This window comes from Oratosquilla oratoria, chromosome 29 (assembly GCF_046742065.1).
Source record: "Oratosquilla oratoria isolate Oo_2021 chromosome 29, ASM4674206v1, whole genome shotgun sequence".
In the NCBI taxonomy this organism is placed as follows: domain Eukaryota; kingdom Metazoa; phylum Arthropoda; class Malacostraca; order Stomatopoda; family Squillidae; genus Oratosquilla; species Oratosquilla oratoria.
Window position 1 is genome coordinate 137720 of NC_134805.1, and position 72089 is coordinate 209808.

Below are 72089 nucleotides of genomic sequence, written 5' to 3' on the forward strand. Positions count from 1 at the left end.
CTGATAGCTATAAGGTATTCTAAAATGGACAATTTATAATATTCTAATAATGGCATGTTTAGAATATACTAACATTGAGAAGTTTAGAAGGTACTATTAATGAAAACTTTAATGTTAATAATAATGAAAAGTTTAGAATATACTAACAATGGCAAGTACAACTAAAAATTACCATTGTAAACTTATCATTACTTCTATATTCTAAACTTGTCATTAATAGTACACATTAAAGTTATCACTAATAGCACTATCTAACCATTAGAATATTCTAAACATATCTTCATTGGCATGTTCTAAACTTTTCATTATTTTCTTATTAAGATATATTCTAAACATGGCAATATTAGTGTATTCTAAAGTTGTCATTATTCTAAACTTGTCATTATCATTATATTCTAAACTTGTTAGTATTAATATACATGATTAGTAGCACTTTCCAAAGTTGTCATTATTCGTGTATTCTAACTTTGTCATTACACATTCTCAACTTTCATAATATTTTTTAATATTTGTAGTTTAGAAGGTACTATTAATGAAATCTTTAATGAAAGTTTAGAATATACTAACAATGGCAAGTACAACTAAAAATTACCATTGTAAACTTATCATTACTTCTATATTCTAAACTTGTCATTAATAGTACACATTAAAGATATCACTAATAGCACTATCTAACCATTAGAATATTCTAAACATATCTTCATTGGCATGTTCTAAACTTTTCATTATTTTCTTATTAAAATATATTCTAAACATGGCAATATTAGTGTATTCTAAAGTTGTCATTATTCTAAACTTGTCATTCTAAACTTGTTTGTATTAAAATACATGATTAGTAGCACTTTCACTTACACATTCTCAACTTTCATAATATTTTCTAATATTTGTTATTATTAGTATCCTCTACAATTGCCATTATTAGTGCATATCAAAGTTATCATTAATAGTACCTTCTAAGCTTGTCCTTATTAAACATATGATTATGAGTACATATTAGAGTTATCATTAATAGTACTTAACAAATTAATATTAACTATAACTTTAAGGTGTCTTAATAATGACAAAATTAGAATATACTAATGCATGCATAGAATTAAAAGTTTAGAATATACTCTTCAAGAATATACTAATAATGATAAGTTTAGAAGGTTCTATTAATGATAACTTTATTTTGTACATATAATGACAAGTTTAGCATATAAGTTTACTAGGTACTATTAATGATAACTTTAATATGTATTAGTAAATACAAGTTTCGACCATATTAAGTTTAAAAATTACAAATAATGACAACTTTAGAAGATACTATATATGATAACTTTAATTGTACTAATAATGACCAGAACGTGCTAATGACAAATTTAGAATGTACTATAAATGAAAACTTTAATGTCTTCTAATAATTAATGTTTGAAATATACTAATAATGACAAGTTTAAGGGCACTATTAATGATAGCTTTAATATGTGCTAATAATCGCAAGTTTACAATATTGTAATAATGACAAGTTTAGAAGGTTATATTAATGATAACGTTAATGTGTAGTAATAATGACATGTTTGAATTATATTGAATATTGAATTATATTGAATTATATTGAATTATATTGAATTATATTGAATTATAAGTTTAAAAAATACTAATAATAGCAAAATTAGAAGTTGCAATGAATGATAACTATAGTACGTACTAATAATGATTAGTTTTGAATAAACTAACAATGTCATGTTTAGAAGACACTACTAATGATAACTTTAAAACAATTTTAGAATATACCAACAATGACAAGTTTAGAATAATGATAAACTTTGGAATATATTAGTATTGCCAAGCTTAGGTCCTAAGAATGATAACTCTTATGTGTACTAATAATGACAAGTTTGGAATACCAAAGAAGATATGTTTATTATATACTAATACTGATATGTTTGGAATATAAGAACAATGACAACTTTAGAAAAATATTGTTAATGATAACTTTAATGTGTAGTAATAATGACGTGTAGAATATACTAATAATGACAAATTTAGAATATACTAACAATGTCAGGTTTAGAATAATTACAAAGTTAGAAGGTATTATTAATGATATATTTAATGTGTACTAATAATAGCGAGTTTAAAATATACTAAAAATGACAAATTTTAGAATAATGACGTTTAGAATACTAATGATAAGCTTAGACGATAATATTTATGATAACTTCACTGTGTACAAGTTTATTAATCATGACAAGTTTAGAAATTACTAATAATCACAACTTTAGAAGGTACTATATATTGTAACTTTAATTTGTACTAATAATGACAAGTTTAGAACATACTAATAATGACAAAGTAAAAGGTACTATAAATGAAAACTTCCATGTCATCTAATAATTAATGTTTGGGATATACTAATAATGACAAGGTACTGTTGATGATCATTTTAATGTGTACCAATAACGACAAGCTTGGAATATATGAATATTGACATCGCTAGAAAATATTGATGATATCTTTAATGTGCAGTAATAATGACATTTATAATATACTATTGATAACTTTAACGTGTACTAATAAAGAGAAGCTTTTAATGATAATCTAAATATGTATTAACAATAACAAGTTTATAATATACAAATATTGACAAGTGTAGAGAGTACTATTGATAATAAATTGAATATGTACTAAAATGACAAATTTAGAAAGATACTATTAATGATAACTTTAAAGTGTAGTTACAAAAACAAGTTTATAGCGTACTATTAATGGTAACTTTAATGTGTACTAATAATAACAAGTTTAAAATACAGTAATAATGAGAAATTCAGTAATTACAAATAATTACAAATTAAGAAAACACCAACAATGAGAAGTTTAAATTATAAAAAAAAATGAGATGTTTAAAAAGTAGTATTAATGATAACTTATATGGCAAATGGCAAATGATGACAAGTTTAGAATATACTAATAAACAGTTAAGAAAACTTTAGAAGATAAGTTTAAAATATACTGATAATGCCAAGTTTAATAAAATAATACCGACGATTTTAGGTGCCAATGTGTGCTAATGTGGTAATAATAACGAGTTTAGAATACACTAAAATAGCATTTTTGTAAAAAAAAAACAGGTAAAAATAGGTTCAGAAGGTACCTTAATGACAACTTTTAGAAGGTACTATTAATGATAAGTTTAATGTGTACTAATATAAAAAGGTACAATATACTAATAAGGGTAAGTTTAGCAGTTACTATAACTGATAACGTTAATTGGTACTAATTACGATAAGCTCAAAATATACTAATAATGACAACTTTAGAAGGTACTATTAATGATAACTTTGATGTCTATTAATAGTGATAAGTATAGTATATACTATTAATGAGTTTAGAATATACTAATAATGACAAGTTTAGATAATTTTATGTGAAATGATGAAAAGTTTAGAATTTTGACAATTCATAATAAAAATGAGAAGTTTAGAAAAAACATATAGTGTTTAGCAGATACTATTAGTAAAATCTTTAATGTGTCCTAATAATTACTTTAATGAGTACTAATAATGAAAAAATACAAAATACTAGTAATGACAAGTCTAGAATATACCTTTAATGATAACTTTAATATGCACTAATAGTAACAAGTTTAGAATAACATGCTCAGTCGGAACTATTGATAACTTTGATATGAGAACTTTAGAATATTGTCGATACTACTATTAATGATAAATATAATGTGGACTAATAATTAAAATATTAGAAAATTTTATTTATAATAACTAAATATGTTTTGATAATGACAATTTATTTAGAAGGTTTTATTAAATAGCTTTGATATGTACAAATATTGAATAATTTAGAATATACTAATAATGACAGCTAAGAAATATACAAATATGAAGGTATACATTATAGATTTCATTTGTACTAATAATGACAACTATAGAATATCCTTATAAGGACAAATTTATAATATTCTAATTATGGCAAGTTTAGAAGGTATTGTTAATGATAACCTTAATGTGTACTATTAATAAAATGTTTAGAATATACTAATAATGACAAGTTTAGAAGGTACTATTGCATGATAACTTTAATGTACACTAATAATGAAAAATTTAGAATATGCTAATAATAATAAATTTAGAATATGCTAATAATGGCAAGTTTGTAATATACAAATGATGTCAAGTTTAGAATGTATTATTAATAATAGATTTAATATGTACTAATAATCACAAGTTTACAATGTACGTTTAATGGAAGATACAGCTGATGACAACTTTTATGTGTACTAATAATGGAAAGACTAGAATATACAAATAATGACTATAATATATACTAATCAGGAAAATAAAATATACTAAAAATGACAAGTTTGTAATACCCTAATAATGACAAGTTTAAAAGGTACATTAATAATGCATTTAACTTTGACAATTTATTTAGAAGGTTTTATTAAATAGCTTTGATATGTACAAATATTGAATATTTTAGAATATACTAATAATGACAGCTAAAAAATATACAAATATGAAGGTATACATTATAGATTTCATTTGTACTAATAATGACAACTATAGAATATCCTAATAAGGACAAATTTATAATATTCTAATCATGGCAAGTTTAGAAGGTATTGTTAATGATAACCTTAATGTGTACTATTAATAAAATGTTTAGAATATACTAATAATGACAAGTTTAGAAGGTACTATTGCATGATAACTTTAATGTGCACTAATAATGAAAAATTTAGAATATGCTAATAATAATAAATTTAGAATATGCTAATAATGGCAAATGATGTCAAGTTTAGAATGTATTATTAATAATAGCTTTAATATGTACTAATAATGACAAGTTTACAATGTACGTTTAATGGAAGATACAGCTGATGACAACTTTTATGTGTACTAATAATGGAAAGACTAGAATATACAAATAATTACTATAATATGTACTAATCAGGAAAATAAAATATACTAAATATGACAAGTTTGTAATACCCTAATAATGACAAGTTTAAAAGGTACATTAATAATGCATTTAACTTTGACAAGATTTGAAGTTATTGTTAATATGTTAACGAGGCCAATTTTATATTATTCCAATTATGACAAATTTAGAAGGTATTGTTAATAATAATAATAACAAGTTTATAAGGTACTATTGCATGATAACTTTAATGTGCACTAATAATGACAAATTTAGAATATACAAATGATATCAAGTTTAGTATGTATTATTAATAATAGCTTTAATGTGTACTAATAATGACAATTTTACAATATATATATAATGCAAGATACAGTTGATGACAACTTTTATGTGTACTAATAATGGAAAGACTAGAATATACCAATAATGACTTTAATATGTACTAATCATGAAAGAATTAAAGTATACTAGAAATGACAAGTTTGTAATATCCTAATAATGTTTAAAAGGTAGTATTAATGATAACTTATATGGCAAATGGCAAATGATGACAAGTTTAGAATATACTAATAAAAATTTAAGAAAACTTTAGAAGATAAGTTTAAAATATACTGATAATGACAAGTTTAATAATATAATACCGACGATTTTAGAAGGTGCCAATATGTGCTAATGTGGTAATAATAACGAGTTTAGAATACACTAAAATAGCATTTTTGTAACAAACAGGTAAAGCTAGGTTCAGAAGGTACCTTAATGACAATTTTTAGAAGGCACTATTAATGATAAGTTTAATGTGTACTAATGTAAAAAGATACAATATACTAATAAGGGTACGTTTAGCAGGTACTATAACTAATAACGTTAATTGGTACTAATTACGATAAGCTCAGAATATACTAATAATGACAAATTTAGAAGGTACTATTAATGATAACTTTGATGTCTATTAATAGTGATAAGTATAGTATATACTATTAATGAGTTTAGAATATACTAATAATGACAAGTTTAGATAATTTTATGTGAAATGATGATGAAAAGTTTAGAATTTTGACAATTCATAATATAAATGAGAAGTTTAGACAAAAAAACATATAGCGGTTAGCAGATACTATTAGTAAAATCTTTAATGTGTACTAATAATTACTTTAATGAGTACTAATAATGAAAAAATACAAAATACTAGTAATGACAAGTAGAATATACTTTTAATGATAACTTTGATATGAGAAGTTTAGAATATACTAATAATGAATATTGTCGATACTACTATTAATGATAAATATAATGTGTACTAATAATTAAAATTTTAGAAAATTATATTTATAATAACTTTAATATGTTTTGATAATGACAATATTGAATAATTTAGAATATACTAATAATGACAGCTAAAAAATATACAAATAATGAGAAGTTTAGAATATACTAATAATGACAAGTTTATAAGGTACTATTGCATGATAACTTTAATGTGCACTAATAATGACAAATTTAGAATACGCAAATGATGTCAAGTTTAGAATGTATTATTAATAATAGCTTTAATGTATATATAATGCAAGATACAGTTGATGACAACTTTCATGTGTACTAATAAAGACTAGAATATACCAATAATGACTTTAATATGTACTAATCATGACAAAATTAAAATATACTAGAAATGACAAGTTTGTAATATCCTAATAATAAGAAGTCTAGGAGGTACATTAATAATGCATTTAACTTTGACAATTTTAGAGGGTATTGTTAATGTGTACTAATAATCAGAAGTTTACAATATACTAATAATGAGAGGTTTAGAAGGTACAGGTATGTGTACTAATAATGGAAAGATTAGAATATACCAATAATTAAAAGTTTAAAAGGTACTGTTCAAGATAACTTTAATTTGTACTAATAATAAGCAAGTTTATAATATACTAATAGAGACAAGTTTAGAAGATAAATGATAAACTCAATATACTAATAGTAAAAAACTAATGATAAAAATACTAATAATAAAAAATTTAGAATATGGTAATAATAACAAGTATAGAAGGTACTATTAATGATAACTATAATCTGTGACAAGTTTAGAATAGAAGTTTAGCAGGTAGTATTATTGACAATTTCATAATGCACTAAAAATGAAAAGTTTGGAAGGTGTTATTAATGATAACGTTAATCTGTATTTGGAATCTAATAATAATAACTTTAATGTGTTATCAAAATGAAAAGTTTAGAATATACTGATAACGAGAAGTTTAGAATAAGTTAATAATGACAATTTTATAATGCAATTTTAATGATAAATTTAATGTGTACTAGTAATAGTAACCTTAAAGTGAACTAATAGTGACATATTTAGAGTATACTAAAGTTTGGAATATACAAATAAAGACCAGGTAGGTACCATTAATGGCAACTTTAATGTATACCAATAATGAGATGCTTAGAATATACTAAAAATGACAGTTTTAGAAGGAACTATTAATGATAGTATAGTAATAATGACAAGTTTTTAAGAATCTAATATTGATAAATTTAAAAGATCCTATTAATGATAACTTATATATGTACTACTAATGACACGTAATAATGAGAAGTTTAGAAGGTACTGTTAATGAAAACTTTAATGTGTACTAATATTGAAGTTTATAATATACTAATAAAGACAAGTTTAGAATATACAAATAATAACAAGTTGAGAAGTTACTATAACTGTTAACTACAATGTGTACTAATAATGACAAGTTTAGAAGGTACTATTAATGATAACTTTAAAATTTAGAATGTAGTAATAATGATAAGTTTAGAAGGTACTATTAACGATAACGTTAATATGTACTAATATAGACAAGTTTTAAATATATATATATATATATCTATATATATAATATATATATATATATATATATATATATATATATATAAAGAAAGTTTATAAGGTACTATTTGTAGTAATAATGAAAATTAGATTATACTAACACAGACAAGTTTAGAATATGAAAATAAGGAAAATATTAGAAGATATTTGTAAAGATAACATTAATGTGTACTAATAATGATAATTTTAGAATATACTAATAATGAAGAATGTGAATATACAAATAATAATGTTTTTATTGTGTGCTAATGATAAATATAGAATATACCAATAACGGCAATAACTATCAATGATGACTAATTATGACACGTTTAGAATACACTAATAATGAAAGCATACTAATAATAAAAGTTTAGAATATGGTAACAGTGACAAGTTTTTAACGTACTATAAATAATAACTTTAATGTGTACTAATATTGACAAGTTTAGAATATACTAATAATTACAAGTTTAGAGGGGACTGTCAATGATAAGTTTATAAGGTACTATTACTGACTTTAATGTGTACTAATGATAATAATGCCAGGTTTAGAGCATACTAATAAAACAAGATTAGAAGGTACTGATAATGATAAATTTAATGTGTACTAATAATGGCAAGATTAGAACATGCTATTAATGGTAAACTTTAATGTTTACTAATAATAATGAGTTATGAATATACTAATAATGACATGATCTAGTTTAAAATATAATAATAATGACAAAGATTAGAATGTACTTATATTGCAAAGCTCAAAATGTACTAGTAATGATAAGTTTAGAACGTCCTATTAATGATAAATTTAATGTGAGCTAATAATGACGTGTTTAGAATATACAAAAAATGATAAGTTTAGAGTATACCAATGAAGACATGTTTAGAATATACTAATAATAAATGTGTAGAATATACCAATAATGAGAAAATTATAAAGTACTATAAATGATAAATAATAATGACAAGTTTAAAGATACTATTAATGATATATCTAATGTGTACTAATAATGATAAGTTTAGAATATACGAATAATGACAAGTCTAGAATACTCCAATAATGACAGGTTTAGAAGATACTATTAATGATAATTTTAATGTTTACTAATAATGATAATTTTAGATTTTACCAGGACTGACAAGTTTAGAATACCAATTGAAAAATTGATAACTTTAATATGTTTTGATCATGACAAGTTTAGAATATACGATTAATGACAAATAAAGAGCATACTATTAGTTATAACTTTAATGACAAGTGTAGAATGTACTTCTAACGACAAGTTTATAAGGTACTATTAGTGATAACATAAATGTGTACTATAATAATAATTTTAGTATATACTAATGATAATTTTAATATAGGTTGATAAAGACAAGTTTCGAACATACTAATTATAACAAGTTTTGATTAATCTTTTGATAATAACTTTAATGTGTGCCAACAATCACAAGTTTAGGTTATACTAATAATGTGTTTAGAATATACTAACGATAATAAGTTTAGAATATAATATTAATAATGACAAGTTTAGAATATACTAATTTATAATACACTAATTGTGACACGTTTAGGATATACTAATAACGACAGTTTCAGAATATACTAAAATAAGTTTACAAGGTAATGCTAAGGATAATTTTGATATTTACTAAATTTATAAGGTGCTATTAAAATTTAATGTGCACAAATAATGACAAGTTTAGAATATACTAATAATGAGAAGTTTAAAATGTTAACGATAATAAGTTTAGAATATAATATTAATAATGACAAGTTTAGAATATACTAATTTATAATACACTTATTGTGACACGTTTAGGATATACTAATAACGACAGTTTCAGAATATACTAAAATAAGTTTACAAGGTACTGCTAAGGATAATTTTGATATTTACTAATAACGATATACTAATAATGGCAAATTTATAAGGTGCTATTAAAATTTAATGTGCACAAATAATGACAAGTTTAGAATATACTAATAATGAGAAGTTTAGAAGGATAATTTTAATGTGTAATATTGTAATAACCGCAAGTTATTAAAATGATAACGTTAATGTTCATGTGTAGTAATGACATGCTTGAAATGCAAAGTTTAGAAAATACTAGGAATAGCAAAATTAGAAGTTGCAATTAATGATAACTGTAATGTGTACTTGTTATTATCAGTATCCTCTAAAATTGCCATTATTAGTGCATATCAAAGTTATCATTAATAGTACCTTCTAAGCTTGTTCTTATTAAACATGTGATTATGAGTACATATTAGAGTTATCATTAATAGTACTTAACAAAATTAGAATATACTAATAATGGCATGTATGGAATATATTTAGAATTAAAAGTTTAGAATATACTAAGATTGTCAAGTTTAGGAGATACTCTTCAAGATAACTTTAATGTGTAGAAATAATGACAATTGTGGAATATACTAATAATGATAAGTTCAGAAGGTTCTATTAATGATAACTTTATTTTGTACATATAATGACAAGTTTAGCATATAAGTTTACAAGGTACTGTTAATGATAACTTTAATATGTATTAGTAAATACAAGTTTCGACCATATTAAGTTTAAAAATTACAAATAATGACAACTTTAGAAGATACTATATATGATAACTTTAATTGTACTAATAATGACCAGAACGTGCTAATGACAAATTCAGAATGTACTATAAATGAAAACTTTAATGTCTTCTAATAATTAATGTTTGAAATATACTAATAATGACAAGTTTAAGGGCACTATTAATGATAACTTTAATATGTGCTAATAATAGCAAGTTTACAATATTGTAATAATGACAAGTTTAGAAGATTATATTAATGATAACGTTAATGTGTAGTAATAATGACATGTTTGAATTATATTGATAATGCAAAGTTTAGAAAATATTAATAATAGCAAAATTAGAAGTTGCTATTAATGATAACTATAGTACGTACTAATAATGATTAGTTTTGAATAAACTATCAATGTAATGTTTAGAACACACTATACCAACAATGACAAGTTTAGAATAATGATAAACTTTGGAATATATTAGTATTGCCAAGCTTAGAATATACTAATAGTGATAAGTTTACAAGGTCCTAACAATAATAACTCTAATGTGTGCTAATGATGACAAGTTTGGAATACCAAAGAAGATATGTTTAGTATATACTAATACTGATATGTTTCGAACATAAGAACAATGACAACTTTAAAAAATATTGTTAATCATTAACTATTTTTTAAAGTTGTCATTAATGTGTAGAAATAATGACAAGTGTAGAATATACTAACAATGTCAGGTTTAGAATAATGGCAAGTTTAGAATACACTAATAATTACAAAGTTAGAAGGTATTATCAATGATAAATTTAATGTGTACTAATAATAGCGAGTTTAGAATATACTAAGAATGACAAATTTAGAATAATGACATGTAAAGATAAGTTCAGAAGGTACCTTAATGACAACTTCTAGAAGGTACTATTAATGATAAGTTTAATGTGTACTAATATAAAAAAAAGGTACAATATACTAATAAGGGTAAGTTTAGAAAGCACTATAACTGATAACGACAAGGTAAGAATATACTAATAATGACAAATATAGAAGGTACTATTAATGATAACTTTGATGTCTCTTAATACTGATAAGTTTAGAAGATACTATTAATGAGTTAAGAATATACTAATAAGGTACTATTAATGATAACTTTGATGTCTATTAATAGTGATAAGTTTAGTATAATGAGTTTAGAATATACTAATAATGACAAGTTTAGATAAATTGTATGTGAAATGATGATGAAAAGTTTAGAATTTTGACAATTTATAATAAAAATGAGAAGTTCAGAAAAAAAACATATAGCGTTTAGCAGATACTATTAGTAAAATATTTAATGTGTACTAATAATGATAGAGATACAAAATACTAGTAATGACTGGTCTAGAATATACTTTTAATGATAACTCTAATATGCACTAATAGTAACAAGTTTAGAATAACATGCTCAGTCGGAACTATTGATAACTTTGATATGAGAAGTTTAGAACACACTAATAATGAATATTGTCGATACTACTATTAATGATAAATATAATGTGTACTAATAATGACAAGTTTAGATAAATTGTATGTGAAATGATGATGAAAAGTTTAGAATTTTGACAATTTATAATAAAAATGAGAAGTTTAGAAAAAAACATATAGCGTTTAGTAGATACTATTAGTAAAATATTTAATGTGTACTAATAATGAAAAAGATACAAAATACTAGTAATGACTAGTCTAGAATATACTTTTAATGATTGCTCTAATATGCACTAATAGTAACAAGGTTAGAATAACATGCTCAGTCGGAACTATTGATAACTTTGATATGAGAAGTTTAGAACACACTAATAATGAATATTGTCGATACTACTATTAATGATATATATAATATGTACTAATAATTAAAATTTTAGAAAATATTTATAATAACTTTAATATATTTTAATAAAGACAATTTAGAAGGTTTTGCTTTGACATGTACAAATGTTGAATAATTTAGAATATACTAATAATGACAGCTAAAAAATATACAAATAATGAGAAGTTTAGAAGGTATTCATTATAGATTTCATTTGTACTCATAATGACAACTATAGAATATCCTAATAAGGACAAATTTATAATATTCTAATTATGACAAGTTTAGAAGGTATTGTTAATGATAACTTTAATGTGTGCTATTAATAAAATGTTTAGAATATACTAATAATGACAAGTTTAGAAGGTACTATTGCATGATAACTTTAGAATATGCATGACAAATTTAGAATGTGCTTATAATGGCAAGTTTGTAATATACAAATGATGTCAAGTTTTGAATATATTATCAATAATAGCTTTAATGTGTACTAATAATGACAAGTTTACAATATACGTACAATGGAAGATACTGCTGATGACAACTTTTATGTGTACTAATAATGGAAAGACTAGAATATACAAATAATGACTTTAATATGTACTAATCATGAAAAAAATAAAATATACTAAAAATGACAAGTTTGTAATACCCTAATAATGACAAGTACAATTTAGAATATACTAATAATAACAAGTTTATAAGGTATTATTGCATGATAACTTTAATGTGCACTAATAATGACAAATTTAGAATATACAAATGATGTCAAGTTTAGAATCTATTATTAATAATAGCTTTAATGTGTACTAATAATGACGATTTTACAATATATGTATAATGCAAGATACAGTTAATAACTTTTATGTGTACTAATAATGGAAAGACTAGTATATGCCAATAATGACTTTAATATGTACTAATCATGAAAAAATTAAAATATACTAGAAATGACAAGTTTGTAATATCCTAATAATAACAAGTTATGAGGTACATTAATAATGTATTTAACTTTGACAATTTTAGAAGGTATTGTTAATGTGTACTAATAATCAGGGGCCGTATACACAAAACTTTTTTTGTTAGCCTTAACAATCTCTGCTAGCTAACAGAAAACCACTAAAAGTTATACACCAATGCTTAACTAACAACATTTAGCTAGTAAACAGTTGTTTGTCAAGTTGCGCTAAACAGTTAGCAGCTTATGAACGTGTAAATGGACGTATCATTAAAAATTGCACACATAAAACAGTGTTATTAATGCAGTTGTTCAAAATTTATTAAGAGAGTATCATGATAGCACATAGATATCGTATGTATGGTTTTTTAGGAGTACTTATTAACCAACGACAGATATTTTTGGACGAAGGCGCATTGTATAGACAAATCTTCCGACAGAAGACTCAACAATTATTTCAGAGGATATGGACATGGCAGAAGAATCACAGAAAAAGAAAAGGAAGCCAAACCGGTCACAAGAGGAAACACTCCTCTTGGTCAACGTGATTATGGAGGAAAAAATAATTATAAATGGGCGATTCAAGCCAAGGACACAAGGACAAGAAGGAGGCATGGCAAAGCACGTTGATGCTGTGGTATCGTTTTCTGTTTACATATAAATGTTCATCTACACTTGGAGCCACAATTCTAATATTTGTGCCATATATGGTACCCACAACACTGGGAAACCTACAGTCTTCCATGAACTCTGCTTGTTTTACTTGCGCTTCTTGGTTCTGATAGTGCATCAATTGTTTGAGTAATGACACGGCTGATTGTTGCTTGTGAGGTCTCAAAGTCGTCGTTGCTGCATTTTACCTGTGGCTAAATATCATAGGGTAATTTCCACCTTCGTCTCAGGACTCAGTGGTCGATTCCGTTCTGTTCAGGATTGAAGTTTGTCCCTCACTAAATCAGCCATTGTTATTATACCAGCACGGTTCATTCTGAAGCGTTTGATGAGTTCGTCGTCATTGTACTCGTTAAATATGTCCCGTCGCTGTCGACATACTCGCCGTCGTCTTTGTATTTGTTGTTGTTGCTCCGCCATCTTTTCTACTAACAGGAATTTATTAAGAGCTTAATAGTCCTCCACACCACTTTTACCTTAACAGTACTTTTAAGGCCCTAACAAGTTTTCTGTATCCACTGTTAGTGCTTAACAGCTAAATGTTAGTCTTAACAGGAATTTGTTACCCTTAACAGCTATTTGTTAGTGCTAACAAGTTTTGTGTATACGGCCCCAGAAGTTTACAATATACTAATAATATACTAATAATATTATACTAATAATATACTTATAATATTATACTAATAATATTAGTACATATTAAACTTATCATCAACAATATTTTTTTTAAATTGTCGTTATTTGTATAATCTAAACATATCTTCTTTATATATCTTCATATATCTTTATACATCTTGTCATTATTAGTACACATTACAGTTATCACTATCTGTATGTTCCAAAGTTGTATTTTTTCTAAACTTGTCATTATTTGTATATTCTAAACTTGTGAGTATTAGTACACATGTTGTTAGTATATTCAAAACTTATCATTATTAATACACATTACAGTTATCATTAATTACAACTTCTAATTTTGCTATTCCTAGTATTTTCTAAATTTTGCATTATCAATATATTTCAAGCATGCCATTACTACACATTAATATTAACGTTATCATTTTAATAACTTGCGGTTATTACAATATTCTAGACTTGTGAGTATTAGTCCACATTAAAATTATCATTAATAGTGCCTTCTAAACTTCTCATTATTAGTATGTCATTATTTGTGCACATTAAATTTTAATAGCACCTTATAAATTTGCCATTATTAGTATATCGTTATTAGTAAATATCAAAATTATCCTTAGCAGTACCTTGTAAACTTATTTTAGTATATTCTGAAACTGTCGTTATTAGTATATCATAACGTGTCACAATTAGTGTATTATAAATTAGTATCTTCTAAACTTGTCATTATTAATATTATATTCTAAACTTATTATCGTTAGTATATTCTAAACACATTATTAGTATAATCTAAACTTGTGATTGTTGGCACACATTAAAGTTATTATCAAAAGATTAATAAAAACTTGTAATAATTAGCAACCCATATTAAAATTATCATTAGTATATACTAAAATTGTTATTATAGTACACATTAATGTTATCATTAATAGTACCTTATAAACTTGTCGTTAGTAGTACATTCTACACTTGTCATTAAAGTTATAACTAATAGTATGCTCTTTATTTGTCATTAATCGTTTATTCTAAACTTCTCATGATCAGAACATATTAAAGTTATCATTTCTTTTCAATTGGTATTCTAAACTTGTCAGTCCTGGTAAAATCTTAAATTATCATTATTAGTAAACATTAAAATTATCATTAATAGTATCTTCTAAACCTGTCATTATTGACTGTTAACTTATTCATTGTTCATACATTTATTCATTAGATAATTTATTTATTTCATATTGCAGGTAAGATCTGTGGTCTGTGATATGCTTAACGGCGAGGGAAAGACAAGTAAGACTGTTTCTCTCTCTCTCTCTCTCTCTCTCTCTCTCTCTCTCTCTCTCTCTCTCTCTCTCTCTCTCTCTCTCTCTCTCTCTCTCTCTCTCTCTCTCTCTCTCTCTCTCTCTCTCTTCTCTCTCTCTCTCTCTCTCTCTCTCTCTCTCTCTCTCTCTCTCTCTCTCTCTCTCTCTCTCTCTCTCTCTCTCTCTCTCTCTCTCTCTCTCTCTCTCTCTCTCTCTCTCTCTCTCTCTCTCTCTCTCTCTCTCTCTCTCTCTCTCTCTCTCTCTCTCTCTCTCTCTCTCTCTCTCTCTCTCTCTCTCTCTCTCTCTCTCTCTCTATCTCTCTCTCTCACTCTATATCTCTCTCTCTCTCTCTCTCTCTCTCTCTCTCTCTCTCTCTCTCTCTCTCTCTCTCTCTCTCTCTCTCTCTCTCTCTCTCTCTCTCTCTCTCTCCAGATGAAGAATTGCTTGGATTAGTGATCTAATTTAATGAAATCCTCTGGTACATTCTGAACTGGTTCATTGCAATGGTGGTTGGGGAATATGAACTATTTGCTCTCAGTTCATACTTTACATAAGAATGGAGGAGACTGCAAGAGATCATTAGGCCGTTCCATGTCACTTACCACCTATCATCTCCATCCATAGAATTTTCTCATGTTCTCTTAAAACAACCCATTATTTTTTGTCTCTATTCTAGCCAACCGGCTTTTTTTTTCCTTAATTCTTTGATAATATGTTTGCCAGCCGGTCCTTCATATTCTTCTTCTTATTTTAGTCCCTCCCACTTACCCGGCAGGCAAGCTCTTCTTATAATTCCTTAGTTTCTCGTTATATTTGCCGGCCGGCCCTCCGTATCGTTGGTTTGGCCTTCCATTTCGTTGTTCATTTTAAGTTCTAACGTCTTCTAGGTCCTTTGCTTCTTGCTGTCCTTTCCGGCCGGCCTTCCCGTTGTACTCGTCGTCCCCGCGTGTGTCAAAGGTCCCCCGAGCTCCGAGTGGCCAGGAGGTTTTGTCACACTTTCGACCACACTGAGGAGGACATTTGAGCTACAGATCCTAAAAGCCCCCAATATGTAGAACATGAATTAATCCCCATCAGGTCCCAATTAACAAAATTAGCTTACCCTCAGTGGTTCTTGGATAAAGCAGAACTAGCTTTTTCAATCCCCCCTTCCACAAAGCCAAGTGTGTTGCAAAATCCCCTTGTTATTCCCTTTTCAGAGCTCATTACTCGTTTGTCCAAATTTCTTCCCAAAGACAAGGCAAATTTAATTCATAATTACCCGATACTATCAATAAGAATGTTAATGTTCATCGGAGGTTGAAAGAAAATCATATCCCAGGGCTTTACTCCCTTCCGTATAAAGATTGTAATCTAGCTTACATCGGTCAGACAGGGAGTCCTAAGGACAAGGTTGAACGAGCATAAAAGGTCAATCAGGTATGGTCAAAAAGTTCAGCCGTGTTCCAATCTGGTTGTGGGTTAATAAGGAAACTCGTAGAATCTATGATTATTTCTAAGGGTCAGTGGACCCCAGACACAATATCAGGACTATTCATTACAAAACAGATTGTTAATAGGTATCCTCCCCCTCCCCCTGACCCAACCTTTGGTCATCCTCAGGTCACGAGCGAGTGAGGGTAGTGATATTGACTAATTCCCAGTTTCTTTTTACTTTGTAAGAGGTTGCTATTTAAGATAGCACACTCCTCCCACCTTGTACTACTGAAGAGGATTGCAGCTAGCAATCAAGATATATAATTCGCTTATTCAACTGTTTCTTTCGACTATATTGCTAGTTGTGATTTACAAACGTGTTACTATATTTTTCATTACTGATATATATATATATATATATATATATATATATATATATATGTGTGTGTGTGTGTGTGTGTGTGTGTGTGTGTGTGTGTGTGTGTGTGTGTGTGTGTGTGTGTGTGTGTGTGTGTATAATAATAATAATAATAATAGGTTTATTGAGATAGCAGTGATACACTGACAATAATACAATTGAGCACTTTTATGAGTATTATAGTAATTATAAGAGTGATATGAGTTTATTGTGCGGACAATGGATGGAATGGCACTGTTCTTGTATCGGTCAGTCCTCGGCGCTCTGATGGGCTTGATTTTGTTAGAATGCCGAGTTGCATGGCGGGTGGTTGTGGTGTTAGGTGGGAGGAAGTGACGGTGACGTGGGTGTAGCATTAGGTCCTGTCCAAACTTATTCAGTGCCTCACTGTGTTTGTCGGACAATCTTGGCAAGCTGAGGGTGGTGAGGGCGTGTTCGTATCCCTCATACTGACTACCCAAGATAATTCTGCATGCTCTTCTTTGTAAATTCTCTAATTTGCTCCTCTGTGTGATGTTGAGTGATGATGACCAGGCTGGGGAGGCATACATGAGGGTGGGGAGTCCAAAGGTGGTGTAGACTCCCTTTAGATCTGGTGATGGGGTACCAAGGGACTTCAATCTGCGCAGCATGAAGAGTGCTGGTTCCAGTTAAGGTGTCGTCTATTGTGATGCCTAGTAGCTTGGCGGACTGGACCACCTGTCATTATTAGTATATTCTAAACTTATTATTGTTAGTATATTGAAAACACATCATTAGTATATTCTAAACTTGTGATTATTGGTACACATTAAAGTTATTATCAAAAGAACCATCAAAATTTGTTATAATTAGTATGTTCGAAACTTGTCTTTATCAATATATATTAAAGTTATCATTAGTATATACTAAAATTGTCATTATAAGTACACATTAAAGCTATCACCAATAATACCTTATAAACTTGTCGTTAGTAGTATATTCTATACTTGTCATTAAAGTTATAACTAATAGTATGTTCTTTGGTGGAAGGTAAGCTGAGAGTGGAGGATAGATGGAGAAGGAGGAAAGGGACAAAAGGTAGGGAGGTTCTTAGAGTGAACTCCTTGAATGAAAAGGAAAAGGAGAAGGAGTACGAAAAGAAGCTGAAGGAGGAGTGGGAGGGAGTAAAGGATAGAGCAGAGATGGGTGTGGAGGAGGAATGGGGATGGTTCAAGGAGGGAGTCTTAAAGTGTGCAAGGATGGTGTGTGGAACAAGAAGGACAGGGGGACATAGAAGAAAGGGTAGTGAATGGTGGGATGAGGAAACAAAGAAGGCTGTAGAAGAGAAGAAGCGAGCATTCACAGATCGGTTACAAAAGAGGACAGGGGAGTCATATGAGACGTACAAAGAAAAGAAAAGAGAAGTAAAGCAAAAGGTAAAGGAGGCAAAGAGGAGAGCAGATGTGAAATGGGGTAGGAGTATGACAGAAAATTTTGAAAGTAATAAAAAGATGTTTTGGAAAGAAATTAAGAGAGGAAGAGGAGGCGAATCAAGTAGGGAAGAAAAGGTAAAAGGTACAGATGGAGAGTTGATAATGGAAGAGATGGCAGTGAGGGGAAGATGGGCAGAATATTTTAGGGAGTTGCTGAATGAAAGCAGGTAAGGCACCTGGTCTGGATGGATGTCATGCAGAATGTCTGAAAAAGGGAGGTGCAGTGATGGTGGACTGGTTGGTGAGGTTATTTAATGTTTGCTGGAGAGAGGGTAGAGTACCGGAGTACTGGAGTAGTGCCTGTATAGTTCCTCTTTACAAGGGAAAAGGGGACAAGTGTGAATGTAGTAATTTCAGAGGGATTAGCCTGTTGAGTGTAGTAGGGAAGGCTTTTGGGAGGATCTTAATTGAGAGGATTAGGAGAGGAACAGAGGGAGTAATTGGTGAGGAACAGTGTGGATTTAGGACGGGTAGAGGTTGTGTAGATCAGATCTTTGTGGTAAGACAGATATGTGAGAAAGCTATAGGAAAGGGGAAGGATGTTTTTTGGGCTTTCATGGATCTGGAAAAGGCTTATGATAGGGTAGACAGGAAGGCACTGTGGGAGGTTATGCAGATTTATGGGATAGGAGGAAAGCTTTTGGGAGCTGTCAAGAGTTTTTATGAGAGTAGTAGAGCATGTGTTAGGATTGGAAATGGAGAGAGTGAGTGGTTTGAAGTAAAGGTGGGACTTCGTCAAGGATGCGTTATGTCGCCCTGGCTGTTCAACTTATACATGGGTGGGGTGGTGCGAGAGGTGAATGCTAGGGTAGTGAGTCAGGGATTGGAGATGGTTAAAGAAAATGGAGAAAAGTGGGAGGTGAGCCAGCTGTTGTTTGCGGACGACACTGCGCTTGTGGCAGGGTCAGAGGAGGGATTGAGGAAGCTGGTGGCAGAGTTTGGGAGAGTATGTGATAGAAGAAAGCTAAAGATAAATGTGGGTAAAAGTAAGGTGATGAGATGTACAAGGGGTAAAAGTGGCAGTAGACTGGAAGTGAACATTAAGGGAGAGCGACTGGAGGAAGTGGATAGTTTTAGATACTTGGGTGCAAGTGTAGCAGGAAAAGGTGGAGTGAAGGTGGAGGTAGAATGTAGATTGAGAGAAGCGAGTAAATGCCTTAGTGGTTTAAAGAGTGTAATGAGGAATAGACATTTGGGAATGGATGCGAAGAGGAGACTGTATGAAGGAGTGATTGTGCCAACAGCACTGTATGGGGCCGAAACGTGGAACATAAGAGAAGAAGAGAGAAGGAGTTAGAATGTGTTTGAGATGAGGTGTCTGAGAAGTATGGTGGGGGTTACTAGGCTAGATAGAGTGAGAAATGAGGAGGTGAGGAGGAGAACAGGGGTGAAAAAGGATTTGGGAGATAGGGTTGATGAAAGAATATTAGGATGGTTTGGACACATGGAAAGAATGAGTGAAGAAAGACTAGTAAAAGAGGTATGGAAGGCAGATGTGGAGGGAGTGAACATGAGGGGACGTCCTAGGATGAGGTGGATGGATGGGGTGAAGGGGGCTTTGGGGAAGAGGGGAATGTCTGTTGAGGAAGGAAGGGAGAGGACGGAAGACAGAGGTGAGTGGAGAATGGTTGTATATGGATGATGTTGTGACTGCATGAGGAGGAATGGGCGGTGAAGTGGGGGGTGGGGTAGTATGTGTGAGTAAATTTTGACGCAGCCCGAAGGGATTTCTCCCCGTCCTCGCCTTATATGCAAAGGGGGACGGAGAGGGGGGGTCGCCGATTAAATGAAGCGGCCTCGCTGTGGATGTACTGTGTCTTACGACACTGCTTCTGACCCAGGGCGGTGGGCAAGGTGCAGGGATGACCCGTCATCCAGGAGGTGCTCAGATGAGAGGAAGGGTGGGAGGGGTGTGGGTGGGAGTGTTTTTATGCCTTTCCCTTTTTGGCTACCTCCCTTGGAAGGGGGAAAAAGCCTTGGTATATGTATGTATGTATGTATGTTCTTAATTTGTCATTAATCGTATATTCTAAACTTGTCATGATCAGAACATATTAAAGTTACAGTCTAAACTTGTCAGTGTTGGTAAAATCTAAAAGCGTCATTATTAGTAATCATTAAAGTAATCATTAATAGTAACTTCTAAACCTGTTATTATTGGAGTATTCTAGACTTGTTATTATTAGTATATTCTAAACTTATCACTATTAGTACACATTAAATATGTCATTAACAGTATCATCAAATTTGTCATTATTATTTATCATTTATAGTACTTTCTAAACTTCTCATTAGTTGTATATTCTAAACATGTCAATATTAGTATATTTTAAGCATGTCTTCATTGGTATACGCTAAACTTATATTCTAAACACGTCATTATTAGCTCACATTGAATTTATCATTAATAGGATATTCTAAATTTATCAATACTAATACATTTTGAACTTTGCAATAAAAGTACACTCTAAATTTGTCATTATCTTATCTTTGTCATCATTATTATATTTCAAACTAGTACATGTCATTATTAGTATATTCATAACTCGTCATTATTAGTAAACATTAAAGTTTACCATTAATAGCATCTTCTAAACTTGTCATTATTAGTATATTCCAAACTTGTCATTATTAGTATACATTAAATTTATCAATAATAGTACCTTCTAATTTTGTTTTTATTTGTATATTCTAAACTTGGCATTATTATCATTAGAACACATTAAAGTCATTAATAGTACCTTCGCTTATTCAACAGTCCCTTCTAAACTTGTAATTATTAGTATATTCTAAACTTGTCAATATTAGTGCACATTAAGGTTATTATTTATAGTACGTTATAGTATGTTAAAATTTGTCACTGTTACCATATTCTAAACTTTTATTATTAGTATACTCTAAAATTAACAATACAAATTAGTCATCATTAATGGTATCTTCTAAACTTCTTTTTCGACTTGTTGTTATTGGTATATTCTCTATTTGTTATTATTAGTACACAATAAAGATATTATTAATTGTATATTCACATTCTTCATTATTAGTATATTCTAAAGCTATCATTATTAGTACACATTAACGTTATCTTTACAGATACCTTGTTTTTATTGTTATATTTTAAACTTGTCTGTGTTAGTATAATCTATTTTATTTTTATTATTACTACAAATAGTACCTTATAAACTTTCTTTATATGTATATTTTAAACTTGTCTATATTATTACATATTAACGTTACCATTAACGTTATCTAAACTTATCATTATTACTATATTGTAAATTTTAAAGTTATCAAATAGTACCTTCTAAACTTGTCATTATTGTAGTTAACAGTTATAGTAACTTCTCAACTTGTTATTATTAGTACATATCTAAGTTATCATTAATAGGATCTTTTAAACTTATCATTATTGCTATATTTTAAGCATGGCATTATTAGATTCTTCTAAACTTGGCATTATCTTTTATTCTAAACTTTTTATTACTGCTATATTCTAAACATGTCAATATCAGATTCTTCTAAACTTGTCATTATCTTTTATTCTAAACTTTTTATTACTTGTATATAAAACCTTTAAGTATTAGTACATTCTAAAGTTATCATTAATAGTATTTTCTAAGTTTGTCATTATTAGTATAATGAAAAGTTATCATTGATAGTATTTTCTAAACTTGTCATTATTAGTATATTCAAAACTTATCATTACTCAATTTTAAGATTATCATTAATAGTTTCTTCTAAAACTGTCATTCTTTGGTATATATCAAAGTTGTCATTAATAGTGCCTGCCCGGTCTTTATTTGTATATTCTAAACTTGTCATTATTACCACATTAGCACATATTACATCTAACCGTAATATTACAAAATTGTCATTACTAGCATATTCTTAATTTGTCATTATTAGTGCACATTAAAGTTATACCTTTTAAAATTGTCATTATTAGTATATTCTAAACACGTTAAGATTAATAACTCATATTAAATCTATCATTATTAGTATATTCTAAGCTTGGTAAAATTAGTATATGTTAAAGTTTTCATTAAACCTTGTCATTATTATTATAGTTTAAACTAGTATATTCTAAAGATGTCGTTATTAGTATATTCTAATAATGATGATTATAGAACATGCTAATAATGATCATATTAAAGATACTATTAATGAGAACTTTAAAGTGTACTATTAATGACATTTAGAATATACTAATAATGAAATTTTAGAATATTTCATTAATGATAACTTTAAAGTGTACCAATAGTGGCAACCTTAGAATATGCAAGTACATGCTGAGAAAGTACTATTAATGATAACTCTAATATGTTCTCATAATCACATGTTTAGAATATACTAATATCGATAAGTTTAGAAGGTACTATTAATGATGCACTCATAAATCTAATGTGTTTATGACAAGCTTAGAATATACTAATATATTGATTCTGAAGGCACTGTTAATGAGTGCTAATAATGAGAATTTTAGAACATACCAATAGTGATAAGTTTAGAAGGTACTAATAAAAAAATTGTATTATTAATGAAAAGTATATCATATGATGATAATAGCAACTTTTTAATAATGAAAGTTTCCTGTCTACTAATTATGATAAGTTTAGAATATACAAATAGTAACAGGTTTAGAAGGAACTATTACTGATAGCTATAAGGTATTCTAAAATGGACAATTTATAATATTCTAATAATGGCATGCTTGGAATATACTAACATTGAGAAGTTTAAAAGGTACTATTAATGAAAACTTTAATGTTAATAATAATGAAAAGTTGAGAATATACTAACAATGGCAAGTACAACTTAAAATTATCTCAACTTTCATAATATTTTCTAATATTTGTTATTATTAGTATCCTCTACAATTGTCATTATTAGTCCATATCAAAGTTATCATTAATAGTACCTTCTAAGCTTGTCCTTATAAAACATATGATTATGAGTATATTATGAGTTATCATTAATAGTACTTAACAAATTAATATTAACTATAACTTTAAGGTGTCTTAATAATGACAAAATTAGAATATACTAATAATGGCATGCATAGAATTAAAAGTTTAGAATATACTAAGATTGTCAAGTTTAGAAGATACTCTTCAAGATAACTTTAATGTGTAGAAATAATGACAATTGTGGAATATACTAATAATGATAAGTTTAGAAGGTTCTATTGATGATAACTTTATTTTGTACATATAATGACAAGTTTAGCATATAAGTTTATTAGGTACTATTAATGATAACTTTAATATGTATTAGTAAATACAAGTTTCGACCATATTAAGTTTAAAAATTACAAATTACAACTTTAGAAGATACTATATATGATAACTTTAATTGTACTAATAATGACCAGAACGTGCTAATGACAAATTTATAAATGAAAATTTTAATGTCTTCTAATAATTAATGTTTGAAATATACTAATAATGACAAGTTTAAGGGCACTATAAAAGATTACTTTAATATGTGATAATAATCGCAAGTTTACAATATTGTAATAATGACAAATTAGAAGGTTATATTAATGATAACATTAATGTGTAGTAATAATGACATGTTTGAATTATATTGAATATTGAATTATATTGAATTATATTGAATTATATTGAATTATAAGTTTAAAAAATACTAATAATAGCAAAATTAGAAGTTGCTATTAATGATAACTATAGTACGTACTAATAATGATTAGTTTTGAATAAACTAACAATATCATGTTTAGAAGACACTACTAATGATAACATTAACACAAATTTAGAATATACCAACAATGACAAGTTTAGAATAATTATAAACTTTGGAATATATTAGTATTGCCAAGCTTAGGTCCTAAGAATGATAACTCTTATGTGTACTAATAATGACAAGTTTGAAATACCAAAGAAGATATGTTTAGTATATACTAATACTGATATGTTTCGAATATAAGAACAATGACAATTTAAAAAAAGTATTGTTAATGATAACTTTAATGTGTAGTAATAATGACGTGTAGAATATACTAATAATGACAAATTTAGAATATACTGACAATGTCAGGTTTAGAATAATTACAAAGTTAGAAGGTATTATTAATGATAAATTTAATGTGTACTAATAATAGCGAGTTTAGAATATACTAAGAATGACAAATTTAGAATAATGACATGTTTAGAATACTAATGATAAGCTTAGACGATAATATTTATGATAACTTCACTGTGTACAAGTTTATTAATCATGACAAGTTTAGAAATTACTAATAATGACAACTTTAGAAGGTACCATATATTGTAACTTTAATTTGTACTAATAATGACAAGTTTGTAACATACTAATAATGACAAAGTAAAATGTACTATAAATGAAAACTTCCATGTCTTCTAATGATTAATGTTTGGAATATACTAATAATGGCAAGGTACTGTTGATGATCATTTTAATGTGTACCAATAACGACAAGATTGGAATATATGAATATTGACATCGCTAGAAAATATTGATGATATCTTTATTGTGCAGTAATAATGACATTTATAATATACTATTGATAATTTTAACGTGTACTAATAAAGAGAGGCTTTTAATGATAATCTAAATATGTATTAACAATAACAAGTTTATAATATACAAAAATTGACAAGTGTAGAGGGTACTATTGATAATAAATTGAATATGTACTAAAATGACAAATTTAGAGAGATACTATTAATGATAACTTTAATGTGTAGTTACAAAAACAAGTTTATAGCGTACTATTAATGATAACTTTAATGTGTACTAATAATAACAAGTTTAAAATACAGTAATAATGACAAATTCAGTAATTACAAATAATTACAAATTTAGAAAACACCAACAATGAGAAGTTTAAATTATAAAAAAATGAGATGTTTAGAAAGTAGTATTAATGATAACTTATATGGCAAATGGCAAATGATGACAAGTTTAGAATATACTAATAAAAAGTTAAGAAAACTTTAGAAGATAAGTTTAAAATATACTGATAATGCAAAGTTTAATAAAATAGCATTTTTGTAACAAACAGGTAAAAATAGGTTCAGAAGGTTCTTAATGACAACTTTTAGAAGGTACTATTAATGATAAGTTTAATGTGTACTAATATAAAAAGGTACAATATACTAATAAGGGTAAGTTTAGCAGTTACTATAACTGATAACGTTAATTGGTACTAATTACGATAAGCTCAGAATATACTAATAATGACAAATTTAGAAGGTACTATTAATGATAACTTTGGTGTCTATTAATAGTGAGAAGTTTAGTATATACTATCAATGAGTTTAGAATATACTAACAATGACAAGTTTAGATAAATTTTATGTGAAATGATGATGAAAAGTTTAGAATTTTGAAAACTCATAATAAAAATGAGAAGTTTAGAAAAAAACATATAGCGTTTAGCAGATACTATTAGTAAAATCTTTAATGTGTACTAATAATTACTTTAATGTGTACTAATAATGAAAAAGTACAAAATACTAGTAATGACAAGTCTAGAATATACTTTTAATGATAACTTTAATATGCACTAATAGTAACAAGTTTAGAATAACATGCTCATGATAACTTTGATATGAGAAGTTTAGAATATACTAATAATGAATATTGTCGATACTACTATTAATGATAAATATAATGTGTACTAATAATTAAAATTTTAGAAAATTATATTTATAATAACTTTAATATGTTTTGATAATGACAATTTAGTTTTTTTTTAAATAGCTTTGATATGTACAAATATTGAATAATTTAGAATATACTAATAATGACAGCTAAGAAATATACAAATAATGAGAAGTTTAGAAGGTATTCATTATAGATTTCATTTGTACTAATGACAACTATAGAATATCCTAATAAGGACAAATTTATAATATTCTAATTATGACAAGTTTAGAAGGTATTGTTAATGATAACCTTAATGTGTACTATTAATAAAATGTTTAGAATATACTAATAATGACAAATTTAGAAGGTACTATTGCATGATAACTTTAATGTGCACTAATAATGACAAACTTAGAATATGCTAATAATGGCAAGTTTGTAATATACAAATGATGTCAAGTTTAGAATGTATTATTAATAATAGTTTTAATGTGTACTAATAATGACAAGTTTACAATATGCGTTTAATGGAAGATACAGCTGATGACAACTTTTATGTGTACTAATAATGGAAAGACTAAAATATACAAATAATGACTTTAGTATGTACTAATCATGAAAAAATAAAATATACTAAGAATGACAAGTTTGTAATACCCTAATAATGACAAGTTTAAAAGGTACATTAATAATGCATTTAACTTTGACAAGTTTTGAAGGTATTGTAAATATGTTAGTAAGGACAAATTTATATTATTCTAATTATGACAAATTTAGAAGGTATTGTTAATGATAACTTTAATGTGTATTAGTAATAACAAATTTAGAATATACTAATAATGACATGATAACTTTAATGTGCACTAATAATGACAAATTTAGAATATACAAATGATAAGTTTAGAATGTATTATTAATAATAGCTTTAATAATGACAATTTTACAATATATGTATAATGCAAGATACAGTTGCTGACAACTTTCATGTGTACTAATAATGACTTTAATATGTACTAATCATGACAAAATTAAAATATACTAGAAATGACAAGTTTGTAATATCCTAATAATAACAAGTCAAGGAGGTACATTAATAATGCATTTAACTTTGACAATTTTAGAGGGTATTGTTAATGTGTACTAATAATCAGAAGTTTACAATATACTAATAATGAGAGGTTTAGAAGGTACAGGTATGTGTACTAATAATGAAAGATTAGAATATACCAATAATTAAAAGTTTAAAAGGTACTGTTCAAGATAACTTTAATTTGTACTAATAATAAGCAAGCTTACAATATACTAATAGAGACAAGTTTAGAAGATAAATGATAAACTCAATATACTAATAGTAAAATACTAATGATAAAAATACTAATAATAAAAAAATAGAACATGGTAATAATAACAAGTATAGAAGGTACTATTAATGATAACTTTAATGTGTGACAGGTTTAGAATATAATAATAGTGAGAAGTTTAGCATGTAGTATTATTGACAATTTCATAATGCACTAAAAATGAAAAGTTTGGAAGGTGTTATTAATGATAACGTTAATCTGTATTTGGAATCTAATAATAATAACTTTAATGTGTTATCAAAATGAAAAGTTTAGAATATACTGATAACGAGAAGTTTAGAATAAGTTAATAATGACAATTTTAGAATGTACTTTTAATGATAACTTTAATGTGTACTAGTAACAGTAACCTTAAAGTGAACTAATAGTGACATATTTAGAGTATACTAAAGTTTGGAATATACAAATAAAGACCAGGTAGGTACCATTAATGGCAACTTTAATGTATACCAATAATGAGATGCTTAGAATATACTAGAAATGACAGTTTTAGAAGGAACTATTAATGATAGTATAGTAATAATGACAAGTTTTGAAGAATCTAATATTGATATATTTAAAAGATCCTATTAATGATAACTTATATATGTACTACTAATGACACGTAATAATGAGAAGTTTAGAAGGTACTGTTAATGAAAACTTTAATGTGTACTAATATTGAAAGTTTATAATATACTAATAAAGACACGTTTAGAATATACTAATAATAACAAGTTGAGAAGTTACTATAACTGTTAACTACAATGTGTACTAATAATGACAAGTTTAGAAGGTACTATTAATGATAACTTTAAAATTTAGAATGTAGTAATAATGATAAGTTTAGAAGGTACTATTAACGATAACGTATATATATATATATATATATATATATATATATATATATATATATATATATATATATATATATATATATATATATATATATAAAGAAAGTTTATAAGGTACTATTTGTAGTAATAATGAAAAATAGATTATACTAACACAGACAAGTTTAGAATATGAAAATAAGAAAAATATTAGAAGATATTTGTAAAGATAATATTAATGTGTACTAATAATGATAATTTTAGAATATACTAATAATGAAGAATGTGAATATACAAATAATAATGTTTTTATTGTGTGCTAATGATAAATATAGAATATACCAATAACGGCAAGTTGAAAAAGAAGTTTAAAAGCTACTATTAATGATGACTAATTATGACACGTTTAGAATACACTAATAATGAAAGCATACTAATAATAAAAGTTTAGAATATGGTAACAGTGACAAGATTTTAACGTACTATAAATAATAACTTTAATGTGTACTAATATTGACAAGTTTAGAATATACTAATGATTACAAGTTTAGAGGGGACTGTCAATGATAAGTTTAGAAGGTACTATTACTGACTTTAATGTTTACTAATGATAATAATGCCAGGTTTAGAACATACTAATAAAACAAGATTAGAAGGTATTGATAATGATAAATTTAATGTGTACTAATAATGACAAGATTAAAACATGCTATTAATGGTAAACTTTAATGTTTACTGATAATAACGAGTTATGAATATACTAATAATGACATGTACTAGTTTAAAATATAATAATAATGACAAAGATTAGAATGTACTTATATTGCAAAGCTCAAAATGTACTAGTAATGAAAAGTTTAGAACGTCCTATTAATGATAAATTTAATGTGAGCTAATAATGACGTGTTTAGAATATACAAAAAAATGATAAGTTTAGAGTATACCAATGAAGACATGTTTAGAATATACTAATATTAATATGTGTAGAATATACCAATAATGAGAAATTTAGTAAGTACTATAAATGGTAAATAATAATGACAAGTTTAAAGATACTATTAATGATATATCTAATGTGTACTAATAATGATAAGTTTAGAATATACTAATAATGACAAGTCTAGAATACTCCAATAATTACAGGTTTACAAGAAACTATAAATGATAATTTTAATGTTTACTAATAATGATAATTTTAGATTTTACCAGGACTAGAATATACGATTAATGACAAATAAAGAGCATACTATTAGTTATAAATTTAATGACAAGTGTAGAATGTACTTCTAACGACAAGTTTATAAGGTACTATTAGTGATAACATTAATGTGTACTATAATAACAATTTTAGTATATACTAATGATAATTTTAATATAGGTTGATAAAGACAAGTTTCGAACATACTAATTATAACAAGTTTTGATTAATCTTTTGATAATAACTTTAATGTGTGCCAACAATCACAAGTTTAGATTATACTAATAATGTGTTTAGAATATACTAACGATAATAAGTTTAGAATATAATATTAATAATGACAAGTTTAGAATATACTAATTTATAATACACTAATTGTGACACGTTTAGGATATACTAATAACGACAGTTTCAGAATATACTAAAATAAGTTTACAAGGTACTGCTAAGGATAATTTTGATATTTACTAATAACGATATACTAATAATGGCAAATTTATAAGGTGCTATTAAAATTTAATGTGCAAAAATAATGACAAGTTTAGAATATACTAATAATGAGAAGTTTAGAATATACTAACGATAATAAGTTTAGAATATAATATTAATAATGACAAGTTTAGAATATATTAATTTATAATACACTAATTGTGACATGTTTAGGATATACTAATAACGACAGTTTCAGAATATACTAAAATAAGTTTACAAGGTACTGCTAAGGATAATTTTGATATTTACTAATATCGATATACTAATAATGGCAAATTTATAAGGTGCTATTATAATTTAATGTGCACAATTAATGACAAGTTTAGATTATACTAATAATGAGAAGTTTAGAAGGCACTATTAATGATAATTTTAATGTGGACTAATACTCGCAAGTCTAGAATATTGTAATAACCGCAAGTTATTAAAATGATAACGTTAATGTTAATGTGTAGTAATGACATGCTTGAAATATATTGATAATGCAAAGTTTAGAAAATACTAGGAATAGCAAAATTAGAAGTTGCAATTAATGATAACTGTAATGTTTACTAATAATGATAAGTTTTGAATATACTAACAATATGTACTAATACTCACAAGTTTAGAATATACAAATAATGACAGGTTTAGAAAAATTACAATTTTGGAACATACAAATAACGACAATTAAAAAAAAGTATTGTTGATGATAAGTTTAATATATACTAATAAGGCAAAGGTGGATTGATGGAATAAGAGATGGAATGATGAGGTGAAAGGGGCATTAGAAAAGAGAGGAATGTCTGTTGAGGGAGGACGGGAGAGGACAGAAGACAGGGGTGAATGGAGAAGAGTTGTATATGGATGATATTGTGATGCATGAGGGGGAGTGGGTGGGGGATGGGGGGGTGAGAAAGTATGTATGAGAAAAAAAATTGACGCAGCCCGAAGGGATTTCTCCCCGTCTTCTCCTTTGTGCTGTGTTTTGCGACACTGCTTCTGACCCAGTGCAGTGGACAGGATGCAGGGATGACCCGTCATCCTGGAGGTGCCAAGATAAGAGGGAGGAAGGAGGGTGGAGGGGAGTGGAATATGTAGGGAATGGAAAGGGTGGGAGTGGTTTCTATGCCTTTTTCTTTTTGGCTACCCCCCGTGTATATGTATGTATGTATGTATGTATGTATATATGTATGTATGTATGTATGTATGTATGTATGTATGTATGTATGTATGTATGTATGTATGTATGTATGTATGTATGTATGTATGTATGTATGTATGTATGTATGTATGTATGCATGTATGTATGTATGTATGTATTGTATGTATGTATGTATGTTTGTATGTATCTATGTGTTAAAAATCAAACTTGTCATCATTCATAGTATCTTCTAAGCTTTTCTCTATTTGTATATTCTAAAGTTGTTCCAAACTTGTTATTTTAGTATATTGTACACTTGTCATAATTTGTATATTCTAAACTTGTTATAATTAGTATATTCCGAACTACTCATTATTAGTGTATTCTAAACACTTCATTATTAGTATATTCACAATATTCCATTTTCAGTATACTCAAAACTTGTCATTACTGGTATATTCTAAATTTCTCATTATTAGTCTATTCTAACTACACATTAAAGTTGCCATTTATTGCATCTTCTAAACCTGTCATTATTTGTATACTCTAATATCGTCATTATAAGTTCACATTGAAGTTATAATAATATCTTTTAAACTTGTCATGATTAGTTAACTCTAAACATGTTATTATTAGTACATTTTAAGTTTGTCAATATTAAAACAAATCAATTTTGTCATTGTTATTGTATTCAGAACTTGTCATGATTGGTATATTCTAAACTTGTCATTACTTATATATTCTAAACTTGTCATTCTTAGTATATCTTAAAAGTATTAGTAGTGCCTTCCAAAGTTATCATTATTAATATATTCTTAGTTTTTTGTTATTAGTATATTCAAAATGTGTCATTAATAGTATATCTTAAACTTTTTATGAATAGTATATTCTATTCTTTTCATTATTATTTCACATTAATACTATCATTAATAGTGCCCTATATCTTTGTCATTATTAGTATATTCCAAACTTGTAATTATCAGTACACATTATTGTTATAATTAATTGTACATTTTATACTTGTCATTATTATTAGTAGTACATTCTAGGCTTTTCAATATTTGTACATATTTAAGATGTCATTATTAGTACCTTTTATATTTTCTTTATATATTCTAAACTTTTCATCATTGTTATTATTATAATTTTAAGTTGTCATTTACGTAACTTGTCATTATTAGAACACAAAACTTCTAAACTTTTCATCTTAATATATTGTAAACTTCTCATTATTAGTATATTCTAAACTTGTCATTATTTGTGATTATCTGACTATTAGAATATTATGAAATTGACATTATTAGTATTTTCTAAACTTTTCATTATATGTACGTTAAAGTTATCACCATTTGTGCATTCTAATCTTCTCTTTATTTGTATATTAAAACTTGTCATTATCAGTATATTTCAAACTTATCATTATTAGTACACATTAGAGTTACCAATTTATTATTAGTAGTATCTTCTAAACTTGTCATTACTTGTATATTCTAGTATTAATAGCACACATTAAGAGTACTTTCTAAACATCATTATTAGTATATTCTAAACTTGTCATTATTAGTACACGTTAACGTTATTATCAATATTACCTTCTTAACTTGACATCTTTAGTATATTGTAAACTTGCCGTATCAAAAATACCCTTTAAACTTTTTTATTAGTACATGTTAAAACTATTATTAAAGGCATCTTTAATAAACTTGTCATTACTTCTATATTCTAAACTTGTCATTAATAGTACACATTAAAGTTATCATTAATAGTATCCTTAATCTGATCATTATTAGTATGTTCTATAATTATCATTATTAGTATACATTAAATTTATCACTAATAGCACTTTCTATTCGTATAATCTAACCATTAGAATATTCTAAACATATCTTCATTGGCATGGTCTAAACTTTTCATTATTTGCTTATTAAATATATTCTAAACATGGCAATATTAGTGTATTCTAAAGTTGTCATTATTCTAAACTTGTCATTATCATTATATTCTAAACTTGTTAGTATTAATATACATGATAAGGTGTCTTAATAATGACAAAATTAGAATATACTAATAATGGCATGTATGGAATATATTTAGAATTAAAAGTTTAGAATATACTAAGATTGTCAAGTTTAGAAGATACTCTTCAAGATAACTTTAATGTGTAGAAATAATGACAATTGTGGAATATACTAATAATGATAAGTTCAGAAGGTTCTATTAATGATAACTTTATTTTGTACATATAATGACAAGTTTAGCATATAAGTTTACAAGGTACTGTTAATGATAACCTTAATATGTATTAGTAAATACAAGTTTCGACCATATTAAGTTTAAAAATTACAAATAATGACAACTTTAGAAGATACTATATATGATAACTTTAATTGTACTAATCATGACAAGAACGTGCTAATGACAAATTCAGAATGTACTATAAATGAAAACTTTAATGTCTTCTAATAATTAATGTTTGAAATATACTAATAATGACAAGTTTAAGGGCACTATTAATGATAACTTTAATATGTGATAATAATAGCAAGTTTACAATATTGTTATAATGACAAGTTTAGAAGATTATATTAATGATAACGTTAATGTGTAGTAATAATGATATGTTTGATTTATATTGATAATGCAAAGTTTAGAAAATATTAATAATAGCAAAATTAGAAGTTGCTATTAATGATAACTATAGTACGTACTAATAATGATTAGTTTTGAATAATGACAGCTAAAAAATATACAAATATGAAGGTATACATTATAGATTTCATTTGTACTAATAATGACAACTATAGAATATCCTAATAAGGACAAATTTATAATATTCTAATCATGGCAAGTTTAGAAGGTATTGTTAATGATAACCTTAATGTGTACTATTAATAAAATGTTTAGAATATACTAATAATGACAAGTTTAGAAGGTACTATTGCATGATAACTTTAATGTGCACTAATAATGAAAAATTTAGAATATGCTAATAATAATAAATTTAGAATATGCTAATAATGGCAAATGATGTCAAGTTTAGAATGTATTATTAATAATAGCTTTAATATGTACTAATAATGACAAGTTTACAATGTACGTTTAATGGAAGATACAGCTGATGACAACTTTTATGTGTACTAATAATGGAAAGACTAGAATATACAAATAATTACTATAATATGTACTAATCAGGAAAATAAAATATACTAAATATGACAAGTTTGTAATACCCTAATAATGACAAGTTTAAAAGGTACATTAATAATGCATTTAACTTTGACAAGATTTGAAGTTATTGTTAATATGTTAACGAGGCCAATTTTATATTATTCTAATTATGACAAATTTAGAAGGTATTGTTAATAATAATAATAACAAGTTTATAAGGTACTATTGCATGATAACTTTAATGTGCACTAATAATGACAAATTTAGAATATACAAATGATATCAAGTTTAGTATGTATTATTAATAATAGCTTTAATGTGTACTAATAATGACAATTTTACAATATATATATAATGCAAGATACAGTTGATGACAACTTTTATGTGTACTAATGATGGAAAGACTAGAATATACCAATAATGACTTTAGTATGTACTAATCATGAAAGAATTAAAGTATACTAGAAATGACAAGTTTGTAATATCCTAATAATGATTAAAAGGTAGTATTAATGATAACTTATATGGCAAATGGCAAATGATGACAAGTTTAGAATATACTAATAAAAAGTTAAGAAAACTTTAGAAGATAAGTTTAAAATATACTGATAATGACAAGTTTAATAATATAATACCGACGATTTTAGAAGGTGCCAATATGTGCTAATGTGGTAATAATAACGAGTTTAGAATACACTAAAATAGCATTTTTGTAACAAACAGGTAAAGCTAGGTTCAGAAGGTACCTTAATGACAATTTTTAGAAGGTACTATTAATGATAAGTTTAATGTGTACTAATGTAAAAAGATACAATATACTAATAAGGGTACGTTTAGCAGGTACTATAACTAATAACGTTAATTGGTACTAATTACGATAAGCTCAGAATATACTAATAATGACAAATTTAGAAGGTACTATTAATGATAACTTTGATGTCTATTAATAGTGATAAGTATAGTATATACTATTAATGAGTTTAGAATATACTAATAATGACAAGTTTAGATAATTTTATGTGAAATGATGATGAAAAGTTTAGAATTTTGACAATTCATAATATAAATGAGAAGTTTAGACAAAAAAACATATAGCGGTTAGCAGATACTATTAGTAAAATCTTTAATGTGTACTAATAATTACTTTAATGAGTACTAATAATGAAAAAATACAAAATACTAGTAATGACAAGTCTAGAATATACTTTTAATGATAACTTTGATATGAGAAGTTTAGAATATACTAATAATGAATATTGTCGATACTACTATTAATGATAAATATAATGTGTACTAATAATTAAAATTTTAGAAAATTATATTTATAATAACTTTAATATGTTTTGATAATGACAATTTAGAAGGTTTTATTAAAAGCTTTGATATGTACAAATATTGAATAATTTAGAATATACTAATAATGACAGCTAAAAAATATACAAATAATGAGAAGTTTATAAGGTATTCATTATAGATTTCATTTGTACTAGTAATGACAACTATATAATATCCTAATAAGGACAAATTTATAATATTCTAATTATGACAAGTTTAGAAGGTATTGTTAATGATAACCTTAATGTGTACTACTAATAAAATGTTTAGAATATACTAATAATGACAAATTTAAAAGGTACTATTGCATGATAACTTTAATGTGCACTAATAATGACAAATTTAGAATATGCTAATAATGGCAAGTTCGTAATATACAAATGATGTCAAGTTTAGAATGTATTATTAATAATAGCTTTAATGTGTACTAATAATGACAAGTTTACAATATGCGTTAAATATAAGATACAGCTGATGACAACTTTTATGTGTACTAATAATGGAAAGACTAGAATATACAAATAATGACTAGTATGTACTAATCATGAAAACAATAAAGTATACTTAAAATGACAAGTTTGTAATACCCTAATAATGACAAGTTGAAAAGGTACATTAATAATGCATTTAACTTTGACAAGTTTTAAAGGTATTGTAAATATGTTAATAAGGACAAATTTATATTATTCTAATTATGACAAATTTAGCAGGTATCGTTAATGATAACTTTAATGTGTACTAGTAATAACAAATTTAGAATATACTAATAATGACAAGTTTATAAGGTACTATTGCATGATAACTTTAATGTGCACTAATAATGACAAATTTAGAATATACAAATGATGTCAAGTTTAGAATGTATTATTAATAATAGCTTTAATGTATATATAATGCAAGATACAGTTGATGACAACTTTCATGTGTACTAATAAAGACTAGAATATACCAATAATGACTTTGATATGTACTAATCATGACAAAATTAAAATATACTAGAAATGACAAGTTTGTAATATCCTAATAATAACAAGTCTAGGAGGTACATTAATAATGCATTTAACTTTGACAATTTTAGAGGGTATTGTTAATGTGTATTAATAATCAGAAGTTTACAATATACCAATAATGAGAGGGTTAGAAGGTACAGTTATGTATACTAATAATGGAAAGACTAGAATATACAAAAAATTAAAAGTTTAAAAGGTACTGTTCAAGATAACTTTAATTTGAACTAATAATAAGCAAGTTTATAATATACTAATAAAAACAAGTTTAGAAGATAAATGATAAATTCAATATATACGAATAGTAAAATACTAATGATAAAAATACAAATAATAAAAATTTTAGAATATGGTAATGATAACAAGTATAGAAGGTACTATTAATGATAACTATAATCTGTGACAAGTTTAGAATAGAAGTTTAGCAGGTAGTATTATTGACAATTTCATAATGCACTAAAAATGAAAAGTTTGGAAGGTGTTATTAATGATAACGTTAATCTGTATTTGGAATCTAATAATAATAACTTTAATGTGTTATCAAAATGAAAAGTTTAGAATATACTGATAACGAGAAGTTTAGAATAAGTTAATAATGACAATTTTATAATGCAATTTTAATGATAAATTTAATGTGTACTAGTAATAGTAACCTTAAAGTGAACTAACAATGACATATTTAGAGTATACTAAAGTTTGGAATATACAAATAAAGACCAGGTAGGTACCATTAATGGCAACTTTAATGTATACCAATAATGAGATGCTTAGAATGGAACTATTAATGATAGTATAGTAATAATGACAAGTTTTGAAGAATCTCATATTGATATATTTAAAAGATCCTATTAATGATAACTTATATATGTACTACTAATGACACGTAATAATGAGAAGTTTAGAAGGTACTGTTAATGAAAACTTTAATGTGTACTAATATTGAAGTTTATAATATACTAATAAAGACAAGTTTAGAATATACAAATAATAACAAGTTGAGAAGTTAATATAACTGTTAACTACAATGTGTACTAATAATGACAAGTTTAGAAGGTACTATTAATGATAACTTTAAAATTTAGAATGTAGTAATAATGATAAGTTTAGAAGGTACTATTAACGATAACGTTAATATGTACTAATATAGACAAGTTTTAAATATATATATATATATATATATATATATCTATATATAATATATATATATATATATATATATATATATATATATATATAAAGAAAGTTTATAAGGTACTATTTGTAGTAATAATGAAAATTAGATTATACTAACACAGACAAGTTTAGAATATGAAAATAAGAAAAATATTAGAAGATATTTGTAAAGATAACATTAATCTGTACTAATAATGATAATTTTAGAATATTCTAATAATGAAGAATGTGAATATACAAATAATAATGTTTTTATTGTGTGCTAATGATAAATATAGAATATACCAATAACGGCAATAACTATCAATGATGACTAATTATGACACGTTTAGAATACACTAATAATGAAAGCATACTAATAATAAAAGTTTAGAATATGGTAACAGTGACAAGTTTTTAACGTACTATAAATAATGACTTTAATGTGTACTAATATTGACAAGTTTAGAATATACTAATAATTACAAGTTTATAGGGATAAGTTTATAAGGTACTATTACTGACTTTAATGTGTACTAATGATAATAATGCCAGGTTTAGAGCATACTAATAAAACAAGATTAGAAGGTACTGATAATGATAAATTTAATGTGTACTAATAATGGCAAGATTAGAACATGCTATTAATGGTAAACTTTAATGTTTACTAATAATAACGAGTTATGAATATACTAATAATGACATGATCTATGGTAAACTTTAATGTTTACTAATAATAACGAGTTATGAATATACTAATAATGACATGATCTAGTTTAAAATATAATAATAATGACAAAGATTAGAATGTACTTATATTGCAAAGCTCAAAATGTACTAGTAATGATAAGTTTAGAACGTCCTATTAATGATAAATTTAATGTGAGCTAATAATGACGTGTTTAGAATATACAAAAAATGATAAGTTTAGAGTATACCAATGAAGACATGTTTAGAATATACTAATAATAACATGTGTAGAATATACCAATAATGAGAAAATTATAAAGTACTATAAATGATAAATAATAATGTCAAGTTTAAAGATACTATTAATGATATATCTAATGTATACTAATAATGATAAGTTTAGAATATACTAATAATGACAAGTCTAGAATACTCCAATAATGACAGGTTTAGAAGATACTATTAATGATAATTTTAATGTTTACTAATAATGATAATTTTAGATTTTACCAGGACTGACAAGTTTAGAATACCAATTGAAAAATTGATAACTTTAATATGTTTTGATCATGACAAGTTTAGAATATACGATTAATGACAAATAAAGAGCATACTATTAGTTATAACTTTAATGACAAGTGTAGAATGTACTTCTAACGACAAGTTTATAAGGTACTATTAGTGATAACATAAATGTGTACTATAATAATAATTTTAGTATATACTAATGATAATTTTAATATAGGTTGATAAAGACAAGTTTCGAACATACTAATTATAACAAGTTTTGATTAATCTTTTGATAATAACTTTAATGTGTGCCAACAATCACAAGTTTAGATTATACTAATAATGTGTTTAGAATATACTAACGATAATAAGTTTAGAATATAATATTAATAATGACAAGTTTAGAATATACTAATTTATAATACACTAATTGTGACACGTTTAGGATATACTAATAACGACAGTTTCAGAATATACTAAAATAAGTTTACAAGGTAATGCTAAGGATAATTTTGATATTTACTAAATTTATAAGGTGCTATTAAAATTTAATGTGCACAAATAATGACAAGTTTAGAATATACTAATAATGAGAAGTTTAAAATGTTAACGATAATAAGTTTAGAATATAATATTAATAATGACAAGTTTAGAATATACTAATTTATAATACACTTATTGTGACACGTTTAGGATATACTAATAACGACAGTTTCAGAATATACTAAAATAAGTTTACAAGGTACTGCTAAGGATAATTTTGATATTTACTAATAACGATATACTAATAATGGCAAATTTATAAGGTGCTATTAAAATTTAATGTGCACAAATAATGACAAGTTTAGAATATACTAATAATGAGAAGTTTAGAAGGATAATTTTAATGTGTAATATTGTAATAACCGCAAGTTATTAAAATGATAACGTTAATGTTCATGTGTAGTAATGACATGCTTGAAATGCAAAGTTTAGAAAATACTAGGAATAGCAAAATTAGAAGTTGCAATTAATGATAACTGTAATGTGTACTTGTTATTATCAGTATCCTCTAAAATTGCCATTATTAGTGCATATCAAAGTTATCATTAATAGTACCTTCTAAGCTTGTTCTTGTTAAACATGTGATTATGAGTACATATTAGAGTTATCATTAATAGTACTTAACAAAATTAGAATATACTAATAATGGCATGTATGGAATATATTTAGAATTAAAAGTTTAGAATATACTAAGATTGTCAAGTTTAGAAGATACTCTTCAAGATAACTTTAATGTGTAGAAATAATGACAATTGTGGAATATACTAATAATGATAAGTTCAGAAGGTTCTATTAATGATAACTTTATTTTGTACATATAATGACAAGTTTAGCATATAAGTTTACAAGGTACTGTTAATGATAACTTTAATATGTATTAGTAAATACAAGTTTCGACCATATTAAGTTTAAAAATTACAAATAATGACAACTTTAGAAGATACTATATATGATAACTTTAATTGTACTAATAATGACCAGAACGTGCTAATGACAAATTCAGAATGTACTATAAATGAAAACTTTAATGTCTTCTAATAATTAATGTTTGAAATATACTAATAATGACAAGTTTAAGGGCACTATTAATGATAACTTTAATATGTGCTAATAATAGCAAGTTTACAATATTGTAATAATGACAAGTTTAGAAGATTATATTAATGATAACGTTAATGTGTAGTAATAATGACATGTTTGAATTATATTGATAATGCAAAGTTTAGAAAATATTAATAATAGCAAAATTAGAAGTTGCTATTAATGATAACTATAGTACGTACTAATAATGATTAGTTTTGAATAAACTAACAATGTCATGTTTAGAACACACTATACCAACAATGACAAGTTTAGAATAATGATAAACTTTGGAATATATTAGTATTGCCAAGCTTAGAATATACTAATAGTGATAAGTTTACAAGGTCCTAACAATAATAACTCTAATGTGTGCTAATGATGACAAGTTTGGAATACCAAAGAAGATATGTTTAGTATATACTAATACTGATATGTTTCGAACATAAGAACAATGACAACTTTAAAAAATATTGTTAATCATTAACTATTTTTTAAAGTTGTCATTAATGTGTAGTAATAATGACAAGTGTAGAATATACTAACAATGTCAGGTTTAGAATAATGGCAAGTTTAGAATACACTAATAATTACAAAGTTAGAAGGTATTATCAATGATAAATTTAATGTGTACTAATAATAGCGAGTTTAGAATATACTAAGAATGACAAATTTAGAATAATGACATGTAAAGATAAGTTCAGAAGGTACCTTAATGACAACTTCTAGAAGGTACTATTAATGATAAGTTTAATGTGTACTAATATAAAAAAAAGGTACAATATACTAATAAGGGTAAGTTTAGAAAGCACTATAACTGATAACGACAAGGTAAGAATATACTAATAATGACAAATTTAGAAGGTACTATTAATGATAACTTTGATGTCTCTTAATACTGATAAGTTTAGAAGATACTATTAATGAGTTAAGAATATACTAATAAGGTACTATTAATGATAACTTTGATGTCTATTAATAGTGATAAGTTTAGTATAATGAGTTTAGAATATACTAATAATGACAAGTTTAGATAAATTGTATGTGAAATGATGATGAAAAGTTTAGAATTTTGACAATTTATAATAAAAATGAGAAGTTTAGAAAAAAAAACATATAGCGTTTAGCAGATACTATTAGTAAAATATTTAATGTGTACTAATAATGAAAGAGATACAAAATACTAGTAATGACTGGTCTAGAATATACTTTTAATGATAACTCTAATATGCACTAATAGTAACAAGTTTAGAATAACATGCTCAGTCGGAACTATTGATAACTTTGATATGAGAAGTTTAGAACACACTAATAATGAATATTGTCGATACTACTATTAATGATAAATATAATGTGTACTAATAATGACAAGTTTAGATAAATTGTATGTGAAATGATGAAAAGTTTAGAATTTTGACAATTTATAATAAAAATGAGAAGTTTAGAAAAAAAACATATAGCGTTTAGTAGATACTATTAGTAAAATATTTAATGTGTACTAATAATGAAAAAGATACAAAATACTAGTAATGACTAGTCTAGAATATACTTTTAATGATTGCTCTAATATGCACTAATAGTAACAAGGTTAGAATAACATGCTCAGTCGGAACTATTGATAACTTTGATATGAGAAGTTTAGAACACACTAATAATGAATATTGTCGATACTACTATTAATGATATATATAATATGTACTAATAATTAAAATTTTAGAAAATATTTATAATAACTTTAATATATTTTAATAAAGACAATTTAGAAGGTTTTGCTTTGACATGTACAAATGTTGAATAATTTAGAATATACTAATAATGACAGCTAAAAAATATACAAATAATGAGAAGTTTAGAAGGTATTCATTATAGATTTCATTTGTACTCATAATGACAACTATAGAATATCCTAATAAGGACAAATTTATAATATTCTAATTATGACAAGTTTAGAAGGTATTGTTAATGATAACTTTAATGTGTGCTATTAATAAAATGTTTAGAATATACTAATAATGACAAGTTTAGAAGGTACTATTGCATGATAACTTTAGAATATGCATGACAAATTTAGAATGTGCTTATAATGGCAAGTTTGTAATATACAAATGATGTCAAGTTTTGAATATATTATCAATAATAGCTTTAATGTGTACTAATAATGACAAGTTTACAATATACGTACAATGGAAGATACTGCTGATGACAACTTTTATGTGTACTAATAATGGAAAGACTAGAATATACAAATAATGACTTTAATATGTACTAATCATGAAAAAAATAAAATATACTAAAAATGACAAGTTTGTAATACCCTAATAATGACAAGTACAATTTAGAATATACTAATAATAACAAGTTTATAAGGTATTATTGCATGATAACTTTAATGTGCACTAATAATGACAAATTTAGAATATACAAATGATGTCAAGTTTAGAATCTATTATTAATAATAGCTTTAATGTGTACTAATAATGACAATTTTACAATATATGTATAATGCAAGATACAGTTAATAACTTTTATGTGTACTAATAATGGAAAGACTAGTATATGCCAATAATGACTTTAATATGTACTAATCATGAAAAAATTAAAATATACTAGAAATGACAAGTTTGTAATATCCTAATAATAACAAGTTATGAGGTACATTAATAATGTATTTAACTTTGACAATTTTAGAAGGTATTGTTAATGTGTACTAATAATCAGGGGCCGTATACACAAAACTTTTTTTGTTAGCCTTAACAATCTCTGCTAGCTAACAGAAAACCACTAAAAGTTATACACCAATGCTTAACTAACAACATTTAGCTAGTAAACAGTTGTTTGTCAAGTTGCGCTAAACAGTTAGCAGCTTATGAACGTGTAAATGGACGTATCATTAAAAATTGCACACATAAAACAGTGTTATTAATGCAGTTGTTCAAAATTTATTAAGAGAGTATCATGATAGCACATAGATATCGTATGTATGGTTTTTTAGGAGTACTTATTAACCAACGACAGATATTTTTGGACGAAGGCGCATTGTATAGACAAATCTTCCGACAGAAGACTCAACAATTATTTCAGAGGATATGGACATGGCAGAAGAATCACAGAAAAAGAAAAGGAAGCCAAACCGGTCACAAGAGGAAACACTCCTCTTGGTCAACGTGATTATGGAGGAAAAAATAATTATAAATGGGCGATTCAAGCCAAGGACACAAGGACAAGAAGGAGGCATGGCAAAGCACGTTGATGCTGTGGTATCGTTTTCTGTTTACATATAAATGTTCATCTACACTTGGAGCCACAATTCTAATATTTGTGCCATATATGGTACCCACAACACTGGGAAACCTACAGTCTTCCATGAACTCTGCTTGTTTTACTTGCGCTTCTTGGTTCTGATAGTGCATCAATTGTTTGAGTAATGACACGGCTGATTGTTGCTTGTGAGGTCTCAAAGTCGTCGTTGCTGCATTTTACCTGTGGCTAAATATCATAGGGTAATTTCCACCTTCGTCTCAGGACTCAGTGGTCGATTCCGTTCTGTTCAGGATTGAAGTTTGTCCCTCACTAAATCAGCCATTGTTATTATACCAGCACGGTTCATTCTGAAGCGTTTGATGAGTTCGTCGTCATTGTACTCGTTAAATATGTCCCGTCGCTGTCGACATACTCGCCGTCGTCTTTGTATTTGTTGTTGTTGCTCCGCCATCTTTTCTACTAACAGGAATTTATTAAGAGCTTAATAGTCCTCCACACCACTTTTACCTTAACAGTACTTTTAAGGCCCTAACAAGTTTTCTGTATCCACTGTTAGTGCTTAACAGCTAAATATTAGTCTTAACAGAAATTTGTTACCCTTAACAGCTATTTGTTAGTGCTAACAAGTTTTGTGTATACGGCCCCAGAAGTTTACAATATACTAATAATATACTAATAATATTATACTAATAATATACTTATAATATTATACTAATAATATTAGTACATATTAAACTTATCATCAACAATATATTTTTTTAAATTGTCGTTATTTGTATAATCTAAACATATCTTCTTTATATATCTTCATATATCTTTATACATCTTGTCATTATTAGTACACATTACAGTTATCACTATCTGTATGTTCCAAAGTTGTATTTTTTCTAAACTTGTCATTATTTGTATATTCTAAACTTGTGAGTATTAGTACACATGTTGTTAGTATATTCAAAACTTATCATTATTAATACACATTACAGTTATCATTAATTACAACTTCTAATTTTGCTATTCCTAGTATTTTCTAAATTTTGCATTATCAATATATTTCAAGCATGCCATTACTACACATTAATATTAACGTTATCATTTTAATAACTTGCGGTTATTACAATATTCTAGACTTGTGAGTATTAGTCCACATTAAAATTATCATTAATAGTGCCTTCTAAACTTCTCATTATTAGTATGTCATTATTTGTGCACATTAAATTTTAATAGCACCTTATAAATTTGCCATTATTAGTATATCGTTATTAGTAAATATCAAAATTATCCTTAGCAGTACCTTGTAAACTTATTTTAGTATATTCTGAAACTGTCGTTATTAGTATATCATAACGTGTCACAATTAGTGTATTATAAATTAGTATCTTCTAAACTTGTCATTATTAATATTATATTCTAAACTTATTATCGTTAGTATATTCTAAACACATTATTAGTATAATCTAAACTTGTGATTGTTGGCACACATTAAAGTTATTATCAAAAGATTAATAAAAACTTGTAATAATTAGCAACCCATATTAAAATTATCATTAGTATATACTAAAATTGTTATTATAGTACACATTAATGTTATCATTAATAGTACCTTATAAACTTGTCGTTAGTAGTACATTCTACACTTGTCATTAAAGTTATAACTAATAGTATGCTCTTTATTTGTCATTAATCGTTTATTCTAAACTTCTCATGATCAGAACATATTAAAGTTATCATTTCTTTTCAATTGGTATTCTAAACTTGTCAGTCCTGGTAAAATCTTAAATTATCATTATTAGTAAACATTAAAATTATCATTAATAGTATCTTCTAAACCTGTCATTATTGACTGTTAACTTATTCATTGTTCATACATTTATTCATTAGATAATTTATTTATTTCATATTGCAGGTAAGATCTGTGGTCTGTGATATGCTTAACGGCGAGGGAAAGACAAGTAAGACTGTTTCTCTCTCTCTCTCACTCTCTCTCTCTCTCTCTCTCTCTCTCTCTCTCTCTCTCTCTCTCTCTCTCTCTCTCTCTCTCTCTCTCTCTCTCTCTCTCTCTCTCTCTCTCTCTCTCTCTCTCTCTCTCTCTCTCTCTCTTCTCTCTCCTCTCTCTCTCTCTCTCTCTCTCTCTCGCTCTCTCTCTCTCTCTCTCTCTCTCTCTTTCTGTTTCTATCTCTCTTTCTCTCTCTCTCTCTCTCTCTATCTCTTCTCTCTCTCTCTCTCTCTCTCTCTCTCTCTCTCTCTATCTCTCTCTCTCTCTCTCTCTCTCTCTCTCTCTCTCTCTCTCTCTCTCTCTCTCTCTCTCTCTCTCTCTCTCTCTCTCTCTCTCTCTCTCTCTCTCTCTCTCTCTCTCTCTCTCTCTCTCTCTCTCTCTCCAGATGAAGAATTGCTTGGATTAGTGATCCAATTTAATGAAATCCTCTGGTACATTCTGAACTGGTTCATTGCAATGGTGGTTGGGGAATATGAACTATTTGCTCTCAGTTCATACTTTACATAAGAATGGAGGAGACTGCAAGAGATCATTAGGCAGTTCCATGTCACTTACCACCTATCATCTCCATCCATAGAATTTTCTCATGTTCTCTTAAAACAACCCATTATTTTTTGTCTCTATTCTAGCCAACCGGCTTTTTTTTCCTTAATTCTTTGATAATATGTTTGCCAGCCGGTCCTTCATATTCTTCTTCTTATTTTAGTCCCTCCCACTTACCCGGCAGGCAAGCTCTTCTTATAATTCCTTAGTTTCTCGTTATATTTGCCGGCCGGCCCTCCGTATCGTTGGTTTGGCCTTCCATTTCGTTGTTCATTTTAAGTTCTAACGTCTTCTAGGTCCTTTGCTTCTTGCTGTCCTTTCCGGCCGGCCTTCCCGTTGTACTCGTCGTCCCCGCGTGTGTCAAAGGTCCCCCGAGCTCCGAGTGGCCAGGAGGTTTTGTCACACTTTCGACCACACTGAGGAGGACATTTGAGATGGACCCTGAGAGCGCCTCCCTCGACAGAGGTTAACCCTTTCAGGTCCCAAGGGCCAAGTGAGCTACAGATCCTAAAAGCCCCCAATATGTAGAACATGAATTAATCCCCATCAGGTCCCAATTAACAAAATTAGCTTACCCTCAGTGGTTCTTGGATAAAGCAGAACTAGCTTTTTCAATCCCCCCTTCCACAAAGCCAAGTGTGTTGCAAAATCCCCTTGTTATTCCCTTTTCAGAGCTCATTACTCGTTTGTCCAAATTTCTTTCCAAAGACAAGGCAAATTTAATTCATAATTACCCGATACTATCAATAAGAATGTTAATGTTCATCGGAGGTTGAAAGAAAATCATATCCCAGGGCTTTACTCCCTTCCGTATAAAGATTGTAATCTAGCTTACATCGGTCAGACAGGGAGTCCTAAGGACAAGGTTGAACGAGCATAAAAGGTCAATCAGGTATGGTCAAAAAGTTCAGCCGTGTTCCAATCTGGTTGTGGGTTAATAAGGAAACTCGTAGAATCTATGATTATTTCTAAGGGTCAGTGGACCCCAGACACAATATCAGGACTATTCATTACAAAACAGATTGTTAATAGGTATCCTCCCCCTCCCCCTGACCCAACCTTTGGTCATCCTCAGGTCACGAGCGAGTGAGGGTAGTGATATTGACTAATTCCCAGTTTCTTTTTACTTTGTAAGAGGTTGCTATTTAAGATAGCACACTCCTCCCACCTTGTACTACTGAAGAGGATTGCAGCTAGCAATCAAGATATATAATTCGCTTATTCAACTGTTTCTTTCGACTATATTGCTAGTTGTGATTTACAAACGTGTTACTATATTTTTCATTACTGATATATATATATATATATATATATATATATATATGTGTGTGTGTGTGTGTGTGTGTGTGTGTGTGTGTGTGTGTGTGTGTGTGTGTGTGTGTGTGTGTGTGTGTGTGTGTGTGTGTGTGTGTGTGTGTGTGTGTGTGTGTATAATAATAATAATAATAATAGGTTTATTGAGATAGCAGTGATACACTGACAATAATACAATTGAGCACTTTTATGAGTATTATAGTAATTATAAGAGTGATATGAGTTTATTGTGCGGACAATGGATGGAATGGCACTGTTCTTGTATCGGTCAGTCCTCGGCGCTCTGATGGGCTTGATTTTGTTAGAATGCCGAGTTGCATGGCGGGTGGTTGTGGTGTTAGGTGGGAGGAAGTGACGGTGACGTGGGTGTAGCATTAGGTCCTGTCCAAACTTATTCAGTGCCTCACTGTGTTTGTCGGACAATCTTGGCAAGCTGAGGGTGGTGAGGGCGTGTTCGTATCCCTCATACTGACTACCCAAGATAATTCTGCATGCTCTTCTTTGTACATTCTCTAATTTGCTCCTCTGTGTGATGTTGAGTGATGATGACCAGGCTGGGGAGGCATACATGAGGGTGGGGAGTCCAAAGGTGGTGTAGACTCCCTTTAGATCTGGTGATGGGGTACCAAGGGACTTCAATCTGCGCAGCATGAAGAGTGCTGGTTCCAGTTAAGGTGTCGTCTATTGTGATGCCTAGTAGCTTGGCGGACTGGACCACCTGTCATTATTAGTATATTCTAAACTTATTATTGTTAGTATATTGAAAACACATCATTAGTATATTCTAAACTTGTGATTATTGGTACACATTAAAGTTATTATCAAAAGAACCATCAAAATTTGTTATAATTAGTATGTTCGAAACTTGTCTTTATCAATATATATTAAAGTTATCATTAGTATATACTAAAATTGTCATTATAAGTACACATTAAAGCTATCACCAATAATACCTTATAAACTTGTCGTTAGTAGTATATTCTATACTTGTCATTAAAGTTATAACTAATAGTATGTTCTTTGGTGGAAGGTAAGCTGAGAGTGGAGGATAGATGGAGAAGGAGGAAAGGGACAAAAGGTAGGGAGGTTCTTAGAGTGAACTCCTTGAATGAAAAGGAAAAGGAGAAGGAGTACGAAAAGAAGCTGAAGGAGGAGTGGGAGGGAGTAAAGGATAGAGCAGAGATGGGTGTGGAGGAGGAATGGGGATGGTTCAAGGAGGGAGTCTTAAAGTGTGCAAGGATGGTGTGTGGAACAAGAAGGACAGGGGGACATAGAAGAAAGGGTAGTGAATGGTGGGATGAGGAAACAAAGAAGGCTGTAGAAGAGAAGAAGCGAGCATTCACAGATCGGTTACAAAAGAGGACAGGGGAGTCATATGAGACGTACAAAGAAAAGAAAAGAGAAGTAAAGCAAAAGGTAAAGGAGGCAAAGAGGAGAGCAGATGTGAAATGGGGTAGGAGTATGACAGAAAATTTTGAAAGTAATAAAAAGATGTTTTGGAAAGAAATTAAGAGAGGAAGAGGAGGCGAATCAAGTAGGGAAGAAAAGGTAAAAGGTACAGATGGAGAGTTGATAATGGAAGAGATGGCAGTGAGGGGAAGATGGGCAGAATATTTTAGGGAGTTGCTGAATGTGAATGAGGATAAGGAAGGAAAGATAGCTGCAGTGGGAAATGCGAAGAAAATGAGAGTGATGAGTGAGGAGAATGGAGGAGAAATAAGGAAGGATGAGGTGAAGGCAGCTGTAAAGATGATGAAAGCAGGTAAGGCACCTGGTCTGGATGGATGTCATGCAGAATGTCTGAAAAAGGGAGGTGCAGTGATGGTGGACTGGTTGGTGAGGTTATTTAATGTTTGCTGGAGAGAGGGTAGAGTACCGGAGGACTGGAGTAGTGCCTGTATAGTTCCTCTTTACAAGGGAAAAGGGGACAAGTGTGAATGTAGTAATTTCAGAGGGATTAGCCTGTTGAGTGTAGTAGGGAAGGCTTTTGGGAGGATCTTAATTGAGAGGATTAGGAGAGGAACAGAGGGAGTAATTGGTGAGGAACAGTGTGGATTTAGGACGGGTAGAGGTTGTGTAGATCAGATCTTTGTGGTAAGACAGATATGTGAGAAAGCTATAGGAAAGGGGAAGGATGTTTTTTGGGCTTTCATGGATCTGGAAAAGGCTTATGATAGGGTAGACAGGAAGGCACTGTGGGAGGTTATGCAGATTTATGGGATAGGAGGAAAGCTTTTGGGAGCTGTCAAGAGTTTTTATGAGAGTAGTAGAGCATGTGTTAGGATTGGAAATGGAGAGAGTGAGTGGTTTGAAGTAAAGGTGGGACTTCGTCAAGGATGCGTTATGTCGCCCTGGCTGTTCAACTTATACATGGATGGGGTGGTGCGAGAGGTGAATGCTAGGGTAGTGAGTCAGGGATTGGAGATGGTTAAAGAAAATGGAGAAAAGTGGGAGGTGAGCCAGCTGTTGTTTGCGGACGACACTGCGCTTGTGGCAGGGTCAGAGGAGGGATTGAGGAAGCTAGTGGCAGAGTTTGGGAGAGTATGTGATAGAAGAAAGCTAAAGATAAATGTGGGTAAAAGTAAGGTGATGAGATGTACAAGGGGTGAAAGTGGCAGTAGACTGGAAGTGAACATTAAGGGAGAGCGACTGGAGGAAGTGGATAGTTTTAGATACTTGGGTGCAAGTGTAGCAGGAAAAGGTGGAGTGAAGGTGGAGGTAGAATGTAGATTGAGAGAAGCGAGTAAATGCCTTAGTGGTTTAAAGAGTGTAATGAGGAATAGACATTTGGGAATGGATGCGAAGAGGAGACTGTATGAAGGAGTGATTGTGCCAACAGCACTGTATGGGGCCGAAACGTGGAACATAAGAGAAGAAGAGAGAAGGAGTTAGAATGTGTTTGAGATGAGGTGTCTGAGAAGTATGGTGGGGGTTACTAGGCTAGATAGAGTGAGAAATGAGGAGGTGAGGAGGAGAACAGGGGTGAAAAAGGATTTGGGAGATAGGGTTGATGAAAGAATATTAGGATGGTTTGGACACATGGAAAGAATGAGTGAAGAAAGACTAGTAAAAGAGGTATGGAAGGCAGATGTGGAGGGAGTGAACATGAGGGGACGTCCTAGGATGAGGTGGATGGATGGGGTGAAGGGGGCTTTGGGGAAGAGGGGAATGTCTGTTGAGGAAGGAAGGGAGAGGACGGAAGACAGAGGTGAGTGGAGAATGGTTGTATATGGATGATGTTGTGACTGCATGAGGAGGAATGGGCGGTGAAGTGGGGGGTGGGGTAGTATGTGTGAGTAAATTTTGACGCAGCCCGAAGGGATTTCTCCCCGTCCTCGCCTTATATGCAAAGGGGGACGGAGAGGGGGGGTCGCCGATTAAATGAAGCGGCCTCGCTGTGGATGTACTGTGTCTTACGACACTGCTTCTGACCCAGGGCGGTGGGCAAGGTGCAGGGATGACCCGTCATCCAGGAGGTGCTCAGATGAGAGGAAGGGTGGGAGGGGTGTGGGTGGGAGTGTTTTTATGCCTTTCCCTTTTTGGCTACCTCCCTTGGAAGGGGGAAAAAGCCTTGGTATATGTATGTATGTATGTATGTTCTTAATTTGTCATTAATCGTATATTCTAAACTTGTCATGATCAGAACATATTAAAGTTACATTCTAAACTTGTCAGTGTTGGTAAAATCTAAAAGCGTCATTATTAGTAATCATTAAAGTAATCATTAATAGTAACTTCTAAACCTGTTATTATTGGAGTATTCTAGACTTGTTATTATTAGTATATTCTAAACTTATCACTATTAGTACACATTAAATATATCATTAACAGTATCATCAAATTTGTCATTATTATTTATCATTTATAGTACTTTCTAAACTTCTCATTAGTTGTATATTCTAAACATGTCAATATTAGTATATTTTAAGCATGTCTTCATTGGTATACGCTAAACTTATCTTTATTAGTATATTCTAAACACGTCATTATTAGCTCACATTGAATTTATCATTAATAGGACATTCTAAATTTATCAATACTAATACATTTTGAACTTTGCAATAAAAGTACACTCTAAATTTGTCATTATCTTATCTTTGTCATCATTATTATATTTCAAACTAGTACATGTCATTATTAGTATATTCATAACTCGTCATTATTAGTAAACATTAAAGTTTACCATTAATAGCATCTTCTAAACTTGTCATTATTAGTATATTCCAAACTTGTCATTATTAGTATACATTAAATTTATCAATAATAGTACCTTCTAATTTTGTTTTTATTTGTATATTCTAAACTTGGCATTATTATCATTAGTACACATTAAAGTCATTAATAGTACCTTCGCTTATTCAACAGTCCCTTCTAAACTTGTAATTATTAGTATATTCTAAACTTGTCAATATTAGTGCACATTAAGGTTATTATTTATAGTACGTTATAGTATGTTAAAATTTGTCACTGTTACCATATTCTAAACTTTTATTATTAGTATACTCTAAAATTAACAATACAAATTAGTCATCATTAATGGTATCTTCTAAACTTCTTTTTCGACTTGTTGTTATTGGTATATTCTCTATTTGTTATTATTAGTACACAATAAAGATATTATTAATTGTATATTCACATTCTTCATTATTAGTATATTCTAAAGTTATCATTATTAGTACACATTAACGTTATCTTTACAGATACCTTGTTTTTATTGTTATATTTTAAACTTGTCTGTGTTAGTATAATCTATTTTATTTTTATTATTACTACAAATAGCACCTTATAAACTTTCTTTATATGTATATTTTAAACTTGTCTATATTATTACATATTAACGTTACCATTAACGTTATCTAAACTTATCATTATTACTATATTGTAAATTTTAAAGTTATCAAATAGTACCTTCTAAACTTGTCATTATTGTAGTTAACAGTTATAGTAACTTCTCAACTTGTTAGTATTAGTACATATCTAAGTTATCATTAATAGGATCTTTTAAACTTATCATTATTGCTATATTTTAAGCATGGCATTATTAGATTCTTCTAAACTTGGCATTATCTTTTATTCTAAACTTTTTATTACTGGTATTTCGTTAACAGTACCTTTTAATATAAACTTCTTATTATTACGTGTCATTATTAGTACATATTTAAGTTATCATTAATAGGATCTTTTCCATTCATCATTATTGCTATATTCTAAACATGTCAATATCAGATTCTTCTAAACTTGTCATTATCTTTTATTCTAAACTTTTTATTACTTGTATATAAAACCTTTAAGTATTAGTACATTCTAAAGTTATCATTAATAGTATTTTCTAAGTTTGTCATTATTAGTATAATGAAAAGTTATCATTGATAGTATTTTCTAAACTTGTCATTATTAGTATATTCAAAACTTATCATTACTCAATTTTAAGATTATCATTAATAGTTTCTTCTAAAACTGTCATTCTTTGGTATATATCAAAGTTGTCATTAATAGTGCCTGCCCGGTCTTTATTTGTATATTCTAAACTTGTCATTATTACCACATTAGCACATATTACATCTAACCGTAATATTACAAAATTGTCTTTACTAGCATATTCTTAATTTGTCATTATTAGTGCACATTAAAGTTATACCTTTTAAAATTGTCATTATTAGTATATTCTAAACACGTTAAGATTAATAACTCATACTAAATCTATCATTATTAGTATATTCTAAGCTTAGTAATATTAGTATATGTTAAAGTTTTCATTAAACCTTGTCATTATTATTATAGTATATTCTAAAGATGTCGTTACTAGTATATTCTAATAATGATGATTATAGAACATACTAATAATGATCATATTAAAGATACTATTAATGGGAACTTTAAAGTGTACTATTAATGACAAGTATAGAATATACTAATAATGAAAATTTAGAATATTTTATTAATGATAATTTTAAAGTGTACCAATAGTGGCAACCTTAGAATATGCAAGTACATGTTGAGAAAGTACTATTAATGATAACTCTAATATGTACTCATAATCACATGTTTAGAATATACTAATATCGATAAGTTTAGAAGGTACTATTAATGATGCACTCATAAATCTAATGTGTTTATGACAAGCTTAGAATATACTAATATATTGATTCTGAAGGCACTGTTAATGAGTGCTAATAATGAGAATTTTAGAACATACCAATAGTGATAAGTTTAGAAGGTACTAATAAAAAAATTGTATTATTAATGAAAAGTATATCATATGATGATAATAGCAACTTTTTAATAATGAAAGTTTCCTGTCTACTAATTATGATAAGTTTAGAATATACAAATAGTAACAGGTTTAGAAGGAACTATTACTGATAGCTATAAGGTATTCTAAAATGGACAATTTATAATATTCTAATAATGGCATGCTTGGAATATACTAACATTGAGAAGTTTAAAAGGTACTATTAATGAAAACTTTAATGTTAATAATAATGAAAAGTTGAGAATATACTAACAATGGCAAGTACAACTTAAAATTATCTCAACTTTCATGATATTTTCTAATATTTGTTATTATTAGTATCCTCTACAATTGTCATTATTAGTCCATATCAAAGTTATCATTAATAGTACCTTCTAAGCTTGTCCTTATTAAACATATGATTATGAGTATATTATGAGTTATCATTAATAGTACTTAACAAATTAATATTAACTATAACTTTAAGGTGTCTTAATAATGACAAAATTAGAATATACTAATAATGGCATGCATAGAATTAAAAGTTTAGAATATACTAAGATTGTCAAGTTTAGAAGATACTCTTCAAGAAAACTTTAATGTGTAGAAATAATGACAATTGTGGAATATACTAATAATGATAAGTTTAGAAGGTTCTATTGATGATAACTTTATTTTGTACATATAATGACAAGTTTAGCATATAAGTTTATTAGGTACTATTAATGATAACTTTAATATGTATTAGTAAATACAAGTTTCGACCATATTAAGTTTAAAAATTACAAATTACAACTTTAGAAGATACTATATATGATAACTTTAATTGTACTAATAATGACCAGAACGTGCTAATGACAAATTTATAAATGAAAACTTTAATGTCTTCTAATAATTAATGTTTGAAATATACTAATAATGACAAGTTTAAGGGCACTATAAAAGATTACTTTAATATGTGATAATAATCGCAAGTTTACAATATTGTAATAATGACAATTTAGAAGGTTATATTAATGATAACATTAATGTGTAGTAATAATGACATGTTTGAATTATATTGAATATTGAATTATATTGAATTATATTGAATTATATTGAATTATAAGTTTAAAAAATACTAATAATAGCAAAATTAGAAGTTGCTATTAATGATAACTATAGTACGTACTAATAATGATTAGTTTTGAATAAACTAACAATATCATGTTTAGAAGACACTACTAATGATAACATTAACACAAATTTAGAATATACCAACAATGACAAGTTTAGAATAATTATAAACTTTGGAATATATTAGTATTGCCAAGCTTAGGTCCTAAGAATGATAACTCTTATGTGTACTAATAATGACAAGTTTGAAATACCAAAGAAGATATGTTTAGTATATACTAATACTGATATGTTTCGAATATAAGAACAATGACAATTTAAAAAAATATTGTTAATGATAACTTTAATGTGTAGTAATAATGACGTGTAGAATATACTAATAATGACAAATTTAGAATATACTGACAATGTCAGGTTTAGAATAATTACAAAGTTAGAAGGTATTATTAATGATAAATTTAATGTGTACTAATAATAGCGAGTTTAGAATATACTAAGAATGACAAATTTAGAATAATGACATGTTTAGAATACTAATGATAAGCTTAGACGATAATATTTATGATAACTTCACTGTGTACAAGTTTATTAATCATGACAAGTTTAGAAATTACTAATAATGACAACTTTAGAAGGTACCATATATTGTAACTTTAATTTGTACTAATAATGACAAGTTTAGAACATACTAATAATGACAAAGTAAAATGTACTATAAATGAAAACTTCCATGTCTTCTAATGATTAATGTTTGGAATATACTAATAATGACAAGGTACTGTTGATGATCATTTTAATGTGTACCAATAACGACAAGATTGGAATATATGAATATTGACATCGCTAGAAAATATTGATGATATCTTTATTGTGCAGTAATAATGACATTTATAATATACTATTGGTAACTTTAACGTGTACTAATAAAGAGAGGCTTTTAATGATAATCTAAATATGTATTAACAATAACAAGTTTATAATATACAAAAATTGACAAGTGTAGAGGGTACTATTGATAATAAATTGAATATGTACTAAAATGACAAATTTAGAGAGATACTATTAATGATAACTTTAATGTGTAGTTACAAAAACAAGTTTATAGCGTACTATTAATGATAACTTTAATGTGTACTAATAATAACAAGTTTAAAATACAGTAATAATGACAAATTCAGTAATTACAAATAATTACAAATTTAGAAAACACCAACAATGAGAAGTTTAAATTATAAAAAAATGAGATGTTTAGAAAGTAGTATTAATGATAACTTATATGGCAAATGGCAAATGATGACAAGTTTAGAATATACTAATAAAAAGTTAAGAAAACTTTAGAAGATAAGTTTAAAATATACTGATAATGCAAAGTTTAATAAAATAATACCGACGATTTTAGGTGCCAATATGTGCTAATGTGGTAATAATAACGAGTTTAGAATACACTAAAATAGCATTTTTGTAACAAACAGGTAAAAATAGGTTCAGAAGGTTCTTAATGACAACTTTTAGAAGGTACTATTAATGATAAGTTTAATGTGTACTAATATAAAAAGGTACAATATACTAATAAGGGTAAGTTTAGCAGTTACTATAACTGATAACGTTAATTGGTACTAATTACGATAAGCTCAGAATATACTAATAATGACAAATTTAGAAGGTACCATTAATGATAACTTTGGTGTCTATTAATAGTGAGAAGTTTAGTATATACTATCAATGAGTTTAGAATATACTAACAATGACAAGTTTAGATAAATTTTATGTGAAATGATGATGAAAAGTTTAGAATTTTGAAAATTCATAATAAAAATGAGAAGTTTAGAAAAAAACATATAGCGTTTAGCAGATACTATTAGTAAAATCTTTAATGTGTACTAATAATTACTTTAATGAGTACTAATAATGAAAAAATACAAAATACTAGTAATGACAAGTCTAGAATATACCTTTAATGATAACTTTAATATGCACTAATAGTAACAAGTTTAGAATAACATGCCCAGTCGGAACTATTGATAACTTTGATATGAGAATTTTAGAATATACTAATAATGAATATTATCGATACTACTATTAATGATAAATATAATGTGTACAAATAATTAAAATTTTAGAAAGTGATATTTATAATAACTTTAATATGTTTTGATGAAGACAATTTAGAAGGTTTTATTAAATAGCTTTGATATGTACAAATATTGAATAATTTAGAATATACTAATAATGACAGCTAAGAAATATACAAATAAGAAGAAAATATTCATTATAGATTTCATTTGTACTAATAATGACAACTATAGAATATCCTAATAAGGACAAATTTATAATATTCTAATTATGGCAAGTTTAGAAGTTATTTTTAATGATAACCTTAATGTGTACTATTAATAAAATTAGCTTTAATATGTACTAATAATGACAAGTTTACAATGTACGTTTAATGGAAGATACAGATGATGACAACTTTTATGTGTACTAATAATGGAAAGACTAGAATATACAAATAATGATTATAATATGTACTAATCAGGAAAAAAAAATATACTAGAAATGACAAGTTTGTAATACCCTAATAATGACAAGTTTAAAAGGTACATTAATAATGCATTTAACTTTGACAAGTTTTGAAGTTATTGTTAATATGTTAACAAGGACAAATTTATATTATTCTAATTATGACAAATTTAGAAGGTATTGTTAATGATAACTTTAATGTGTATTAGTAATAACAAATTTAGAATATATTAATAATGACAAGTTTATAAGGTACTATTGCATGATAACTTTAATGTGTACTAATAATGACAAATTTAGAATATACAAATGATATCAAGTTTAGTATGTATTATTAATGACAATTTTACAATATATGTATAATGCAAGATACAGTTGATGACAACTTTTATGTGTACTAATAATGGAAAGACTAGAATATACCAATAATGACTTTAATATGTACTAATCATGAAATAATTAAAATATACTAGAAATGACAAGTTTGTAATATCCTAATAATGTTGAGAAGGCAGTATTAATGATAACTTATATGCCAAATGGCAAATGATGACAAGTTTAGAATATACTAATAAAAATTTAAGAAAACTCTAGAAGATAAGTTTAAAATATACTGATAATGACAATTTTAATAAAATAATACCGACGATTTTAGGTGCCAATATGTGCTAATGTGGTAATAATAACGAGTTTAGAATACACTAAAATAGCATTTTTGTAACAAGCAGGTAAAGATAGGTTCAGATGGTACCCTAATAACTTTTAGAAAGTACTATTAATAAGTTTAATGTGTACTAATATAAAAAGATACAATATATTAATAAGGGTACGTTTAGCAGGTACTATAACTAATAATGTTAATTGGTACTAATTACGATAAGCTCAGAATATACTAATAATGACAAGTTTAGAAGGTACTATTAATGATAATTTTGATGTCTATTAATAGTGATAAGTTTAGTATATACTATTAATGAGTTTAGAATATACTAATAATGACAAGTTTAGATAATTTTATGTGAAATGATGATGAAAAGATTAGAATTTTGACAATTCATAATAAAAATGAGAAATTTAGACAAAAAAACATATAGCGGTTAGCAGATACTATTAGTAAAATCTTTAATGTGTATTAATCATTATTTTAATGAGTACTAATAATGAAAAAATAAAAAATACTAGTAATGACAAGTCTAGAATATACTTTTAATGATAACTTTAATATGCACTAATAGTAACAAGTTTAGAATAACATGCTCATGATAACTTTGATATGAGAAGTTTAGAATATACTAATAATGAATATTGTCGATACTACTATTAATGATAAATATAATGTGTACTAATAATTAAAATTTTAGAAAATTATATTTATAATAACTTTAATATGTTTTGATAATGACAATTTAGGTTTTTTTTAAATAGCTTTGATATGTACAAATATTGAATAATTTAGAATATACTAATAATGACAGCTAAGAAATATACAAATAATGAGAAGTTTAGAAGGTATTCATTATAGATTTCATTTGTACTAATAATGACAACTATAGAATATCCTAATAAGGACAAATTTATAATATTCTAATTATGACAAGTTTAGAAAGTATTGTTAATGATAACCTTAATGTGTACTATTAATAAAATGTTTAGAATATACTAATAATGACAAATTTAGAAGGTACTATTGCATGATAACTTTAATGTGCACTAATAATGACAAATTTAGAATATGCTAATAATGGCAAGTTTGTAATATACAAATGATGTCAAGTTTAGAATGTATTATTAATAATAGCTTTAATGTGTACTAATAATGACAAGTTTACAATATGCGTTTAATGGAAGATACAGCTGATGACAACTTTTATGTGTACTAATAATGGAAAGACTAGAATATACAAATAATGACTTTAGTATGTACTAATCATGAAAAAATAAAATATACTAAGAATGACAAGTTTGTAATACCCTAATAATGACAAGTTTAAAAGGTACATTAATAATGCATTTAACTTTGACAAGTTTTGAAGGTATTGTAAATATGTTAGTAAGGACAAATTTATATTATTCTAATTATGACAAATTTAGAAGGTATTGTTAATGATAACTTTAAAGTGTATTAGTAATAACAAATTTAGAATATACTAATAATGACAAGTTTATAAGTTACTATTGCATGATAACTTTAATGTGCACTAATAATGACAAATTTAGAATATACAAATGATAAGTTTAGAATGTATTATTAATAATAGCTTTAATAATGACAATTTTACAATATATGTATAATGCAAGATACAGTTGCTGACAACTTTCATGTGTACTAATAATGACTTTAATATGTACTAATCATGACAAAATTAAAATATACTAGAAATGACAAGTTTGTAATATCCTAATAATAACAAGTCAAGGAGGTACATTAATAATGCATTTAACTTTGACAATTTTAGAGGGTATTGTTAATGTGTACTAATAATCAGAAGTTTACAATATACTAATAATGAGAGGTTTAGAAGGTACAGGTATGTGTACTAATAATGAAAGATTAGAATATACCAATAATTAAAAGTTTAAAAGGTACTGTTCAAGATAACTTTAATTTGTACTAATAATAAGCAAGCTTACAATATACTAATAGAGACAAGTTTAGAAGATAAATGATAAACTCAATATACTAATAGTAAAATACTAATGATAAAAATACTAATAATAAAAAAAATAGAACATGGTAATAATAAAAAGTATAGAAGGTACTATTAATGATAACATTAATGTGTGACAGGTTTAGAATATAATAATAGTGAGAAGTTTAGCATGTAGTATTATTGACAATTTCATAATGCACTAAAAATGAAAGTTTGGAAGGTGTTATTAATGATAACGTTAATCTGTATTTGGAATCTAATAATAATAACTTTAATGTGTAATCAAAATGAAAAGTTTAGAATATACTGATAACGAGAAGTTTAGAATAAGTTAATAATGACAATTTTAGAATGTACTTTTAATGATAACTTTAATGTGTATTAGTAATAGTAACCTTAAAGTGAACTAATAATAACATATTTAGAGTATACTAAAGTTTAGAATATACAAATAAAGACCGGGTAGGTACCATTAATGGCAAATTTAATGTATACCAATAATGAGATGCTTAGATGACAGTTTTAGAAGGAACTAATGATAGTTTAGTAATAATGACAAGTCTTGAAGAATTAATGATAACTTATACATGTACTACTAATGACACGTAATAATGAGAAGTTAAGGTACTGTTAATGAAAACTTTAATGTGTACTAATATTGAAAGTTTATAATATACAAGTTTAGAATATACTAATAATAACAAGTTGAGAAGTTACTATAACTGTAAACTGTAATGCGTACTAATAATGACAAGTTTAGAAGGTACTATTAATAATAACTTTAAATTTAGAATGTAGTAATAATGATAAGTTTAGAAGGTACTATTAATGATAACGTATATATATATATATAAAGAAAGTTTATAAGGTACTATTTGTAGTAATAATGAAAAATAGATTATACTAACACAGACAAGTTTAGAATATGAAAATAAGAAAAATATTAGAAGATATTTGTAAAGATAATATTAATGTGTACTAATAATGATAATTTTAGAATATACTAATAATGAAGAATGTGAATATACAAATAATAATGTTTTTATTGTGTGCTAATGATAAATATAGAATATACCAATAACGGCAAGTTGAAAAAGAAGTTTAAAAGCTACTATAAATGATGACTAATTATGACACGTTTAGAATACACTAATAATGAAAGCATACTAATAATAAAAGTTTAGAATATGGTAACAGTGACAAGATTTTAACGTACTATAAATAATAACTTTAATGTGTACTAATATTGACAAGTTTAGAATATACTAATGATTACAAGTTTAGAGGGGTATGTATGTATGTATGTATGTATGTATGTATGTATGTATGTATGTATGTATGTATGTATGTATGTATGTATGTATGTATGTATGTATGTATGCATGTATGTATGTATGTAAGTATTGTATGTATGTATGTATGTTTGTATGTATCTATGTGTTAAAAATCAAACTTGTCATCATTCATAGTATCTTCTAAGCTTTTCTCTATTTGTATATTCTAAAGTTGTTCCAAACTTGTTATTTTAGTATATTGTACACTTCTCATAATTTGTATATTCTAAACTTGTTATAATTAGTATATTCCGAACTACTCATTATTAGTGTATTCTAAACACAATATTCCATTTTCAGTATACTGAAAACTTGTCATTACTGGTATATTCTAAATTTCTCATTATTAGTCTATTCTAACTACACATTAAAGTTGCCATTTATTGCATCTTCTAAACCTGTCATTATTTGTATACTCTAATATCGTCATTATAAGTTCACATTGAAGTTATAATAATATCTTTTAAACTTGTCATGATTAGTTAACTCTAAACATGTTATTATTAGTACATTTTAAGTTTGTCAATATTAAAACAAATCAATTTTGTCATTGTTATTGTATTCAGAACTTGTCATGATTGGTATATTCTAAACTTGTCATTACTTATATATTCTAAACTTGTCATTCTTAGTATATCTTAAAAGTATTAGTAGTGCCTTCCAAAGTTATCATTATTAATATATTCTTAGTTTTTTGTTATTAGTATATTCAAAATGTGTCATTAATAGTATATCTTAAACTTTTTATGAATAGTATATTCTATTCTTTTCATTATTATTTCACATTAATACTATCATTAATAGTGCCCTATATCTTTGTCATTATTAGTATATTCCAAACTTGTAATTATCAGTACACATTATTGTTATAATTAATTGTACATTTTATACTTGTCATTATTATTAGTAGTACATTCTAGGCTTTTCAATATTTGTACATATTTAAGATGTCATTATTAGTACCTTTTATATTTTCTTTATATATTCTAAACTTTTCATCATTGTTATTATTATAATTTTAAGTTGTCATTTACGTAACTTGTCATTATTAGAACACAAACTTCTAAACTTTTCATCTTAATATATTGTAAACTTCTTATTATCAGTATATTCTAAACTTGTCATTATTTGTGATTATCTGACTATTAGAATATTATGAAATTGACATTATTAGTATTTTCTAAACTTTTCATTATATGTACGTTAAAGTTATCACCATTTGTGCATGCTAATCTTCTCTTTATTTGTATATTAAAAACTTGTCATTATCAGTATATTTCAAACTTATCATTATTAGTACACATTAGAGTTACCAATTTATTATTAGTAGTATCTTCTAAACTTGTCATTACTTTTCTAGTATTAATAGCACACATTAAGAGTACTTTCTAAACATCATTATTAGTATATTCTAAACTTGTCATTATTAGTACACGTTAACGTTATTATCAATATTACCTTCTTAACTTGACATCTTTAGTATATTGTAAACTTGCCGTATCAAAAATACCCTTTAAACTTTTTTATTAGTACATGTTAAAACTATTATTAAAGGCATCTTTAATAAACTTGTCATTACTTCTATATTCTAAACTTGTCATTAATAGTACACATTAAAGTTATCATTAATAGTATCCTTAATCTGATCATTATTAGTATGTTCTATAATTATCATTATATATTAAATTTATCACTAATAGCACTTTCTATTCGTATAATCTAACCATTAGAATATTCTAAACATATCTTCATTGGCATGGTCTAAACTTTTCATTATTTGCTTATTAAATATATTCTAAACATGGCAATATTAGTGTATTCTAAAGTTGTCATTATTCTAAACTTGTCTATCATTATATTCTAAACTTGTTAGTATTAATATACATGATAAGGTGTCTTAATAATGACAAAATTAGAATATACTAATAATGGCATGTATGGAATATATTTAGAATTAAAAGTTTAGAATATACTAAGATTGTCAAGTTTAGAAGATACTCTTCAAGATAACTTTAATGTGTAGAAATAATGACAATTGTGGAATATACTAATAATGATAAGTTCAGAAGGTTCTATTAATGATAACTTTATTTTGTACATATAATGACAAGTTTAGCATATAAGTTTACAAGGTACTGTTAATGATAACCTTAATATGTATTAGTAAATACAAGTTTCGACCATATTAAGTTTAAAAATTACAAATAATGACAACTTTAGAAGATACTATATATGATAACTTTAATTGTACTAATAATGACAAGAACGTGCTAATGACAAATTCAGAATGTACTATAAATGAAAACTTTAATGTCTTCTAATAATTAATGTTTGAAATATACTAATAATGACAAGTTTAAGGGCACTATTAATGATAACTTTAATATGTGATAATAATAGCAAGTTTACAATATTGTAATAATGACAAGTTTAGAAGATTATATTAATGATAACGTTAATGTGTAGTAATAATGACATGTTTGATTTATATTGATAATGCAAAGTTTAGAAAATATTAATAATAGCAAAATTAGACGTTGCTATTAATGATAACTATAGTACGTACTAATAATGATTAGTTTTGAATAAACTTACAATGTCATGTTGTGAACACACTATACAAACAATGAAATAATTATGAACTTTGGAATATATTAGTATTGCCAAGCTTAGAATATTCTAATAGTGATAAGTATACAAGGTCCTAACAATAATAACTCTAATGTGTACTAATGATGACAAGTTTGGAACACCAAATAAGACATGTTTAGTTGATACTAATACTGATATGTTTCGAACATAAGAACAATGACAACTTTAAAAAATATTGTTAATCATTAACTTTTTTTTAAAGTTGTCATTGTTCTTAATGTGTAGTAATAATGACAAGTGTAGAATATACTAACAATGTCAGGTTTAGAATAATGGCAAGTTTAGAATACACTAATAATTACAAAGTTAGAAGGTATTATTAATGATAAATTTAATGTGTACTAATAATAGCGAGTTTAGAATATACTAAGAATGACAAATTTAGAATAATGACGTTTAGAATACTAATGATAAGCTTACAAGTTTATTAATCATGACAAGTTTAGAAATTACTAATAATGACAACTTTAGAAGGTACTATATATTGTAACTTTAATTTGTACTAATAATGACAAGTTTAGAACATACTAATAATGACAAAGTAAAATGTACTATAAATGAAAACTTCCATGTCTTCTAATGATTAATGTTTGGGATAAACTAATAATGTCAAGGTACTGTTGATGATCATTTTAATGTGTAGCAATAACGACAAGCTTGGAATATATGAACATTGACATCGCTAGAAAATATTGATGATATCTTTAATGTGCAGTAATAATGACATTTATAATATACTATTGATAACTTTAACGTGTACTAATTAAGAGAATCTTTTAATGATAATTTAAATATGTATTAACAATAACAGGTTTATAATATACAAAAATTGACAAGTGTAGAGGGTACTATTGATAATAAATTGAATGTGTACTAAAATGACAAATTTAGAAAGATACTATTAATGATAACTTTAATGTGTAGTTACAAAAACAAGTTTATAGGGTACTATTAATGATAACTTTAATGTGTACCAATAATAACAAGTTTAAAATACAGTAATAATGACAAGTTCAGTAATTACAGATAATTACAAATTTAGAAAACACCAACAATGAGAAGTTTAAATTATACTAAAAATGAGATGTTTAGAAAGTAGTATTAATGATAACTTATATGGCAAATGATGACAAGTTTAGAATATACTAATATAAAGTTAAGAAACTTATGAAGATAAGTCTAAAATATACTGATAATGACAAGTTTAATAAAATAATACCGACGATTTTAGAAGGTGCTAATATGTGCTAATGTGGTAATAATAACGAGTTTAGAATACACTAAAATAGCATTTTTGTAACAAACAGGTAAAGATAGGTTCAGAAGGTACCTTAATGACAACTTTTAGAAGGTACTATTAATGATAAGTTTTATGTGTATTAATATAAAAAAAAGGTACAATATACTAATAAGGGTAAGTTTAGCAGGCACTATAACTGATAACGACAAGCTAAGAATATACTAATAATGACAAATTTAGAAGGTACTATTAATGATAACTTTGATGTCTATTAATACTGATAAGTTTAGAAGGTACTATTAATGAGTTAAGAATATACTAATAAGGTACTATTAATGATAAGTTTGATGTCTATTAATAGTGATAAGTTTAGTATAATGAGTTTAGAATATACTAATAATGACAAGTTTAGAAAAATTGTGTGAAATGATGATGAAAAGTTTAGAATTTTGACAATTTATAATAAAAATGAGAAGTTTAGAAAAAACATATAGCGTTTAGCAGATACTATTAGTAAAATATTTAATGTGTACTAATAATGAAAAAGATACAAAATACTAGTAATGACTAGTCAAGAATATACTTTTAATGTTAACTCTAATATGCACTAATAGTAACAAGTTTAGAATATCATGCTCAGTCGGAACTATTGATAACTTTGATATGAGAAGTTTAGAACACACTAATATGAATATTGTCGATACTACTATTAATGATAAATATAATGTGTACTAATAATTAAAATTTTAGAAAATTATATTTATAATAACTTTAATATATTTTAATAAAGACAATTTAGAAGGTTTTGCTTTGACATGTACAAATATTGAATAATTTTAAATATACTAATAGTGACAGCTAAAAAATATACAAATAATGAGAAGTTTAGAAGGTATTCATTATAGATTTCATTTGTACTAATAATGACAACTATAGAATATCCTAATAAGGACAAATTTATAATATTCTAATTATGACAAGTTTAGAAGGTATTGTTAATGATAACTTTAATGTGTGCTATTAATAAAATGTTTAGAATATACTAATACTGACAAGTTTAGAAGGTACTATTGCATGATAACTTTAAAATGTGCATGACAAATTTAGAATATGCTAATAATGGCAAGTTTGTAATATACAAATGATGTCAAGTTTTGAATATATTATTAATAATAGCTTTAATGTGTACTAATAATGACAAGTTTACAATATACGTACAATGGAAGATACTGCTGATGACAATTTTTATGTGTACTTTAATATGTACTAATCATGAAAAAATAAAATATACTAGAAATGACAAGTTTGTAATACCCTAATAATGACAAGTTTAAAAGGTACATTAATAATGCATTTAAATTTGACAAGTTTTGAAGGTATTGTTAATATGTTAATAAGTACAAATTTATATTATTCTAATTATGACAAATTTAGAAGGTATTGTTAATGATAACTTTAATGTGCACTAGTAATAGCAAATTTAGAATATACTAATAATGACAAGTTTATATGTTATCATTGCATGATAACTTTAATGTGCACTAATAATGACAAATTTATAGAATATACAAATGATGTCAAGTTTAAAATGTGTACTAATAATTAATAGCTTTAATGTGTACAAATAATGACAATTTTACAATATATGTATAATGGAAGATACAGTTGATGACAACCTTTATGTGTACTAATAATGGAAATAACACAGGGGAACACTTTTTCAGTAACTTTGAGTTGCATTGGATATTTTAACGGATTTTGAAAGAGTTTTAGGCGCTGATTTCAAATCTGAAATTAGTTTTTCTCTACAAGCTCTAGTTTGTATGCAATTTGAGGTTAATTAAATTGTACGTATGTGAACTTTCGTAAACCATGTATAAGCATTTTAACGTCCATATATATAGATAGCTTCTAATATTTTGATCATTCTTCTTTTGTTTCAGTTCAAACATGGCTTCCAGAATGAGACATCATTGCAGAAACAAGCCTGATGCCTTCTGCTACATATGTGGATGCTACACACTTAATCGTCAGAGACGTAACATATCCTCGTTCGTCAAGCGTGCCTACAAGGCATATTTTGAAGTTCATCTTGGTGATCAAGACAAGCAATGGGCTCCTCATGTTGTGTGCCACAATTGTGAGGAAATGCTTCGAGACTGGACCAAAGGAAAACGCAAAGGTCTGCCTTTTGGAGTTCCAATGATTTGGCGCGAACCCACCAACCATGTAACTGACTGTTATTTCTAAGCTTGGCAATACTAACATATTCCAAAGTTTATCATTATTCTAAACTTGTCATTGTTGGTATAGTGTGTTCAAAACATGACATTGTAAGTTTATTCAAAACTAATCATTATTAGTACGTACTATAGTTATCATTAATAGCAACTTCTAATTTTGCTATTATTAATATTTTCCAAACTTTGCGTTATCAATATAATTCAAACATGTCATTATTACTACACATTAACGTTATCATTAATATAATCTTCTAAACTTGTCATTATTACAATATTGTAAACTTGCTATTATTATCACATATTAAAGTTATCATTAATAGTGCCCTTAAACTTGTCATTATTAGTATATTTCAAACATTAATTATTAGAAGACATTAAAGTTTTCATTTATAGTACATTCTGAATTTGTCATTAGCACGTTCTTGTCATTATTAGTACAATTAAAGTTATCATATATAGTATCTTCTAAAGTTGTCATTATTTGTAATTTTTAAACTTAATATGGTCGAAACTTGTATTTACTAATACATATTAAAGTTATCATTAACAGTACCTTGTAAACTAATTTTGTCATTATTAAGACACCTTAAAGTTATAGTTAATATCAATTTGTTAAGTACTATTAATGATAACTCTAATATGTACTCATAATCACATGTTTAATAAGGACAAGCTTTGAAGGTACTATTAATGATAACTTTGATATGCACTAATAATGGCAATTTTAGAGGATACTGATAATAGCAAATATTAAAAAATATTATGAAAGTTGAGAATGTGCTACTTATCATGTATATTAATACTAACAAGTTTAGAATATAATGATAATGACAAGTTTAGAATAATGACAACTTTAGAATACACTGATATTGCCATGTTTATTAAGCAAATAATGAAAAGTTTAGAACATGCCAATGAAGATATGTTTAGAATATTCTAATGGTTAGATTATACGAATAGAAAGTGCTATTAGTGATAACTTTAATGTATACTAATAATGATAATTATAGAACATACTAATAATAATCAGATTAAGGATACTATTAATGATAACTATAATGTGTACTATTAATGACAAGTTTAGAATATAGAAGTAATGACAAGTTTACAGTGGTAATTTTAATGTGTTTATATAAATTTATTTAATGTGTTTATACAAATTTTAATGTGTTTATATAAAAAAGTTAGGAAGATGCCTTTAATAATAGTTTTAACATGTACTAATAAAAAAGTTTAAAGGGTATTTTTGATACGGCAAGTTTACAATATACTAAAGATGTCAAGTTAAGAAGGTAATATTGATAATAACGTTAACGTGTACTAATAATGATAAGTTTAGAATATACTAATAATGATGTTTAGAAAGTACTTTTAATGTGTGCTAGAATATACAAGTAATGACAAGTTTAGAAGATACTACTAATAATAAATTGGTAACTCTAATGTGTATTAATAATGATAAGTTTGAAATATACTGATAATGACAAGTTTTTAATATACAAATAAAGAGAAGATTAGAATGCACAAATGATGATAACTTTAACGTGTACATATAATGAAAAGTTTAGAAAATACTAATAATGTCAATTTCATAATATTCTAATAGTCAGATAATCACAAATAATGACAAGTTTAGAATATACTAATAATGAGAAGTTTACAATATATTAAGATGAAAAGTTTAGAATATATAAAGTAAATATAAAAGGTACAAATATTGAAAAGCCTAGAATGTACTACTACTAATAATGACAAGTATAAAATGTACAATTAATTATAACAATAATGTGTACTGATAATTACAAGTTTGGAATATACTAATAATGACAAAGATAGAGGGCACTATTAATGATAGTGTTGATGTGAAATAATAATGAAAAGAATAGAATATACTATTCATAAAAAATTTAAGATATAATATTAATGACACATTTTTAATATACTAATAACAAAAAGTTAAGAATATATTAATAATGATAACTTTGGAAGGCACTACTAATACTTTTAAGATATACTAAGAATGACAAGTTTAGAAATGACAAGTTTAGAATATACCAATCATGACAAGTTTTGAATACAATAACAATGACAAAATTGATTTGTTTTAATATTGACAAACTTAAAATGTACTAATAATAACATGTTTAGAATTAACTAATCATGACAAGTTTAAAAGATATTATTAACAATAACTTCAATGTGAACTTATAATGACGATATTAGAGTATACAAATAATGACAGGTTTAGAAGATGCAATAAATGGCAACTTTAATACAAGTAATGACAAATTTTGAGTATACTGAAAATGGAATATTGTGAATATACTAATAATGAAGTGTTTAGAATACACTAATAATGAGTAGTTCGGAATATACTAATTATAACAAGTTTAGAATATACAAATTATGACAAGTGTACAATATACTAAAATAACAAGTTTGGAACAACTTTAGAATATACAAATAGAGACAAGCCTAGAAGATACTATGAATTATGACATACATACATACATACATACATACATACATACATACATACATACATACATACATACATACATACATACATTCATACATACATACATACATACATACATACATACATACATACATACATACATACATACATACATACATACATACATACATACATACATACATACATACATACATACATACATACATACATACATACATACATATACACGGGGGGTAGCCAAAAAGAAAAAGGCATAGAAACCACTCCCATCCTTTCCAATCCCTACATATTCCACTCCCCTCCACCCTCCTTCCTCCCTCTTATCTTGGCACCTCCAGGATGACGGGTCATCCCTGCATCCTGTCCACTGCACTGGGTCAGAAGCAGTGTCGCAAGACACAGCACATCCCTCTTCGTCCCCATATGCAGAAAAGGAGAAGACGGGGAGAAATCCCTTCGGGCTGCGTCAATTTTTTTTCTCATACATACTTTCTCACCCCCCCATCCCCCACCCACTCCCCCTCATGCATCACAATATCATCCATATACAACTCTTCTCCATTCACCCCTGTCTTCTGTCCTCTCCCGTCCTCCCTCAACAGACATTCCTCTCTAAACTTGTCCCTTTCACATCATCATTCCATCTCATCCTAGGACGCCCCCTCTTATTCCTTCAATCCACCTCTGCCTTATTAGTACATATTAAACTGATCATCAACAATACTTTTTTAAAATTGTCGTTATTTGTATATTCTAAACATATCTTCTTTATATATCTTCATATATATTTATATATCTTGTCATTATTAGTACACATTACAGTTATCACTATCTGTATGTTCCAAAGTTGTAATTTTTCTAAACCTGTCATTATTTGTATATTCTAAACTTGTGAGTATTAGTACACATGTTATTGTTAGTATATGTTAGTATGTTTAGAAAGTAGTATTAATGATAACTTATATGGCAAATGGCAAATGATGACAAGTTTAGAATATACTAATAAAAAGTTAAGAAAACTTTAGAAGATAAGTTTAAAATATACTGACAATTTTACAATATATGTATAATGCAAGATACAGTTGATGACAACTTTTATGTGTACTAATAATTGAAAGACTAGAATATACCAATAACGACTTTAATATGTACTAATCATGAAAAAATTAAAATATACTAGAAATGACAAGTTTGTAATATCCTAATAATAACAAGTTATGAGGTACATTAATAATGCATTCTTTGACAATTTTAGAAAGTATTGTTAATGTGTACTAATAATCAGAAGTTTACAATATACTAGTAATATACTAATAATACTATACTAATAATATACTAATAATATTATACTAATAATATTAGTACATAT